Source organism: Tubulanus polymorphus, chromosome 2 (assembly GCF_964204645.1).
Source record: "Tubulanus polymorphus chromosome 2, tnTubPoly1.2, whole genome shotgun sequence".
In the NCBI taxonomy this organism is placed as follows: Eukaryota; Metazoa; Nemertea; class Palaeonemertea; order Tubulaniformes; family Tubulanidae; genus Tubulanus; species Tubulanus polymorphus.
Window position 1 is genome coordinate 11,861,830 of NC_134026.1, and position 72,089 is coordinate 11,933,918.

At 35.0% G+C, this 72,089-nt stretch overlaps 2 protein-coding genes across 2 annotated transcripts in view; one reads left to right on the forward strand and one right to left on the reverse strand.

The window, feature by feature from the left end:
- Positions 1 to 3,895, reverse strand: part of LOC141900551 (uncharacterized) — a 15,276-nt gene extending 11,381 nt beyond the window's left edge. The window contains exon 1 of the mRNA XM_074787504.1: positions 3,520 to 3,895. Coding sequence (XP_074643605.1) covers positions 3,520 to 3,822 — 303 coding nt within the window. The 5' untranslated portion in view covers positions 3,823 to 3,895. The remainder of the gene's footprint in view (positions 1 to 3,519) is intronic.
- Positions 3,896 to 24,878: 20,983 nt separating this feature from the next.
- On the forward strand, positions 24,879 to 43,121 carry LOC141900400 (uncharacterized). The gene is made up of 4 exons (XM_074787281.1): positions 24,879 to 25,132; positions 25,814 to 25,906; positions 26,085 to 26,207; positions 42,244 to 43,121. The coding sequence occupies exons 1-4, from the start codon at positions 24,934 to 24,936 to the stop codon at positions 42,465 to 42,467; spliced, it is 639 nt and encodes a 212-aa protein (XP_074643382.1). The 5' UTR covers positions 24,879 to 24,933; the 3' UTR covers positions 42,468 to 43,121.
- Positions 43,122 to 72,089: the final 28,968 nt, after the last annotated feature.

Consider the following 72,089-nt stretch of genomic DNA (forward strand, 5'->3'; position numbering starts at 1 on the left):
AAAGCAACCTCGTCTGTATCGAATTTATAGTATTTTAGCTAATATATGTTATAATTGATGGAACATTATTAAACTAGAAGGAGGCAAAGCCTCGAATGCCCCCGGCCTGAAATTCACCGCCAAGTGAAGTTACAGGGTTTGTGGTAAATGCGTTAGAAACATCGTGACCACATTATTTCTATAAGAATGATATTAGAGACCATGTGTACAAAGTGTAAACAATTGATCAACAGTTGCAGCCTCTAGGCTGTTTTCCCCCGATAGCCATAATTTGAGTTGGTCGACAATTGCAGCATCTAGGCTGTTAACGTTATTTTCAGGTCAGCCCCCCTGGTGGCCATAATTTGAATCGAATCGACCCAATCTTAAATCGGGTTTTGGCTCAACTGATACCCTACTTGTGCACCATGTCTGACATAAATCGGTCAACAATTGCGGCTTCCAGGCTGTTAACGTCGTTTTCATGTCGACCGCCTGGTGGCCATAATTTGAATCGAATGGACTCAATGTTAAATAGGGTTCTGGCCCAAGTGATATCCTACTTGTGTACCAAGTTTGAAAACAATCAGTCAGCAGTTGCGGCCTCTAGGCTGTTAACGTCACTTGCGGCGGCGGCGGCGTATTCAGACGTGGGTAAATCTATATGCCCCTCTCAACTAAAGTTGAGCCGGGTGCATAAAAAGCATAGGTATGGACCCCTCCGGTCAACCTTTTTATTATTTGGGGAATATGGAACCCTTTTTGTATTATCTCCCTTGGGGAATATAGAACCCGGGGAATAAAGGGATAACCCCAAAGGGAGCTTGAATATGAGCGAGTTTGGATTATGGCCTGAGTATTGTATAGCTGACCGGTCAAAGTGGAGTTAAACGTAGACACATTTTTTCATTTTTACCCATCCAAGGTACATGCATATGATATGTTTAGGGTTACGAAAATGTTCTAAAATGACATAATTCAATTTAACCTCCGTAAATATATTTAAAGCTTGCCTGAAACGCTTAGGACAATGTTTTCTTTTGTAATTTTGAGTTTACCAATCTGACTACGCACGTTTTTAAGATTATGAATAATGTTTTACGTATTCTTACGTAGATCCTTGTTCTACGTAGAAACGTTACTTTGATTTGTCCGAAATGATAATTTTAGTCCTGGAATAGAATAAGCCGATATTCTGTAAACATTTTATGCGAAGAATTATCAACACTGAAAATTAGCCATAATGCGCTCATCCATATCAACGCGTAATACACGTCAATACGTGCTATGTTTCCAGATAAAAGGATGTAAAGATGAAAATTATCAGGTGTTACAAATACCCTTTTTTAGCGGCTGAACTATCCTTCAGAATCTATTACGAATATTACATTTGACAGGAAAATCCCCTATTCGTCTACATATTAATGTCCTTCAAGTCAAAGCGCTCTTCGATTCTCGATGGGTTATTCATAATAACCAAATAATGAGGATTAATTAAAATTTCAAGCGGTTTCACTCAATCAGAAAAATTAGAAACAAGAAAACATACTTGACATTTTATTGACGCCTTGAAGAAAAAATGACACCATCATTGCCTAATGTCATCCACAATGAATAGTATGATATGGATAAAGTCATTTTGAATTTGATAATATCGACAATTGAATTCCATGGAAAAATCAGTCTAGCTACTATATTGAATATGGCACATCTTCTCAAAACTAATTATTAAAAAGACATATAAATCGATTACATAGAAAATAAGAGTCAAGAAATATAAAGAATTACAAAATTACGACAAACATTCAAAATTGTTATTGACATTTTGAAACCCCAAAAATTGATGAAAGTATTTTGTATCGACTCACTCAGTTTCCCTCAATTGACTCATAGTTATCAACGTATAAAAACATTATCGTAACGGTTTTTACGGCGTCAATATAACTGATACCAATTTCAATTTCCAGGTTACTGTGAGCAAAAGATAGACTCAAATAAATAACTCTACTGAGAAAAGTAAACGCAAATCAATTCACAATAGTCTCAGTCTATATTATATATACATGTACATAAAATCTACAATGTTGACGTTAACGTTAACAAATCATTACGAGCTTTACCTGCACAAAAGACGTATCATCATTCATTGAGAGGGATGAATAAAGCCATCATTTAAAAAGTTAAGGTACGTATTGGGATTATGATGATCATTTTCCTCAAACTGCCAAAATGTCTGATGGGAATATAAAAGGAATATCATTTCAAGTAGAAGAAACCACTAACTATAGGGAATTAAATTACAAGCTTAATTAAACGCAAGGGAGCTGAGATTGATTGAGATTATTTCTAACGTAAATCATTGAAATCCTGCAAGGATTTTACAATATACCATGTTCACCTCTTTTCCTATCTTTGACACCGTAATTCTAGTTTACATTCCTGAATTCGGCTCAGAGCGATAACTTACATGACTGAATTTAGCTCAGAGCGATCTACCAGAATTCTTATTTTTCAACGAAGGTAAGATAGGCACGCCACTGTGGAGCATATCGTGAAAAAGGCTCCAAAATATCATGAAAGAAGGCTGCAATCATCTTCTTTCACCTCGACCAAATAGACCAAACCTGCAAAATCCGAAATAAGTTTCAAGTCTTTGAAAGTAAGGTCTGGGATTATTTGTATCGACTTTTCGACAAATCACAAATCCCAGACCTTACTTTCAAAGACTCGAAACTTATTTCGGATTTTGCAGGTTAAACGTATATTGTATCCTTTTGTATTCAGCATTATTTATTATTCATCGACTGATTATCATTTATTATAAGGCGGTTGATCATACGGAGAAATTATGTATTTCATTTATGTATATTTCATTTTTAAAAAGAAATCGAACTTGCGCATGTAAACACCACTTATAGATTTGGCCGCGGACAGTATGAGTCACACACTAGTTTTGAAATAAACGATCGTTTTTACAACCGAAACTTGATCAGTTTCACTAATTCCAAACTACATTTTTGGGGATTGGTGATGTTTCACTTTTTTAAGTGAGCAATATCTGAAAGTTAATGAATATATCTGGCAAACCTGGACCTAGATTTACTCATCTGCTTACAATTTAAAAAGAACTATATTTCTATCGTTGATTAAGGAAGCCAATGGCCCTAACCATCATATCACTAGGAGTTGTGATCATGTCGTATCAATATAGGACTCCTTGTTTTCATTAAGTCGCCGAGTCAAATAATTGATGATAACTCTCAATTTCTTTTATCTTTTAGGTAAAATGCAATTCAGTAATGCTATTCGAAAATACAATTTTTGTAATTTTCATTTCAAAGTAATTCAGAAATAACCCGGCCCCATGATTCAGTAAAGAAAGAATTAAAAGTACGGAGTTCAACTCAAATGCTATTTCTAACAGTAAGAAAATTACACAGAAATATATGGAAAGTGCTAAGACGATTTCAAGCATCCTCAGGCAATTCTTATGTCATCTGATTATTGTGTCTTAATTGAAAAAAAATTAAGGTTGCCTACCTGAATTGCTTTGTAAATGTGGTAGATGGCTTCATCATTATCACCGTCGCATTCGTCCCGCTTTCCCCATCCTCGCTTGCCCCAGCCACGTTTTCCCCATCCTCTCTTGCCCCAACCTCTTTTCAAAGCTTCTTCGAGTTGGTCGTAGTTTTCATCTTCGCCATTTCGTTTGCCCCATCCTCTCTTGCCCCAACCTCTTTTGTCCATATCATCAGACTGCGCTTGGCCATCGGCAATAGCTGGCAATACGAGTTCTAAAACAACCAGTCCAAGGAACACTAGAGCCACGACAAGTTTCTGCATTTTCGCTTTATCTCGAAGTTCGTTTTGCTAACTTAAGCTATTACGTGCTTGCTAATTCAATGTGGTCGTAATCACGAGGAGCGACAATCTAAGGGCGCAGTGGCGGAAGCCAACTATTTATACTGTCGCTGCCAAGTAACGCGAAAGTTTGATTACACGAGTGGCGCTTCGTCACTGAACGGTATTAGAGAATCGGCGCAATTCCCCAACTTGACACTTGGAAATGTATTCTCTATTGCTGAGACTACTCTTGTGCGCAATTTCCACAGGTTGTCACCAAGTTGATGCCGGCTTAATTACATGCAAGGATCATCATTCTGCGAAAACCTTCATGAGACCCACATCTGAAGCCATGTAATTGCCTGGTTAGATCGCAAAGAGGATAATGGACATTATTTTTGTCGATACAAATTTATGTGCACAAAACCTTATGCCCACACAGTTGAAAAGATATTTTTGATTTAGTATATAAGTACGTAAGCCTTCGTGGACTTCACGAATCCGTTGCATTAAAATACTTTTAAATATCCCAAAAAATTTATTTACAATAAAAGAAAAAAAACTCTGGACATCTGTATATTATTACATGGGGACAGGATGATCCTGATCAGGGACGTATCAGTAGCATATCCGTAGCACCTATTCAACAAGTAGCAGACGATGCATATAATTAATTTGATTGTTGAGTTGGAAGCAATTTACTTTATCTTCATTAAAGGTAATACTATCAGCTATGAACATAGTAAATCGGTTCACAAGAGCCCTGTTTATGACGTCTCTATGCAATTTTCCAAATTAATTACCGCTGTAAATAACCCCCAATGGAACTCGAGCTTAATGAAGTCCAGCCGAGATATTTAAGAAAGTGCATGAATCATTAATTCATCGAACTATTAATCATTACAACATTATTGTGATGTTATGATTGATTATATAATGTATATCACACTGTTATAATTGACTAGAAAAATAGAATAATTTTCACTTAAAAATCTAATATCAAATGATTTAATAATCATTTAACACGAAGACCTTCTCAATTTCCAATCAAAGTCATTTGATGTTGATGGCTAATGTGAGTGATGACTTGAAATTATGGCTGAATACAATGGCCGCTATGCAAACAGATAATAAATTAATGTTGCTGGGACTCTTGCGTCCCAAATTCCTTATCTAATATTTGAAACTAGGGAATAATGGAGGAAGTATTGAACAAATCAATTCAATCAACTCTGTCCTAGTTTATAAATTACTTGCAAAATAGTTGTCGAAAGTTCAATTATCTAAATATCAAACTGTATAACTTGAGGCTAAGGGTCAATTCTCGGTTCACTTTTAATTTTTTTATCAATGATTGTATTAATGTCAGTGACATCATCAAATCGTTACTTTTCGCTGATTACCCAAATAGCTTCGCCAGTGGTTTTATCTTTATACGTTTGGCGCAATCCCTGAACCATGCGATAGATTGACCGAGTGGTTCGAAACCAACAAACTATCTTTGAATTTAACAAAGAGACATTTCTTGGTAGACCGATAACCACACTCAAACGTGGTGAACGGATAATAAGATAAAAACCCACTATCTACAGATTAAAAGAATTTAAAAACAAGAATTTATTTATTCAATCTAAAATATGTAGAATACAAGACGTTTCGATCTCACCCTAGAGATCATCGTCACGCCTGACGATAATCTCTCTAGGCGTTTGGTTCCAATTTGCCTCATGATACTCCAAGTCATTGATTGATAAGGGCCAAAATACGAACTTACTAGACGTTAACAAACGGAAATGGAATACTCATATAATGTAGATTATGTTCGACTCAAGGTTGCCCGTAGTCTTAGCATATTGAATTGATTGAAACGCTCATTACGCCAACCTAAACTAGCTTGGCTTCATTTCAGTTCTAGTGGAACCATTCAGTAACATTGTTTCGGCAACATTGTTTACAGTCCCTACTTTTGCTACAAAACGTGCTGTGAGCATGATACAAAATTCGCATTATTCAGGTCGCAGCGATCCTCTTTTTATTCGATTGAATATTTTTATTCGCGTAATTAGCAAATTCCAGTTGGGTTGTTTTATGTTTAATCATGCAAATTTAAATACGGATAGTTTTAAGAACTATTTCAAGTACAATTTTCAGATGGTTATCAAACGCGAGGTATTAATAATCTACATCCGATTATCGTTTCCGTAAAAAAACAATTCTCGGTTAATGATTTATGGCCTAAACTTATGGAATTTTCCATCGTTGGACTTGAATAATCATAAATATTAATATATTAACGAATAATTATAAATGAGTCGCAAGACGGGTGGGGGCTCCCCCAAAAAAATTTGAATTACTGAATGTATTTTTCGAGCATTTGGAACGATTTTAAGACCTATGAACTTTTATTTCACTAATTTCTCCATAAGAAAAAATAACTTAATGAAAAATGAGTGGATGCCAATTTCAAAATTGCCAATCCCCTCCCCGGCGACGCTCCTAGGTTCTTTCATAGAATCTAGTCCTCGTATTCATAGGATTTACCAATGATTAGACATCAACACATCTTAAAGAAACTCTCACCTGAACAGCAGTTGGAACCAATATAAAAAACAGACATTCAATCGGGACCTCAGTTGAGTCAATTATTGCAAATCCCATGGAGTTTCTCCTGCAGAATCTATGGCGGATCTAGATTGAGTTGAGGTACGTACAATCGAACTCTACCCGAAACGTCTCGTGTTCTGACACATAAAAGTATCAAAGATATAAATTGTTACATCTGGACTCGGTTTTACATGTATCAGCTAAATATGTCTGCTGAAATTAGTTCTTTTTCAAATTTTAATTCGATGATCAAATTTTAACCGATCACTTTGTAATTGAGTCTTTAGTCAACACAGGTTTTGAAATTAGGGGGCAAAGTCAAACCCTAATTGAACTTTATGGTGGCTGGTAGAGTTCCTCGTATGCAAATGATGCCCTAGAACGTGACTCAGCGAGGTGGAATTAATTGGCCTACTAAGACCACCTGCTTGATACGTTAGCTACTCATATGAGGTCATGGTCTGTCCCAGGGGACATGGCATGCTCAGGTACGATCACTCGGGTCGACCTGTAGGCATTCGGGTAAATTTTGAAGCAAGATGTATCTGGGCACACACGCTCCCGCGATTAATTGCTTGATACGTGTACTTGAATGGCATAAAAGTGAAGAGTTTACTTCGAAAATAATGTTGCTGCAACGTTTTGCGAGTTTGCAATTCAGTTAAATGAAACGTGATTATGAGGTCCAATCTGGTTATCAAGAAGCTATCTAATGACTGATAAAATTACAATTATCTTGTCTCATCGTTCGTCAACGTATGTCAGTAGCTGACTTGATTTCCGTTTTAAGTAATTAATCTGTGGTGAAGCTTTCATAAATCAATTTCCGATGACGACACCACCGCGGTAAAGGTTACATATCTCATTTACTGCAACTCTTGGTTTGAAAGAAAGCCATGGATACTGAAACCTTTTTTCTCATTCTCGAGCAAATGATTCGACAGGAAATGATTTTTGATTAAGAGCATCAGCGCAAATTAATCATCAGGACATTTGAATTTGATGCATGGTTTCGTTTCTCATTCCTCTTCTATTTAGATTTAGTATTATTTCAACCAAATTAAACAGATTCAGATGAATTTAGTGAAATACGATTCTATGCCTCATTTTAGATCTAGTTTTTGTTCCATATGTTGGTCTGATATTGGCCAGGGCATACTTAAAATGCGTCTTATTGAGGCAGTGTTTGCTGACGAACCTGTTTGTGTCGATGATTAGCGATCAGAATGATGGAATGACCGATGCGTGATAAATCGGTTACTTTAGGGGGATTTACAAGAACCGGAAATAGCACGAGAATCTCGAGAGCACACGAGTTTCGGCTCGCCTTGCCGGTTACACGAGAACCAATCCGATTTGTATTTGATCGCTTGGAGCAGAAACTTTTGGCGAATCCCAAGTGATTAATTTGTTCACGAAAGAATGATATCCGGAGTATTATGGAAAACCAGGTTGCGCGCTTATCCACGCGGAAAGTGTCAAATGTCAAATACCGTGTCGGTCTTGATTTGTCAACATTTCCTAAACGAAACGTCCCCAGAGAGATAAATCTTTGGTGGTCAATGTTTTTGCACTAGCTGTCAAATCAGTGGATGTAATTGCACGTACAAAATGATATGTTGAGTGCGTGAAGATGTCCATTGCACAACAATCTTCAAAAAATAAACTACAGTCTCTGATTGCGTATTATTTTTGAGTCCAAACACTGGTGATAATAACGGTAACTGGTACGATAATGATATTCGTTTTGTAAATTGATGTTACAAAAACACATGAGTGATTTAGGAAATTAATGATAGAAGTGGAGCCATCAAGCCTGTACAGTGACTATACGAACGTTCAGGTGGTCCCTTGGTGTTTTGTGATGGTGATGAATAAATGATCGAGAACTATAGATTTTGATAATAATAAATGCTCATAAGTAATCCTACATTATGGTTATAAGAAATAGTAATACGTAAATGAACAATAGTAAATGAAGGTGACTGCCACATATATGCAACCAGATTTATTCCTCCAAATCTGTCTAAGAATGTAGCTGCGTTTATGATTACCACATCACTTCGTTTTCATTAGTTTTCCATACACGAACGTACAATATGTTGAAATGGTGGCTGTAATATGGCTTTAAGCTCTCAGACGACACTGCACCAATTTTGATTTGCAGCTACGCAGTTGTCACTAGAAGGGTATCAATCATCGGTCAGACCACGTGAATACCGTATAATTTCATCACCAAATATAATCACACATAAGTTTAGAGCGGAATACATGGTCCCATCTATCCTGATTTGTCAGGCTATGCGCGTGTCATGAACGCGGCCGCATATGCGACGATCGTATTAACTTCATTATCTCCAGTTCTAGAAAACAGTGTCACGTTAATGTTCTAATAATTCAAGTCCAGCTGAAATTCGACCAAACTTGACACAATCGTGGACAGTTCGTTGATGAAACTCTTTCAACAACAGCATATAAACACTCTTTTCGCAATAAGTGCCTGTCCGTGTGGTCAAAAACCTAATTTGATTATTTGAAATTACTAGAAACTACTATAGTATGTCGATTATCACTCTAGTTTTAAAGGTCTTCTTGTTTCAAAATATATATGGAAAGTGGTGTACTACCTTTGGATTCCCACGGAAACAGCTTCATAAATCAGATGCAAATCGGAAATTAGCCCTGTAGAGTTTTATGGTTATAGTCATTCCAACCATCTGCGGTGTGGCGAGAACCTTTTTTGGCGGAAATAAACAATCATAGTTGGCATTTGAAGTTCCATTGCGTGCATCGCTTTGATAGAAAGATATGCATAATGCTACATATTGTTATATAGACCCATTAATATCATTACTATCTTTGGCATCAAACATATATCCTCTTTTTTCACTTTATTGGCATAAACTATTACATTTTAAAAGATACGTACGTACGTACGTTAACATGTAGAAAGGGTCTTACGAGGGAAGCCGAGGGATCGTGGAATAACTACAAATGGCGGCCCATTACTCAAATGGGAACAATAGCACCGATATAATTATGCGTCATTATAAATATGATGTCAAAGACACTATTAACAATATAGAATATAATGCCTAATCAAATTTTCATTCATAAAAATGCATAGAATTCGAATACCATCAGAATAAGTATAGTAACATAACCACGTCTACCTCGTTGAGCCGGGGTATCGATGGACGATGGTTGGACTAAAACCCGCGTTCGCGGTGAGTAGCGTCTATACCTAACTCGTATCAGAAATCAGGAAAATGCAGTTTTACGCCAACGCGGGGTCGATGCGAAGCGTATCCTTCTTTTTCAACAAGTGTTTCTAAAATACGGGATTGGCGAAAAACTCTGTATTCTCCCGTTTTTCGTGCGTTTATAAGAAGTAAGCGTAGACGAAACTTATTATCTGGATAGAATGCAGGTGGAATTCACTATTTCCACGTCAGTCTTTTAGGCCAGGACAGGGAAGTCATCTTTTTACTAATCAATTTACAAATGTGTGGATCGTTCATTTTAAGATTGATATCAAGTATTGCATAATCCAATGTTTGAGATGACAAAGGGCGCAGAGATCTTAATGCCGATCGATATTTTACAATTTCCTTATTCCTCAGTAATTTGTCGGGACCACACCCAGGCCATCTAAGAATGAATTTTCCAGCCCAAGGGTTATTCAAAGATATCAGGATAGACGCAGCGCATTCCGTCTCATAAATCAATGTTGATTTTTGTTCTTTTCTACCATATACAGATTTAGCATACGATATTTGGGTTATGATACACAGAGAGAGCTTTGTTTCTGGTAAAATATTATGCATTTTTTACACAATTTTGATGAATCAGTGTCGATCCACGAAGCGTTCTACCGTACTTTTTTGTTTCATTTTAATTTGAAACGGACTCTATGAAAGTACTAGGCCAAGATTTGAGTTAACCCGATTTTGATGTTCACTGTAATCAACGTAATTACGGACGTAATCCCTTGAAGATAAATAAGATTGGCAACCGAGAAAATAAACCAGGAAACTAGGCGACACGGCAGAATATAATTATGCGGATAATATGTCATAACTGTCGAATGCGAGTTGACAGAAACTAGACGATATCGTCAAACTGGTTCATCAATCTTTTGAAATATCAGTGATGCGAATGACATCGGGTTGCGTGAATCTACATTATAAGCCTTTCTGCGATGACTACAACATAAAGCAGGGTTTAGTACGATTTGAAATCCGTATAAACTGTCCCAATACGATATCGAACAACGGAATAATAATGACACGGTCAGTTTTAATTACACTAAAAGGATGTCTGATGTCAACTAAGATAAATCATTAACTCTCCTCCCATTTACTTTTGGACGTTCAAGAAAATTAAAAAATTTGTTTTAATGGTTAAGTGCTTCATGTGGTGCGAGAATTTCAAGAACAGAACTTAAACTACAAAATTTGATTTTGTACTCTGAACAATAGGATATGTAGATGGTACATAAGACTATAATCATTGATAATCTTATGTACCATCTTACATAGGCCTGTTTTTTAGAGTTTCATTGTGCAAAGTCTTTTAGAGCTTAAGCGTCAAGAAGAGGACCGTAATGTTTGCGAATGTAAACAGGCTTTGGGGTTATTGTAATAAACCATTTTACAGTTGCTAGCCGCCATTTTGTTAGGGTACTTTTGTCCCGTATTGTTGGGTCATTTTTTTCTCTTTTTTAAAAACTATCCGTGATGTGTATTGTATCATATTTCATCTGTCGATGGATGGATTTTGACAACTTCAGCAACATTCAAACCGCGTGAATCTCTAGTTTTCAGTTATGTTAAAATCATTCCTCAAATTTACAACATTGCGACATGAGAGCGATATAAAAATCGGTGGTCAGTTTTTGCCGTGCGCATAGAAATCCAGGGTACTGAACTTTGAAGTTCGTTTTTTTCAGAAATAATTTTCTAAAAAATCCAAACATTTCAAGCACTGTGCGCATAAACGCCCCCTTTCAGGTGAACTTTGAAATTTTAAGATATCTTGCCTAGTTTTTTTCCTATGGCTCTTTAACTGCAGCGCGTGTATTGTCATTCCGAGATTTGGCGCTGTTTTCTTTGCGTGTATTTCAGTATATGGGTGTTATTTCTTCATTTTCACTACACTTGTCTCTACGGAAAATGGTTTTAATTGTTGGTACGAGTATCAGGTTTAAATATTACGGCATTAATACTGTATTCCGTTCTCCGGCGCTAGTTCGTAATGGCTGTAATGGTAACCGCTTTTACGGCAGGCAGAGGCTTACGTACATGCACCTAAGAAAACCCAAAATATCACTCTTTTGTTGTAAATGCAATCCACACACTTCTTGCGTTTTTGGTGATGGTAGATGTCACTTTTTACTTTTTATCACCTGCGTCTGACATTCGAAAAAAAGAAAACGTTTTCCTATATTTTCTTCCCAATCTAATCAATCTTGAGTGTACTTAATAGAAAGTATTCATAGAAAGTAGCTGAATATTTGCCCCACCCCATTTGTCCAGCTTTTTGACCACTTCTCCATCCATCTAATTTCAGTAGATTTTTATGTAAATTTATTGATAGACTACTGATTTAAATGGTCATCATACTCGATTTACCCTAACAAAATGGCGGCTAGCAACTGTAAAATGGTTTATTGTCTTTAGACTATTCGTTGTGGGAGTGAAACTGAATTTGGTTCTCATTTAGTTGAATTATCAAAGGTGCTTGTCGCTAATTTTTTGTAACTAATTTCTTCTAATGATATATTTACATAAAATTTTTATTAATTTTCTTTTGCTCGACCCATTTGCGAAAAAGTTCAACAGCTAAAATTCTTGGTTCAGTTGCTACCGGTAATCACCAGTTTAAAAAAAAACCTCGGATGCAACGTTGAGCATCCTGTTGATCATTCGTAGTACGGATTGTTGCTAATTATTTGATTATTTTATGATTTTTACATAAAATGTTTCTGAGAACGATTATCCTTCGAAGGACTGAGAAACTTCCGGAGAAACTCAAACGACTCGACAATACAAGACATATCATCCAACAAAATGGGGGCTAGCAACTGTTGCAATATGGTTTATAGATACATTCTAGTGGCGAAACAGCGTTCCAATAATAGATTTTCATAACAGCGTTTATCTCCCGGACACGTTTACAAACAAGTTAAACAATTAAAACTTCCTGGTTCAGTCATTATCGATTATGATCAGTTTAAGCATACTCCCAGGCGCTTCAGGGGAGATTGCTGAGCATAATTTCTAATGCCGGTACTCGTGGTAATGTATATTATAATTCGCTTCATTTTCACGCATTCGCTCATTCCATTAAACATTATGATTATATCATCGTAACACAACCATATATACTCTGGCACGTAGCCAGCAGCATATCAATCCAATAAAATAAATGACATCTGAATCGCGATACATTCTACGTTTACACACTGTATCATACGAAATATTGCAACTTTATTTAATTTCAATTAATTATTGACACATATTTTTGTTTACAATACTCGACGACTTGTGTAGATAAGGATTTACCGGGAGCCAGAATTATTAGATTTGCCTAGTATTTACACTATTTAGCTTAACTGATCTATAATACATAAGAGCCATCGACCAGTGATACCTCGATAGTCAAGAAGCAAAGCAGAGGTCTCAACAACCACAAAGAATGTGGCGAATGAAATAAAAACTATTAATCATTATTATTAAACAACAAATGGTGACAAATTAAGGCTAATAGAATAACTTATTTAAGGTGTGATAGAATAGGAATTTTCTATTGAAGGTAATTACGTATCTTTCTTGAGCTGAATAGATAATGGTCAAGTGTAGTAAGCTTATGGAATCATGACCTGAAATATGAAATGATATATTCTATGGTACAACATACCAAAAAATGATTCAAGAATAAGCATTATACACATTTGACAGATTCAAGATGGAAAAATACCGAGTCTTTGAAAGCAATGGCAAAAATGTGATCAATAGATTTTGTAAGTTTGAAAAACCATCTAAACCCATCCTGAATATCTCACAATGTATTTTGGTCACACATAAGCCGAAAATATCTCACTCATCTTTTCGCCTAAGGCAACTTTATGAAGAAAAATATACTCCTTTTATCCAACACTCTTTGATCGCTCAATAAGACAGGAACATCACAATTTTCCTTAACAAATGAATAATATTTCATATCATTTAGACTTGTATTCTAGATGCATCGAGTTCAACACCTATAAGTTAGGAACTAATTTATCTGAAATGGTTAGCATGACGTCGTTTAATATCTGGAATAATCTAGGTTTTGTACGGACGTACCGTTTTATCATTCAACCGTAAAGTAACCTATTCTACTACGAAACACTATATTTCTTACTCTAAAGACATGATATCAATAATCTAAATCTTGGTTTGAGAAATCTGAATTGATCTGCGTGTAGAAAAAAATTGTCAGTACTTGGTCATTACATCTCATGTCGTATTGTTGCACAGTTAGTACAGTCTATTTATTTTTGATTGTCCACGATCTTTTTGGGATATTTCGCTTAATTTTGAGTGTGCATACCTCAAATAGGTCTTAATCGAATCAGTAGAGTTGTGCAGTCCAGATAAATCACATAAATCATCGTTTTTGTATCCATTTTACACTGTTTAGAAGGATTGATGAATATTCTCGAAGATTGAGGTTTAAATCAGCGAGAAAGACCGCCATTTTGTTCGTTTTTGCTTATTTCTTTATGCAAATGAGGCATTGCACACATGCGCAATGAGGCGAGGATGCGTCAATTATATCATGGGGGATGTAGCAGCTTCTTGTCGCCAAGAGACCAATCAACGACTCACAATATTACTCTAGAAAGCCGTTTTAGTGAATAAAGATGGCTTTGTCAAAGGTATCAAAACAATGTGGTTTGGCAATGATTTAGGCCTATGATAGCGCAACCATTACGGCCGTACCCACGTAGTGAAACACGTGCGAGCAACGTACTCTCCCCATAAAAATAAACTTACCGAGATCACATGGTACACACTGCTCATTTGCATAAAGAAGTAAACAAACTGGAACCAAATGGCGGTCTTTCTCGCCGATTTAAAGCTCAACTTTCGAGAATATTCATCAATCCTTCCACTCGGTACAAAATGGATATAAAAACGATGATTTTTCTGGACTGTACAACTCTACTGATTCGATTAAGACCTATTTGAGGTATGCACACCCAAAATTAAGCATAATATCCCAAAAAGATCGTGGACAATCAAAAATAAATAAACATTTGTTATCTATCAAAGTAATTGAAGTGTTAATGCTAGTATTGATGTTTTTTTACCTTAACAAAACGCTAACAGCGCGTTCGTGCGCCCGTCCCAGAATGTAGTCAGGGTTTTACAAATCCAACGGTGAAATATTACAATACAATATGCCTCTAAAATATTTTTCAAAACGAGAAACAAAAAATACCCAACAATACAGGACAGGTCATCCAAAAATGGCGGTTAGCAACTGTAGAATATGGTTTATTGATACACATCCCCTTATAGTGGCAATTAACATCGCCCATACACCATTTGGAGATTCGCCATCTAGCAGCATAAATTCTGATGAATGTATGGCGTTGTCTAGTAGAATTCTCAACTCATTCCATTTCCATCAGATTTGTCAATATGAGGATACTGAGGGAAGTATTATATTTATCATATTGTCATTGGCATAATATGTAGTTGCTGAAATGATAAACTAATAGATCCGATGACATTTGTTTCTGTTCTGGGGCCATTTGATATGATGCCTACCCAGGAGATGACAAAATTTAATTGGTTTTCTTCGATAAAACATAATTTTCATACCATTTTGAACAGAAAGACTTCTAGCATGAAATCTGATAAATTTGTATGGCATTGTCGAGTAAATTTTGAACATGTGATGCCTTGTCAATACAATATAACATGAGGAGCAAGAGAATTGCCATATCATGTCACTGGTATGATATACGTATGTTACTGGAATTAGAAAGTAGAGATTGGACTGACCATTACCAACAGCCAGCTTTAGGAAACCGTACTGACGTAATAAGTCCGATGATATTTCTTTCACATCCGGAGCCAATTGAATTACCTATGGAGGAGAAAATAAAACTTAATACTTTGATAGAAAACATCACGTTTCATGCCGTTTGAAATAAAAGTATGACTTCTACCTAAATTGAATAGAGCACACTGCTGGACATTTTTCATACAACATTATTTGGATTGTCCTCAGGAATATTCATTGAGGTGTGGCGATGGCTTCAGGACTACCAATTATTTTCAGAATGTCGAAATACTCGAAATGTTTGAATCTTCTGATTTGTTTTTACCTAATAGTGCTAAGACCAGAATTCTGAAACAAAAGATAGCAATATTTGTATACAACTGGCCCATTACTACTCGGGGAATGAATGCTTAAAGTCAAGCATATCATAATAAATATAAATAGGATTTAGTTAGTATTGTACACATTATCTCTTGATTGCTCTAACACGAGTCACTTCAACCGTGTTCACTGATCTCTTGTTTACATGCCACTGAACCACATTCTTAGATATAATAACAAATTTTACCGAATATACAATGTGTGGAATTTTTCGCCCTGTGATATACTGATATATATGTGTACTGGTATATATATAATTAGACCTAGCAAAAATCGCAATGGCACAGTTCAATGGTTATAACAAAATGAAGGCCATGTTTCGTCTGGATGACTTATTCAAAGGTAACATCTTATTTGATTTGATTAACACAGTTGGAAAATTCGAATTCGATGCATAAGATATCGTCGATAATCGTATCAGCTTTGTTTTGAAATTCATCTCTTCGAGTTTCCACTCGTAATTATTAGCTCAAAATGTGAGGGCTCTTTAATTGTTGGATTTCGTTAGCGTTAGTGTGCATTTTCCATTCGTAAAGTACGTAATTGTATTCACTGAATATATTTTAACCAATAAACATTTTGTGTGTCCCTAATTTTTGCAAAATTTTTCTTCGAAGATCTATCCTTCGTTAACACGACTCGCATCGAAAAACTAGCGAACGGTGAATTTTACCCTCCGATCGCGAAACGTCAGGGTCTACTACCAGTCATCAATACGGACGCCGCGGCGAAAAAAGTCACCGCAAAAACTCCCACACGACAGGATACCGAAAAATTTGTGTTAATTTTCCCAAAATCCTCGGATGACATTCGTTTATCATATCTGGTTGTCGATGGGCGACGCGAAAGAATTCTACCGAGGATCCATCATCTCGGGTGGGTGAAATTACGTGGTATCATCGACTATAGAGCGATCGTCTGCCAAAATGTACTCTATATAATTGGCGGAAAACGGACAGATACGAAGGAAGTTTTGTCACGAACGATTCGTTACGACCCGATGACAAATACATGGTTTAAATGTGCTGATATGAAGACAGCTCGATACAGATTTTCAGTTACTGTCGTCGGTTCTGACAAGATAATTGTGTCTGGTAAGTGTAGTGTAATCAACACGGTTGAACGGTCCTTTCGGCAGTTTCAGGTGGATAGCTCTAGCTGAATATACATTTCTATTGCTTAGTTGACAAACAGAAATAATATATGCAAGAGATCCATTCACCAATCAAGGGATGAACAATTTTGTTCCGAAGTAATTCAAACTCAAGAATTATTTTAACTTCTAGAAGCATCACAACTATGAAGCCGCGCCAGTTCGTTGCTTTTGTATAAAAGCTGACTGTAAGAGATCCTCCGCCATCTGGCATATTTCACTATGCTATGAGATTCCATTACAAATCGCTCCAAAGATATTTTTCATTCTTTCAGGTGGTCAGGACGATATAAATGGCTCATTGTGGTCTAGTGAAATGCTTGACACGAGAAGGAATAGATGGATTGAGCAACCAAATTTACCAAAACCATGTAAATACAGCACTAGTGCGGCGAGTCCAGATGGTACTGTGTATCTTATTGGCGGCCAGCTTCCACCTCTCGACAGCGCCGGAATGAATGTATGGTAAGTAATCCCCTCATAGAAAAATATAAAATCAGCGTCTTTATCGGTAACTGATAAGTTGTTCTACTTTTTGCACGGAATGATAGAAATTAGTGTATCATAAGTGGCTAATTTCAAAATTAGAAAAATCTTTTCATTTGTAATTTGATGTTCGCGCACCAGTTTTTGTTTACGCCAACGCTGAACACGTGGTAATTATCATTAGTCAATTGACAGTAACTACGTCACTACGGGATGCATCAGAAGAATTGAATCACGAATCAGGCTTGCGAGTTATTCAACTTAATCGAACACCTGTTTGGCAATTCAATTCAGAAATTTCCAGAAATGATTTGACGTTTTAAACATCAAGTTAGTAATTAATTTGTCAAAATGCAATTTATGATCTGATTCAATAGATAACTAACCCATATCATATCGCCCATAGCGGATCCAGGGGTCGAATGTAAGTACCGCACAAGATTGCATCTCACGCAAGTGACGAGGGCCGAAGTCCCGACGCCCCAGTGGAGGGTTTGGGGTTCCCCCCCCCCCGAAAAAATTGAGTTGTTTTGCGATCCGTCGAAGACAATATCAAGCAACCAATGCCCGTGTGTTACTTATCAAGGAGTCGTAAACTTTTAAACTTTCAAGTCAGCTTTCTTTTGAAATTAGTATCACTACATAAATTAGTTATTTCGTTAGTTACTGATTAATCTAATAGATGGCGACAGCGTGATATCATAGTAGCATAGTAATTTCATCATAGTAATCATAGTAATTTACTTGAATATATGATTTTGCGCTACTTGACGACCGCGCAAAAACAAATCTTTAGCGCCCAAAAACAAATCTCAACGTCCTAAAAACAAACTTTAAGCGTGCAGAAACGAAATGTTTTGGTTTTGCGCGTTAAGAGTTTGTTTTTGCGCGGTAAGATTTGTTTTTCGTGGAGGATGAAAAAAAAATATTGACACGCCCGAATCAGCCTCCATAATCATGCTCTATATAAATGTCAATTTATATAGAAACAACCATTTTACTTCTTTCGAATGGAAAGTAAAGGATACGGATGCCGAGGAACAACATTGATCTATGAAAGGGCAGAACAGTTCACATAAAACGCTCAGATTTATTTACTGAATTTGTGCTCAATGCGGTCCACTGAATCCATGCCTAACCATTGTATCATTACTTTCATGATATTAGTGATCATTTGAACATAATCAAGATGACACAATTTTCACCATTATTCAGTGCAGTTACAAGATATATGACAATAATACAACAACATGAGCTTTTAACAGTGTCAATAGCGTTTCCCACTGAGATGCCACATATACTGTATGCTGATGTAACGTAAGAATTCCTGGGCGGACAGTTGCGCTAGTGGCCGCTGCATGATTTATATTGCGAAAAAGACGTGGACCCGCGGTATCGTGTACTGTTTTACTTCCGGGTTCTATTTCAAGATTCAAAATTGATTTCAAGATCGATTTCGGTGAAATCTTTAATTGATTTGGTTTTTGGGAGTTTTTATTTGCACTACAAACAAATCATCATTCGGGAAAGTAGCCTTTTCTCATATCGGATGGATGACCTTCATACGCTAATTTCGTAGCCATGTGCTCGAATTGCAAGAACTATCAAATCCAATCCAATTTCATTTCATTGGACTAAAAATTACACGAAATTCAATTCAATTTCATTCCGCATTCCGCAATAAGACGAAGGGAAAAGATTGACCTGATGTATTCGTTCCTGTCGTCCGTGCAACTAGGTACGATATTACTGTGTTAATCATATTGAATGAGGAGTCAGTCGCGGATCCAAAAAGGGTGCTCTCGGTGCTGCAGTACACCCCCTCAAGCCCACCGCACACCGTTTGCGATTCTTGGTGGTCGCAAAGGTGTGCGCTCAGCTTTAGAGCCATCAATCTTTTTCCGATTCCGACATTTTCCACCGCATGCCTTGGCGATTCACCGTATGATCCTCGTTGATCACATACAAAATATAGGTTTATCGTATTATCGTAAAGGTATGTTGTGACATCTGAGCCGATCGTATCAAATCAAACGTGTTTGGTATTTTTGCATGCGATTTATTGGTATTTTTGCATGCGATTTATCCGTGCGAAAATAATCGTAAATGCGCGCGGCGGCTACGTTGTGGATATGTTGAACGAAATGCAGGATGAAGTAATCATTTGGTCTGATAGAAGACCCATACATTGTTCCTGTCTTGTTATTTGAGGTGCAATGATCTCCAGTACAGCAGAGCATAAGGGTAAGATGATATCTGATGCAACGATCGTCGCTCAGCAAATTTGTGTGCCAATTTTATTTCAGGCTGTTGTCCGGACATATCAATTTTAAAATTTAATGAAACGACGTGAGGATACATAACCGCCCACCGTCTGCGCTTCTCCTTGTTTCCCTGTATATGGCATCCCAGGATGTCTGAAAACGTATCTCGGGAGGCAAAATCTAAAAATGATCCTACCCTCGGCGAGAGTCCCCCTAACATCGCGCTTTCACATTGACAGCACTCCCTCTTTGAAATCCTGGACGTATTGGCCCCACTCCGCGCGGGATTTACGCGAAGCAGCAGAAACAAACATGGCCACCTTTTGAATTTCCAATGTACGAAATTTAACATGAATTTCAATTATTTCAGCTGTTAGGGTTTCAAGGCACAATATAACTAGATGATGTGATATGGCGAGGATGTGAATAAATGATAATACCGTGGTGAAGCTAGTTACGAACTATCCCGATTGAGTGTACAGCGGTCAAAAACCTATAAATTTGCGTAGTCACATAACTATTTGCCGTGAATTGCAGACGAAACATGAAGCCTAAATGGCCGTTTACAAAACCATTATAGCAATCACAATTGAAAGATCTGATATAATAATGATACAACTTAAGTTAAAATTATGGCCATTTCTAAAATTATATTATAATTTGTAGTCAGTGCGGAACGTTTGGGTTTTGGAACAATAATGAGGTAGGTAGTAGTTCAATTCAAGTCATGATTTATCACATGTTACTTCCGTGTTGTTGAAAATCTCGCGAGAATGGCGCAACATTGAAACTGGCAATAAATGCCGAATATCATACATATTTTTTGTACATATTCATAACTTATCCGCTATGGGTGCCGATAAACAATTGCAATTTTACGATCAGTATGTTTGGCCGCGATAGTTGCCTGGGACGACTTTTTTCACAAGACAGTTTCCGCCATCCTGTTTGCAGTGTGCAATGCTTCTCATTCTGTTTGTAAACACAATCCACACATGCGCACTGCACTCGCTGTATCAGCGTTCGCGGCTCTCAACCTACAGACAAAAACAGCGTCAAATAGCCTACCGGAACTCGTTAACATGGGCACCTTTTCTACGATTTTACATCTACAAGATTGAATCAATTTCTGACAGCGTTTCCGCATTTTTTATTCGTGTATCTAGTGTTTCAACGTGTTTATCGGCACGGGGGAACCAGTGGTTAAGATGGATAATTGACCATACGAAAAATTTTGAAATATTGATTTTTTGCCACGTATGTCATTCATATATTTCAACTCATAAACTTTTGGAGGATTTGATTAAAGAAATAGTCAAGCCCTCAAATGATCGCACGTACGATCGGCTTACGCGCTCCTACATGAAATGGAAAATTAGTATCTCGTACGATAGTAATAATAATGATAACTGACATTTATATAGCGCAGGTATCCGAACTAGTCTGTTCAAATGCGCTCCAAACTTGGTATTATTACCCCCAGCCTATAACTCTATTCCATGTATCAGTCATTTCTCCCTGGGGAGAGGTAACATCCGAGCAGCTGCTAGGCGCTCAGGAGTCATCTATCAGACCAGGTACCCATTTACTCCTGGGTGGAGAGAGGCAACGAGGATAAGTGTCTTGCCCGAGGACACTTAACGGCAATGTACGGGGTTCGAACCCACGACCTGGCTTCCCAGAGCCGAACGCTCTAAATATATATATTCAATATTATGTTATTCAACTGTTAATGATAAGTTAGCTGATATTTCAGGAGCAAACATAAATGAGTATTATAAATCAGATAAAAATGAATTAATTGAAACTTCAGATATATTCTGTGATAATATAATGCTATATAGAATCATGTTAGAACAAGAAATTATTAAAGAAAATAGAACAACTTTTCTTAACGTTAATCGGAGAAAAATTACACATTATGAAATTAAGGAATGTTTTAATCAAGAAAATATCATATTAGATAATTAAGCTTTAAAAATTACACGTGTTTTAACAGTTCATGATGATAATTCAAAATCATCTTAAGTAGAATTAATCAGGAATTAAGATTAACAGATTATATAGCAGTATTTAAAATTTCATTACGCAACCAAAATTTAAATGAATTAATTCAGAAAATGGATGACATTGAAAGATTATTAAATGAAAAAAATTATAATATATTACATGTAGATGTTACACAAGATTTTAAAGGATCATTATTTTCAAATGTTCGAAAATAGAAAATATAAAGTTCTAAAAGAATTTTTTAATAGTTGTGTTTCAGCATTAAATAAGGATGATAAAATGAAAATCTATAATAAAACAGCATGTCAATTCAAATCTGGTGTAAATATAAATTTTGGTTCAAATTTAATGAGTTACATTAATTCCTATCAAAAAAGGTTGAAATAATCATTTGAAAAATTTAATTGAAACCGGATTAATTAGAATCGAAATTGAATTTAAAAGAATTTCATTTAAAAGAGGATTAAAAATGGAGGAAAAAATCAAACAATACTTAATTATATTATTACTATTCACCTGCATATTTACAACTTAAATCGTTATTTGAGGGGGTAAAACAGACTGTATGTATTTATGATTTGATTGAAAAATGCTTTTATTTCTGTTATTATGGGGATTTATTAGCAAATAATTTATTGGATATAAATCTAGGATAAGTAAAAATATTGAAGAATCCTCTTTACATCCTGTTTACAATCAAAGATATCCCATGTTTATACATAACAATTACTCAAAATGATGATAAATCAGAATTCATTATTGAGGCAAAAAATATATCAAAACTGAAGGATCAACTGTTATATCTTCCACTAATTCGATGTTTACAGTATTAAATAAATTCATATTTAGATTTAAATTACGTGAAACTGGAATAAATTTCACAACTTTAAAAAAGAGATATTATATCAAATCTAAACCTTCTTATAAATTAGATGCACTTGATATTGAAGAAGATTTTGATATGAGGCAGTATTTAAAAAAGTTGAAATAATTCCTGAAGTAAAATAAATGATTTTACTCCTAAAATATCTGGAATTGAAAATAATGCAGTTTTTGAAATTAGAGGTTTTTTAACGAAGTGTAAATGTTTAAATGCTCTTTATTTCAGTTATATTTTTACAGATCAAGGTTTATTTGAAACTAGTGATTAAAACATAACAATTAGATGTATTAAATGATATTTATTTTGAATTTTCTTCGATAGGAAAAATTAGTAAAGTTAAAAAAGGTGTTCATAGTCCTGATGGACACCTTATTTTATCAAAATTAGAAAAACCTATTTTCCAAGTTCAGAAAATATCGCATAATCATTTTGAAATAATTGATAAAATGGGTTTTGAATTGATAAAAAAGTATACTGAATATTTAAAGATAAATTCTAATGATTTTATTAATGTATGTGATATACGTAAAGAAACTGATTATTTTAGAAAACATCAACTTAACAATATGAAAATTAAAGAATGCAAACGTTTAGAACTATTGAAAGATAATTCTGAATATAATATTGATTTCATTGAACCTAAATATTTTAGAAATAAATTACGCCATCTAATTTTAATTCATAATGATGAAACTATTTACATATCGAATCAATTTTTCGCTATAGAAATGATTTAGAATAAATTAACATATAAAAGTTTAATATTTTGAAAATGATTAATGAAATATTGAAATTAAAACTAGCAAATATTAACAAATCTTTAAATTTTTTCATAAATAAATGGATGGTTTCATTCCAACTGGAAAAGTGATTTGAAGCATTATTTAGTTGCTGGAGGATTAATATTAGCTGCGCTATACTTTTATTATGAGAATATTAGTAAAGATCTGATTAATGAAAATATGAAATCGAATAAGAAATTTAAAAATTTAAATGGAAATGGGCATAAAAATGATGATGAAGAAGTTATTGAATCAGATTAGCTAATGAATAAGTCAAATAAATATTTTTCTAATTAAATGAGTGAAAATATATTAAATTTATTACATCTTATTTACAGAAATCAAGAGAAAATGAAATTTATTATAATGATTTCAGGATGAGTTTCATTTTCATTTTATAGTATGAAACAATTGTTTCATTTTTATGATACTTGTAAAATTGTACAATATAATTCTTTAGAATGATACTAGAATGATACTAGCTATTTAACTAGTATCATTCTAGTATCATTTTAAAGAATTATATTGTCATTATAATATAAGTCTTTAGAATGATACTAGAATGATACCAGTTATTTAACTAGTATCATTCTAAAGAATTATATTGTCATTCTAGTACTGCGTAAAGAATATGATATTTATCTTATAGATTCATTATATTACTGTTTCAATAACGATAAAAAATAAAAATATATTTGAATATAATTGATGACCATTAGTATCCCAAACATGGGTAGCCACAGCACTTAGGGGTTTTTTGATTTATTGTATCTTATGCTCTTTAATACGAATACTGAGGGAGCGACTGGTTTCACCAAAATTTATCACAATCTAGGCAAGGGATTTTATAAACACCGGCATGAGTATTGGACAAAGTATTATTTTTGGATAAATGACTAGAGATTTTATTATCATACTTGAATATAATATCAGTGTTAAGCGCTTTGAGAGTGGGTTTCAATTTGTCTAAACACAGGGCATAAGGGACAACAATGCGAGACTTACGTTGAACAGAGTTAGAGTCAACACGGATAAAATTAGGTTCAAGGGACCTTTTAGCTTAACGAAGCGCGAGGTCTAAGACGTAATCTTGATAAGCGAAATTTGTTAAGACAATTGCGTGCATATAAAATTTCAGAGTCAGTAAATACAGGGTCTCAAATTCTTAGAGCCCGAAGAAACAACCCTTGGGCTACAGACAACCTGATATTAAAACAAAGGAAAAGAAATGCAAAATATGAATTAGAGTGGGTAGCTTTCCGATAAACTGAAAAACGGAGACGATCAAAACAATTGTGTATATTAAGAACATCCAGGAAAGGAATCACATTATTGGATTTCCATTCAAATGTGAACATTTTACATGTTATATCTATGTATGTTTAGAGCCATAAATAGTCACTCTATTGTATCTTTTTGTTGATGTTAACAAGTTTATTAATGATTTCCCCCCTCTAATACCGGTACCTGTAATGGTTTTGAGTGTAAATGAAATATCAACCATATATTACATTATATACGTACAGGACATATGCTCCATTGAGCAAACAAGCTAGACATGAGTCAGACGATGCAGAGGAATTCGGATGGAATGAACTACATAAAATTGACCAGTCCTGCAAGCTACCCGTTAATCTAAGCTGCCATTCGATTTTGGCGGTGAAGAATAGAATATTTGTTTTTGGAGGTACGTACTTGAGATAAGATTTCTGTTAGCTTGTATTCTTACAAAATCGTACATAAATACTCAAAATTTTCATATCATATCATTTTTGTTGAGGCATTCTGGGGACATGATAACAAATATCCGAATGTGAATATATGTCTGAAAAATGAATTAATGCATAGAAGATGCATTGTATTTTTACAAGACAACTCCGTAAAAGATATTATTCAGGTATTTCTTCACAAGGCTCGTGTCGAGTGGGGGTCAGGGGTAGCGAATGAACCCCCAACGATTTTCAAAGTGCCCTTCAGAGTTAGTGTAACAAAATTCGAAATTTCAATTTCATTTTGATTTTTCTTTTCGGAAAATGAAAAGCAATCCAACTACAACGAGGCTCTATCCTTGGAATATCTTGTACCGCAAAATGTAGAATGTAGCAGTAAGAGAAACTATGTTAAAACATCGCCGATAGTTTAAGCCTAAATGGGCAGCTAGTTGCGAATCGATATGATTGTTACTGTGACATTTTTGACTGGAAATTTCATTTGTTTCGAGCGTTCGATTGTTTTTTCTTTGTCATCCATTTATCTTTATACCAAAGGATGATTATTAATCAATTTAAATTCGTCAATATATAAAGATGGTAACGACGAACTTATTCTTTGAATGGATGCATTTACCTTTTTGTGATCGATCTTATAGGTTTAACAGATAGTAATTTGTACGCGATTGAAGAACATAGACGCAAGAGTAGGAGAAAAGAACCAAAAATGAATGGACCCCAAGCCAGTAATCGTAAGTACCATCATCTTAGCTGCTTTAATCGTACTCCAATTTTGGGTTCTTCGAAATCATCCGAAAGACAGAACGGCCATATTTTAGAATCAACTCGAGTTGTAAATAAATACAATGTAGTTTCATGATTAAACATTCCGTGAGTTTAAGTACTGATGTAATTTTGCTGAACTTTCAGGTTTTTATGAATTTTCATTACGTCGAAATGATGGAAAGAAGCACGTGTCGTTTGGGGAATATCCCTGGCAACGAATGTTGGACATGCCTCAACCTCGATGCATGGCGGGTACAGTGAAGTTAGGTCTGTTTTTGCCGATACTTGTATTTAGGATTTCCTGGCTGTCCCACAGAAAACCCATTGTTATTCCCATGATTATAGAGTTTTCTGCTGCTTTCGAAACAAATGCTTTTGTTATTCTGCGGATTATTATCATTTTCATTGTAACTATGTATTACTATTAATGTTACTATAAAGATAACTATTACTATCATAGTATTACTATAACTATTAATAAAAAGTTAAAGTTAATCCCTAAAAGTCACTAAAGGCCTAACGGTCCTAAAGCATTTAGCGGACTTCTACCAAATTTTTCTAGGATTATATTCAATACCCACATGTACAATGATTTTGATTTCCTCCTCGAAAAACGACAAAACTAAAATAACGCGACGAAACAATAATTTTGGTTTTGTTTGTCGCCCGCGACATTTCATTATTTTCGTTTTGTCGCCCGCGACAATTCATTTTTAGCTCTGGAGCAACGAGAGAGGTATTATGACGATGCCTGGAAATCGCTTGTGTATGTTACCTGTCGTGCGAAGCACATACATGTATGCATGCGCGCTGAACAAATAGTTCCATAATTTTAGGGCTAATTTACATTTTGGCACTTATGATTCCGCAGTGATTATGCTGAATTATGAATAAATGAATTGTCGTGATTAAAGTATTTTTCGATTAGTGAGTTGTTTATGCATTCGTGTCTGTGCGGATGAATATGACGAGACCTAGTCATTATGAATTGAGAACCCTTTTCGCCTCCTCGAAAAATACTCTGGTCAAATTATGTTAGTTCCTGAAAGTAGCCTTTGAACCTTTAGATGTATCCCCCTTAAATTACTACACCGGTACTATTCACTGTTATTTATGTATGTATTGTCACTATATTATATTATTGTACTGAATTATATTTGTACACTACACTTAGTACAAAAGTTACAATAAATGAAATGAAATGAAATGACAATGTAGTCAGCCGTCAGCATTGCGTTTTATTGCTGTGTGGACGAAACCGCACGTGTCACCGGTAAGGGATCGTTTTTAGCTCTACATCACTTTTAGAGGCACGAAAACAGCAAAATCGTTTCCAGAGAAATAACTTTGTGAATACTTGATTGAGTCCTTATACTGATTAATATAGCTAAATACTATAATCGCGAGGCCAATTTGACAGAAATTAAGTCCTCGCGAAAAAAATAAGTCTAAAGAACCAATCAGAGTCAAGCAACAGCTGTTCACATGAAACCGGCGGTCGCGGTATCGTCGTCTTAATATAGGCTTAAAACAGGTTCGTTTTACGACTAAAATAGGATTTCAAGTTTGATTTTTGTAAAATCTTGAATTGACTCAGTTTATGGAAGGACTTTTCAAATGCACAACAGAAAATTTATCTTTGACAATTATGTAAGGGTTGGCAAATAGCGTTCTCTCAGGTCGCTGCCGTAGGCGTGGATGTTGTGATATACTAATCAGCCATGTGCTTACGAACAAATCCAATTTGATTTTATTCAGCAAAATATATATCAAACTAAATTAAGCTTTGCTCAGTATAAATCAATCTTTGAGAGGAAAAATACTTCCTCTGTTACTTAAAAATTCAAAATTGTACTGTGTTAATAAAACAGGAGCGCGAGAGCACTGGACCTTTGGTCCTCTAGTTTGTTTTGTCGCCCGCGACAATTCATTGTTTTGCGCGACAAAAAAATGAATTGTTTTGGGCGACAAAACCAAAATATTGAATTGTCGCGGGCGAAAAAACCAAACTAATGATTTGTCGCTGGCGAAAAAACCAAAATATTGGATTTTCGCGGGTGACAAAACCAAAAGAATGAAATTTCGCGGGTGACAAAACCAAATTTGTTGTTTTGTCGCGTTATTTTAGTTTTGTCGTTTTTCCGTAATGTCGCCCTCATTTGCTTATTCGTATTTTTTCACGTATTTCCCTTATCAGCCACCCTACAAACCGTTAGTTGTCAGCGTGACATGGCTCCTTGGAAAATTCTTCGAATATCAGACTCTAGAACGAGATATCGAATACGACCCCTTATCTAAGATCGAAAGATCGAAAATCTTGCCACCCTATAATCAATTTGAAAAGTAGCGCGTTTCTATCTTTCGCACGTAAAAGAAAAACATTTATTCTCGTGCAATAAAAAACAAACTTTTTGAATTCTCGCGCGAAAAAAACCAAAATGTTTTGTTATCTCGCGCGAGAAAATCAGAAGTCTTGAATTCTCGTGCGAGAAAACCAAACTTTTTGAATTCTCGCGCGAGAAAACCAGAATGCGAGAGAACCAAAAGTTTTGGATTCTCGTCCGAGAAAACCAAAAGTTTTGAATTCTCGCCCGAGAAAACCAAACTTTTTGAATTCTCGGGCGAGAAAACCAAAATGTTTTGTTTTCTCACGCGAGAAAACCAAAATTTTTGAATTCTCGCGTGAGAAAACCAAACTTTTTAAATTCTTGTGCAAGAAAACCAAAAAACGGGCAAATGTGAATTTTTTTGCAATCGTTGCTCTAGGCGTACAGAATTTTTTTTTTTGTATGGGCCGAATCAGCCACCATACGCGTCAGATTCCTTACGGTCTGTTGTGAATCTGTTCATTTTACTACGTACGTACTGCATTAAGCAATTCGAAATACCTGTATGATAGCCGTTCTGCTTGCTGACGGATTTGGATTGAATATCGTAAGCTAGTTCACGGCTCAAGGAAAGCATCCAGCATGCATTCGCCTTAAATACGTATGTTTGTTGATAACCAGTAGACCAGTGTTACGGGGACAATACTTTTCTGCCTGTTTGTCAGTTATTTTTGTGTAAATACCCATGTCCAGATTTCAACTTCGTCAAAAAAATTCGAACCTTCAGGTAGACTCCTGACTCGTCGTTTTAGTCTCCAGGGGTCATTTCTATGACACGGTCGTCTCTTTCTTTTTGAAATAAAAACACTTCACGCGTTGCACAGTCATCTTTTTATCGATAATCAATATTGTGCATTAGTACTGCACTTAATGATCAAGTAATAGAGCAAGTAAAATATTCGTGTAAAAGAGACCTTCAGTAAGTTTTGTTCTTGTATTCTAATGAACCAGTTAATCAAGAGAAAATGAGCACAGTGTTCTTTGTTTATTCATAGTTTAGGTACCGTTATGAACTTCACAGTGGATATAAAAAAGAAGAAACCTCCCGCCCCGTCTCCTTGGAAAATCTGAAAAATACGAGTTTATTTCCACTTTAAAAAAGCTCATAAACAAAAAATCGCCCGCCCTCGTCATGTCTAGAAAAGAGGTTTGGATGAGAAAAAAGGTATCAACTTTGAATGGCCTCAATTAGACATTTGTCCAGAGGGTGACATTTCGTATTTTCAAAGAATGATCTCAAAGTAAAAATAGAATCGTAGCACGGGCCCATTTTGTGTTCTTCGGTTCAAGCTTGCTACAGTGATAAGGATACGGCTGGAGTCCGTACCATTTTGATGTATGTACGTCAATCGGGTAAGTGCATTTAGTTTTCTGTGCTGAATATTAATATGTAATTAAGCATACGAAATTAGGAAGTGTGGTAATTTTAGGTCTAATGTTGATAGAATTTTGACTTAGATGTATATTATCGATGTATCAAATGACTGTAAATTGCATTCTTTATAAAGTAAAAACACTACACCGGTTCGTACCGTCCAACGTTCGTTTATTGGATGGACGCAAATGGCTTTGCCCGGGCGTTAGCTTAAAATGAATGGATGTTTCTTATGTACGGACGTTACTTATACATAATGCTAAAAGGTCATGATCGTGGGGTTTCCGTATCCGTATGCCCACCTTAGATTTCCTGACATGTGAGAAGCTCCAACAGTGTATTGGACTGATTATAGCCTATTCGTTTTATGATTATGACTGAAATTGTTTTGTCCGTTTTTTATGATTTCAGTTTGTGTGACAAAAATTTTGAATGGTTCAACTGTCTACAATAGTATAATATTCTCACTACCTGTTGTGCGGACATACTACAGAAATATATAGATATGGGGAAAACCGGTACTGCCCGAGCGACGCACCAAACACTCCGAAAAGACAAGCCATAAAACCCAAAAACTAACATCTCAAAACCCAAACCCAAACCATAAAGGGGAGTTAAGAATTAGATCAAAACGGCGAGCGCAAAGAAGCAATATTGAGATCATATAAAAGCCTTACGGGACTGAACCTCCCTAATCGCTCAAAGATAAAATATTTTTACGTGAAATGGTTTGTAAGCTTCATCAGCCGCGGTAACACGACCAGAGGGAAGGAAAAGCAACCCCTCGATAGTTACCCATTGGTAACCACAATCATCGAAAATAGAATCCACACCCTCAAAACAGATCGCACCGTATCCAAAAGGCAACTAAAAGGAGTATACTATACCAACCCCCAGCCAACACGAAGCCATGACAACGAGCACTAAGTGGCCCGGCAGCTAGAGAATTGAAAACATGATGCAATAAAACAACAAATTGAAACTGTTCAACGATCTTACTTTATTACCAGCTGCGTAAACAATCGACAGGTTTCAGACGCCCAAATCCTTTGCAATTTTATTTACACCTCGGAAAACGTTAAAAGACAAGTTGACCAACAAGTAAAACCCTTGGAATACAAGGGCAAACGCAACACGAAGCTGACCAGCCATAAACAAGAAATATGAAAATGCTAAGATCTGAGTGCTCGCGTAAAACTGCAAAATGTAATGTATTTGTCACGCATCCTGCACGAACGGAGCAAACTAAATTAAGCATTGAGCGCGACTAAACTGTCCACGGAATCGAAATGCGCTAAATAAAATCACCGAAACAGATCAGAAAACCGAAATGATAGACGAACTCCCTGACCGATAAATCTTACAAAAGTGGGACCAACGTAGTATACCGAAACACACTTAGAATATGGAGAACCAACAACCCTGACTTCTCGAGTTATCCCTCATCCCGCACCGAGCAAGCAACAAGACGCACAGTCCTGTGACGCACACACCCTCCGCACCCATGGCTACAGCAATTTTGTCCAAACATATTGGACGCCCGCACACAGTGGGCTTCAAAATCTATCCAAACACATTGGATCGCTAAAGATTTTGTCCAAACACATTGGACGCCCGCACACAGTGGGCTTCAAAAATATATCCAAACACATTGGATCTGACCACACGCAGTGGACTACCCCCTATTCCACAGACAGTGGAATACCCCGGACGACAGACTCCAAACTGCACAAAAGAGGACACACAGTTCAACAAAAGTACATAATCACAGCACAAAGCCAAGCCGTGAACCACCACAGCGAGGCGTCCGACAGCGAGGAAAACCAAAGCCAAACTGATTACTTCCATCTGTCCGCTGCGCCACGTAGTGAGAATAGACACATTAACTGGTCTCTGCTTGTCAGTATGTACTACTGCAAAACTGTTTTTCTCTGAACTACTTTGAAATCGCTATTCACATCCAGCGATCAACATATTTCCGATCGTATTCCCTGGTAGTACCTGATGCCAGTGCAGTCGTCATGGATCGTATGCGAATATTGCTGCGGAAACGGACTATATTTTTAATGACGGGATTTTTAGTGTACTACCAAGCCGTCGTTCTACAAACAACGTCTAGGACGAAAGTGCTCATAGAAGGTTAATTTTCGTCCCTCATTTTGAGGGACGAGGCTTTGAGCGTCTATTTCACTCCTCAAAACACCATCAACTTACCTCTAACTGAATGTTCTGTAATCAGATAGAGTTAACTATTGTTTGCAATATTTGTAATCCTAAGTAGCTTTTGACGATCGTAGTAACTCAAAACTTTTGACTAGTCGCCTCAAAAAATAGTTGTAGTGAAGCGACATAACAAATATGGCGGCTTTTCGTGTTGCATGATCGGAGTGTAAATTACGGATTCGGACTTGAACTTGAACTGACATTGATGCCACTGCTGATAATATGTCAAAGTCGAAACTTGGTGAAGCGCACAGCCAGTCTTAAGTTTTAATGAATAAATAGAGGCGAGTGCCCTTTCGGCAACTTATATAGAATTCTACATTGTAAAAAAACATAGGTTTCGCAGGGGCACCTGTGTTCGGTGTAGTCCGTGACCAAAGAAAATCACCCAAAATGTCGAAGATCCATTTGAGCGAAGATTCGCCGTGATCAAATACATGTATAGAAAAGGAATTCATTTTTTGCGAAAAAAACATGCTTTGGGAGTGTTGATTACAAATTGAAAGCCTTGTTTGTTTTATCTTTCATACGACAATAAATCCTTCTGTTTCGTCAGATATGTTCTTCGAACGGCTTTAACAGTATATGTTTTACACAATAAATTTATTCCCGCAAGTTCTACATTGCAAAAAATGTAGGTTTTGCTGAAGAAAGACACCCGGTGGCGTGACCAAAGAAAGTCACCCAAAATACGATAGACCTTCGAGTGAATAAAGGGACCCGTGATTAATTTTTTTTTTAAATCACCCAACATATGATAGACCTTCGAGCGAATGAAGGGACCCGTGATTAAATTTAAAAAAAAATCATTTTCTGCGAAAAACAACGTGGGTTGGGAATGTTGATTTCATATTGAGAGCCATTGTTTTATCGATTACACGAAAATAAATAGTTTTATATGTTTTACACTAAAGATTTGTTCCTAAGTATTACAACGGGTTGCATGGGTTCGGAATTAATGGAACAACGGTATTCTAAGTACGGATTATAGCGTATACGTATTTTACTCGAAACGGAAAAGGGAATAACGTTTGAAAAACGGGAGTAAAAAACACATAAAGATACGATATGTTAAAAAACGCACGGCATTTTACTCCTAGGGATTGGCAAAATTTTGAGTTGATTATTCAGTACTTGTGTGGAGCGGGATGGTCATTTTGTAACACGCGGACCGCGCGCGCGCGTTATTCTCCGGGACTCGACCCTTAGTGATGCTGTGAAACCGGCGCACTTGTTATTCTAAAAAATTCGACCCGTTGCTAAGGGACTGTGCTTTTTGTGGGATTCGAATGCAGTCTTCCAATCGGTTTCTACGGAGAAATACGAACTAAAAATTACATTTTTTGACAATATTTTGTGAATATTCTTTGTAAATATTCTGAAAATTACACAAAATAATTTTGTTATCCTTCATTCAGCTATTTAAACTACCCGCGGGACGCGGCGAAAGTCCGACCGTGACCGTCATTTTCGTTGCCGCGATTTAGCCAATGCCCATGTGTCCCGGATGTAAACTACACTTTTTGAGAAGGACGGTATGGAGAAATATAGAAAATTTGAATTTGCCTCATACGCGCGATTAACTTAAGGAGCTTCCAGCTCGCGCCTTCGGTGCTCGCTATGCGCTTATTAATACGCGCAGATCGATAGAAAGAGGCACGTGAAGTAATTTTCAGAAGTCGACAATCGGCAATCGGCAATCAGAAACCTGATAGTCGACCATTTCTCGGGTCGGCAATCAGAAACCTGATAGTCGACCATTTTTCGGGTCGACAATCGGCAATCGGCAATCAGAAACCTGATAGTCGACCATTTTTCGGGTCGACAATCGGCAATCGGCAACCAGAAACCTGATAGTCGACCATTTCTAGATTCGACAATCGGCAATAAGATGATATAGATGCTGTGATTTTGAGGGTGAAATAGATGCTGTGATTGTGAGGGTGATATAGATGCTGTGATTGTGAGGGTGATATAGAAGCGGTGATTGTGAGGGATAATAGATGCTGTGATTGTGAGGGTTCAATATAGATGCACAAAAACTTTACCCATTTCTGAAGTAAAGATAAACTGGTCTTTGGCTACCCGGGGTAGGTCGGTTTACCACATCTGCTCAAAAGATTACTATTTCGATTTAGATTGTATCAGGAATGTTTGATGGTTTAAACCACTTTGTAAAACCATAATGTAAAAACCGACATTGGTAAAACTGAGACGGTTTTTTGCAAGATTGAAGAATTTGACCTGGTGTTAATTTAGAAATTAGCTCGATTTGAAAAGTAAAGGCAGACGAGAAAATTCCTACGAATTTTTTAATTACAGTACCAGAGAAAAAATGGAAGACGCGTTGAAACGCATGATCGCATAACTATTTTCTGCCAGAAAAAAATCGAAAAAATTATCAGCAGGAAAATTCAAATGTCAATATAAAAATTGATTTCTCTCGCGAAAAATATTTATTTGTTTTTTATTCGCCGGGAATGTATAGTACCGGGAATCTACGGCTCAAAAGTAATAGTCCACGAACCGAATTCCTTATTTGGTGAAAGAAGGGGCGGAGACTAACGTGTCAGCCGACCGCGATGTCGCCGCGGGCCGCCGTGCTGCCGTGAAATTTTAAGCAAATCGTACGACAACGCGACTCATCGCAGTTTTAGGGTCAATAAATTTGATAAATGATTACATATTTCAGCGCTGCGGCTGGGGTTGACTGTCGCACGCGCGCGCGAGAGCGTAATTCTCCGGGATTCGAACCTGCGATGGCTGCCGAACCGGGCCCCGGCGCGTGGTTTGTTTATTATGAATTCGCTCCCGTTGCTAAGGGAATTTCAGCTATTTTCGAACTCGTTCGATCAACGCGGTTCATTGTTAAACTATTCATCGACCCAATCTTGTTCGAAATTTCATGAAATAAATAAATTCTGAACTAACCCGATCCATAAATTGCCTTATTTTAGTTAATGGGCTGTAGCGTGACGTAATTCTACTTCCGATTTCCCCATGAACTTCAAACCGGACGTACTCTGACGTCATTTTTTTCTGACTTTGTCAGTAAGTCAGATTCGGTTAATAAGACACTTCATAGTATCCACATATACGCGTTTACCAAAGGGACGTCCTCCGGGCGCCTGAGGCGCCCGTCAAATATGTAATAGATGAAATCTAAGTGGCGGACGCCGCCTCGTCACAGCTTGATTAAATTTTTCATAGTAAGAAATCATAGCGATTCGAGAAAACAACCTCAAGTACCTCAAGTACGGGCTAACGAAAACACTCAAAATATTATCAGTGACACTTAAATGTTAATGAATCTTGAAAGAGAATCAACTCCAATATTTCATATTGAAATTGTACTGTAGTTGGACCCAAAGCATTGAATTAATGAAGAAATTAAATCAATTCTTAGTCAAAACTAAGAAAATTCTAGAAACTCTAGAAAATTAATGCCAGAGTTGGGAGGAAAGAAGATGAAACTGTAACTCTTGATTCATTTCTGAAATTTTGGCTTATATTATAAGCCCAAATTTCAGAAATGAATCAAACCTCATAATTTTCTAATCTTATATTATGAGATCAAATATAATTTGATTGTTTAATTTTTGCGAGAAAAAAACTTGAAAAATTTCTCATAAATTAGGTCTCGGTACCACTGTCTGCTAAAAAGATTATTCTTTCGATTTAGATAAAGTGTCATTTTTTTAATGGTTTAAAACTCTTTGTGAAACCGTAACCAATGACATTTCTATGGTGGAAACTGAGAGGGGTTTTTGCAATATTGAAGAATTTTGACCTGGTAGTTAATTTAGAAATTAGCTCCAAATTTGGAAATAAAAGGAAGACGAGAAGATTACAACGCATTTCTTAATTACCTTCAAAGAGAAAAATATCGAATACGCGTTGAAACGCACAAATCGGAAAATTATTTTCTGCTAGAAAAAAAATCGAATTAGCAGGATATGCGAATGTCAGTACAAAAATTGATTTCTCAAAATTATACATTTCTTTCTCATCCTCCGGGAATACGGTTCAAAATAAGCAGTGCACGCGGCCAGCGGTACCGAATTCCTTATTTGGTGAATAAGGGGCGGAGACTTATGTTTTGCCGACCGCGATGTTGCTGCTGCTGCTGCTGCTGCTGCTGCTGCTGCTGCTGCTGCTGCTGCTGCTGCTGCTGCTGCTGCTCGAGAGCGAGACTACGCCGTGCCGATCCGCCGCCGCGCTGGCCGAGAAATTTTACGACTCTAACGCGACTCTTTCCGCAGTTTTTAGGGTCATTACTTTTGATTGAAAAAGCGTATTTCAGTGCTGCGGCTGGGAATGACTGCTGCGCGCGCGAGAGCGTAATTCTCCGGGATTCGAACCTGCGCGCCGAACCGTGTGGAACCGACTGGGCCGCGGCCGCGGTTTTATTATGAATTCGCTCCTGTTGCTAAGGGAATTTCAGCTATTCAACTCGATCGATCAATGCGGTTCATTTTTAAACTATTCATCGACCCAATCTTGTTCGAAATTTCATGAAATAAATACATTCTGAAATAACCCGATCCATAAGTTACCGTATTTTAGTTAGTGGAATGCCGGATTTTAGCGTGACGTAATTCTACTTCCGATTTCCCCATGAACTTCAAACCGGACGTCAAGTGACGTAATTTTTTTCTGACTTCGTCAGCTAGTCAGATTCGGTTAAGTAGACACTTCGTAGTATTCACATATACGCGTTTACCAAAGGGACGTCCTCCGCTTCAGATTTGCAGTGATGTAAACATACTCAGAAACTATAGTGAAAACTCTACTCACTGACACGCTATAGTTTTGGGTATAGTTCTATAGTGACTCAGTTAAGATCTGAAGATATTGAAGATACTCTTTGAGGATGTGAAATGTAATGAGCGATTCCCAACTCTAACCAATTAAAGTCGAGATTGGAGTTAAATTTGTTTACAAATTGTCAATAGTTATGTAGTTTTAAGATAAATCGAAATTTCCTTCTTTTCATGGTGATATAATTCAATTAAGAATTCAATTCTAACAAATGCAGCTATTTCAAAGCATAGGTCTGCATTTATTTTTGATTTAAATTCTTGAATTAAAAGCGCAATCATACATTCAGGCTAACCTTTCTTTAACAAATCCATGTGGATTTTAAACATTCTAAAGAAATCATCTAAAATGAGCCCATATTTGATCGAATTTAAAAGCAATAGAAACTTTAATTGGTATTCAAGATTTCATTTGGATTACAGTAACGTAAAGTAAGTAAATTCACTCAATCTATCAACTCAGCAGGTGCTTAAGATGAGTTCTTAATAGGACAGATCCATTTTTTAAGCATGGTGATAATATCCATGTCTATGACGGATCATGTATCATCTGTCATAAAATCCTGTTATTTCCATATGAGAAACATTGGTCGTATTCGTAAGTATCTAACTAGGGATTCTACCAAGTCAATTATTCATGCTTTGGTTACATCTAGGCTAGACTATTGTAATTCTTTGTTATCTAATATCCCGGCGACACAGATTTACAGATTACAAAAGGTACAAAATGTAGCAGCTAGAATAGTTACCCTCACTAAACGAAGTGAACACATTTCTCCTGTTTTAGCAGACCTTTATTGGCTGCCAGTCCGCTTTAGAATAGATTTTAAAATCTGTGTTTTGATATTTTCTATCCTTAAAAATGAGGCTCCTCATTATCTCTGTTACATGATTAGTTTTTATAGACCATCGCGAAATCTTAGATCTGTTAATTTTAATTCACTTTTTATTCCACGTACGTTTAGCCAATTTGGTGACAAGTCTTTTAGAGTCTATGGCCCAAAAACTTGGAATGCCTTGCCTAGTCATCTTAAATGCAGTAAGTCTATTGAGTGTTTTAAAAAGAATTTAAAAGCACATTATTTTAGAATTGCCTTCAATTGAAATTGTCTTACTGAATGTTCACTGTTTTTAAATTCAATATTGTTATGTTTTTATCACCATATTTTATTGTACATCGTATTTCTTTATTTGTAAGTGCTCTGGAGCAGTTTCATTAATCTGGACAGGGCACTAAAACATGTATAATAATAATAATATTAATAGTAATAATAATAATAATACAGTATCATGATGTTTGAATGCCAAAATAAATGCCTGGTCAAATAAATTCATATTTGTTGATCGTACGTCCGCGGTTCGGTTTCAAAGCTGAATCATATTTGACGTTTACACAGTGGTTGCATATTAGGTTCGAATGTGTCAATGCATTTTTAGGGTTTTCTGTTGCTTCACAGAAAACCCTATTGAAATTCGAGTGATTATTATTATTTTTTTTCCCCTTTTCCACATAGTTTTTGTTAACAGTGTAAAGGCTTCCTTACCTTACCGCTGTCGCCGATACAATCCGTATGATATCCTTCAGCTCACTTCAATCTCCAGATACTGCATGGGAATTTTGATAAATCCGCGTTATAAAGGCACTGTCGAGCCGTAAACATCGAAAATTTGGCCCCGTTCAATTAGTAGCCATGTTGTGTTTTCTTTCCGAAATTTCTCTCTTCTTTATGAGGAAGAGCTATCGAATTATTCCCTCTCTTCTCCACAATCAATTTCAAAGTCAATTTTATGAATTTATTGCTCAGCGGGTCCGAGTCCAAGAGTTTACGAGTCCGGCGTTCGCGTGTCTGACAGGTTTACGGGCATTTGTTTGTTACCACTTTAGTATTTTTGATTTCTTGTTATTCCGGTTATTTCATTTAAGTATATTGCTGATCAGTTCATGTAACCAAAAGCGTCAATAAACAGATTTTGAATTGATCAAGTTTAAATCAAGGTCGTTGAATCGTGGAGGGCTGCTAGAATTACGTTCGTCTCAGCAGAGAGAGAGAAAACAAATGACAGAAAAGTATCAGGTGATTATCGATAGCCTACTACGGTACACACAGTTGACAAACAGTTGTTAGGCCTGTGCCGGTTGGTGTGTACTGGGAATAAATATACTGGTTGGTCAGTTGGTTCGGTTGTGAAGTGTGGAAGCTAAGAAAGCCTACCGCAGTACGGGTATTTATTTGTCTATAGTATAGGCCTATTATATAGTTGCCAATACCAGTAAGTACGTAGTTGTTACTCGTACGTGACTGTATGGTGATCTCCACAGGTTAACCGTACGTGAGTTCCCTACTAACGCCGTACGTGAGTTCCTCTAGTAGCCAATACGGTAAAAGTGCAGCTCCGCACCTCTCCGCGTAAACGGTTCAATCAATTACGTTAAATATCATTGTTTCGTTTCAAAATGTCATCAGCAATTCAGTACGTTGCCATTGGTTAATTTTAAGATATCTTCACTAGAGAGTAGAAAGATTTTAGCCAGGATTCTGTCATTCAGCAGATTGCGTCAATCACGAGAGGTGCGGATCTGCACTTTTACCGCCAATTACCATTTTTTAAGTACGAAGTTGTTACCCGTACGTGCCAGTGACTGTACGGTGATATCCACAGGTTAACCGTACGTGAGTTCCCTAAAAAGGCCGTAAGTGAGTTCCTATAATCTGCAAACGTGCATGCGTGAAAGAATAGAGTTTGGGTTAGGTGAGGCTAGGCTATTTGTAAATCAAATTTCATCCGCCCTGCAGTTACGTTCTGTGGCACAGTGGGTAAATCACTGGGCAGCAACTGGATTTTTTTTTCGTTTGGTTTCGAATCCCAATATTGCAAGTCTGAGCGTCAACATACTCACATACGGCTAACCTGTAGAAATCAGCGTACAGTCACGTACAGGTAACAACAGCGTTTTAAGTACCGGGTATTAAGTGAGTACGACAAGCCTACCATGCCTATGTACTACAAACACAACTTTTTCCTCTCGTCGGCGGTCATCCTCCTACAATGATGTTACTATAACTGATGCAATTTTAACATGGATAGGATTTGGCCAGGACTAATCTAAAGTCTATTCAGTCTATGTACTAATTCACTCGATAGGCCTATTTTTAAAACAGGAATATTCATTTATTACGTACGCATAAAATTTGATTATTTCAACCCCCTCCCCCTCTGTACGCAAAATCTGCCATTTTTTCATGTACATTAAGCATTACAGTACGTAATTGCCCTGACCCCTCCCCCTCCCCAAATGCGTACGTAATAAATGAATGATCCCACAATACAGTGAAGTATTCACACGCAGAAAGGCTAATTGATTTGAGCCATGTGATTAAATTTGGCCAGGCCTTCTCTGACCTGCTGACATTACTAGTCAATGTGGTCACGGCTTGTATACCAGAAATCATTATAGGCCTGTACATTTTGCTGTTCGTAGGTTTGGTATACCGATTTCTCCATTCTTGACTGATAAGTGTACGGTACAGCTGTAGGCATTATACAATTGTTCCAATGGGAATAGGGCCTATTGATTGGGCTTATTATTTCCTGCTTTAGAATACTGAAATAAACCTAATGTTCATTCAAATATCCAACATCGGTGAAAGTTTGATTACTGTATACATGTACTGTAGGTTTTCATGTTGTTTGAATATTTTGCAGTTCAAATGGGTATGATGCTGATTCCAATGTCAAACGCATGAAGTTAGATGGTCAAGGACCGTCAACACCAAGATATCTCTCTTCGACCGATGTTGTACCATAGAAGATCTGATTCTTTTAACTCAAGGAAAGTGATTCAACACGATCGACATAACACTGGAATAGGTTTGCAGTAACTAACGGTTCATTTCATTTAGTCCTATGCACTTTTTAGCCAATTTGGATTTGATTGTAATTGAAACTCTGGAACTGTTAACAAAAGACAAGTAAGACAAGTTGAAAAAAACACAAGTTATGCTTGATTCTCATGTTCAAATTTAATTCAAATTTATTTTATTACATCATATTTACAAAGCATATCATTGGTTCATACAATAATAAAAATTAGGGCAGAGCAAATATTATTACAGAAACTCCAAAAAGGCAATGAATTTCTATAACTAAATGAACATTATTTTTAGCCCACTTGGGACTTTAGTCCCAGCGGGCTATTGCGTTCACTTTTCGTCCGTCGTCAATCCGTCATCAGAAATCAGTTATTTCAGGAAGTTTTGAAGACGCTTCAATGTAATGTCTTGATATTTGGGTTACACATGTATCTACCCTAGACACATCTCCAGCCCAAAAACTGGCTGTCAGAATCAAGATGGCCGACTGGCAGCCATTGTTATTCACCAAAATCAACACTTTTTACACATTTTTGAACTTTTTGAGGGAAATTTTGAAGCTGCTTTGATCAATTACCTTGATCTTTCGGATATATGTGAATGCCCCCTGGGCCCATCAGCATAACAAAAATTGGGATACGGACTCAAGATGGCCGTCCTATGACCTTTTTTAGTGTCCAAAAATGTCAATTTCAGATTGTTGAGCATTTGGAACCACTTCCCAAGTGGGCATGGTGTCCCTGGACCCCTAGTTCTAATAACTCAGATCTAGAGTGACTCTCCCGTTTATTACGAAACACACGCAACTTGTGGAATAGGTTTGATTTACACACATGTTGCAGGTATCAATTGTTTAACACTATAGAATTTGTAATCCATAAAAGCCAAAATCAACATCAGCCGGAAACCCAGACCAAATCAATTCATAATTTATTGATTGAATCTACACTACAATATATGTATTTATTCAAATATTCAATAAAAACATTAACTTCTTAAATCTATTCTAAATCATAATACGTTCTTATCTGTGAATTAACTCAATCTATCGGCTCAGCAGGTGCTTAAGATGAGTTCTTAATAGGACAGATCCATTTTTAAGGATGGTGATAATACAGTATCATGATGTTTGAATGCCAAAATAAATGCCTGGTCAAATATATTAATATTTGTGATTGTACGTCCGCGTATGTTCAGTTTCAAAGCTGAATCATATTTGACGTTTACACAGTGGTTGCATATTAGGTTCGAATCTGTCAATGCATTTTATTCTATGTATCGATATTTCAATTTACTACAATTCCCATCATTCCGAATGGCTTTACAGAAAACCCGTCATCGCTGCTTTGCAGCTATATTATTCTATCGGTATTTCAATTTACTACAATTCCCATCATTCTGAATTGCTTTGCAGAAAACCCGTCATCGCTGCTTGGCAGCTATATTTTACATATTCAATCTTACCAAAATTACGCCATACCGATAAACCGAAGTATCGACTTACCGACAAACTATTATATGGTACTACGAATGCTTAGCCATGGTTGTAGACATAATATCATCGTCTAGTTCACGACAAAATAGCTTTCTCATTAGAAAGATGACGTTTTGATTATTTTCTTACAGGAAAACGCATATATATCATCGGTGGTTATTCTACCGATGCGAGTTGTTCAGTTGAAAACAGCGTTGACAGTTACAACATCAATAAAAGACAATGGAAACACGAATTTACAATTAATGGTCAGGATTACAGGGAAGTTGACTGTTGTCTGATTGAGGTTCCGATTACGAACGGAGAGTCTGTAAATGACAAAAGTACTGGTACTGGAAGATGGGTTATGTGGTGAATATGTAAGATAAAGAAAACTCATTGTTGAATGTTGAAGAATGTACTACGTATGAAAAGCTTTTGTATGAGATATTTGAATTTCAAATTATTTGGTGATCGTAGGGCCGAATTCAGAAGTGCGCTATCGTGTACACACCGCACACACCTACTTTCATAGTTATTCGATACAGGTAAGATTAGATCATTAAACTTAATTGAATCAATCCCGTATTAATTAGGTGATTAAACTTGATTAATTTTGATTTAATTTTGAATGATTAGGTGACTACCAAAACTATAGCTCATGAAATACAGGCCTATTAATCCTTCGTAGCTCAGGAAAAGGCGTAGGTTTTGATACCGGTGTCCAGTGGTCTTGTCTACAGAGAAGGGGTCGGTCACGTGATCAGTTTCTACGTGAAATAGAAACGGCAAATACGGCCAACTGAATACTGGTGACAATGATCGACTTAACCAGGCTCTAAAGCTAGAGTGATTAGCATCGAAGCATGTGTCTTATGGTCAAAGTTAAATTCTAAGGAGCCTGGTTAAATCACACGAAATACATTTAATTGTAACTAGTCTTAACACCAGCCGTTGTTACGGTCGCCCTACAACATCTGACACCAAACTGTCGCATAGCGATTAAATCCTGAATCTTTCAGTAATGTATCCACTGATTTTTCTCTTCAATTGAAGCTGTTTTATCAAATAAAATAAATAATTACTTTGATGACTTCGTCTTGAATGGTTTTGATGATTTTGGCATTGGTTTGAATTTAATCTTTTGGGTGGACAAGCCAACAGGATGGATGGACACGGACTCAAATTCAATGCAATTATTATTGACTTATTTATTTGTATTGCTAGAAAATACCGATACAAGTATTTTTTCAACAAATTGATTTACAAATAAATATTTAGTCATTACCTTCACAAAAATGAACATGTATGGAGTAGAATAACGGGTCGAAGTCGATGATGAATAATGAATTATTAGATAAGCTAATCTGACTAATAACTAAATTGGTATAAGTTTTTAAGTAATCCTATTTCTATTTCACATATTCGATATAAATAAACATTTTATGGCGTGAGATTTAAGAGCATAGCCCGCGCACATTTATCACAACTTGTAGTCGCAAGAACACAATAAAACAACATGCCATTTCTAGCCCGCTTAAGACGCTTTAATGGATTGTCTTGACCTTTGGTTTAAACATGTATCTACGTACGGTGTTGTCATATCGCGGAATTTTCCAAAACACGGAAATTCTTCATTTTTACTATAGATAGTAACCGTGTTTTTCCACGGGATATCCCTTGTTGGACAATGCACCGGAAGCATGTTTTCACTACCGGTACCTGGTAGGCCTAAGCGATAATCTATTACATCGTCACTCAATAAATCAACGATACTACCGAACGGGAAAATGGAGAATCTACGTAGGCAATTGATACACGTCATGCATATTCTTACTTTGGATTTTTAATGCGTCTCGTGCATCTAAATTGTGATTTATGCGAGTGTGGTGAGAAGAGTTAATAAAAATTGAATGATATTAAAGATTATATATAAAATGGTATCTTTTTTTAACTCCGTTATTTGGGAAGAGAAAGCTATTACTTAGTTGCTTCTCCGTGTTGATTCCTTTGGACTAGAAAACGTATTATCGGCACTAGACGGCGGTTTCTGTCAAAATAATTATTAAGGAACCGCGGTCCATGTTTGGTCGTAGCACATTTCACGTTTGCAGCCATCTTAAACTACATACGGCCCAACCTAGAGCGACCGTGCTCAAAAAAGTCGATTACTTCGATAACCGGTGTTGCCCTGGTGCCGATCTCATTGTCCGACTACGTTCTGACTGCAGCAGGATACTGGCAGCCAGTGAACGGTCTCATAAAAGAATGTCAGATAAAATTGCGATTCGACACCGGGTTTCCCCGCGGGAAAACCCGGTTACTATTTATAATGATAGTGAAAAAATTCCGTATTTTAAAAAAATTCCTCGATTCCGTCATTCCGCGATATGACAACACCGATCTACGTACCCTAGTTACATCATCTGCCCCAAAAACTAGCCCGATCAGAATCGAGATGGCCGACTGGTAGCAATTATTGTTCACCAAAATCAGCACTTTTTATACATTTTTGAAGTTTTCAAGGGAAATTTTCAAAACGCAATCAATTATCCTGATCTTTTGCATATGTTTGTATCTCCCCATGGTGCACCAGCGAAACATAAATCTGTTCGATCGGACGCAAGATGGCCGTCATGTGACCTGTTTGTGCCCAAAAGGTCATTTTTGCCCAAAATTCCGAGACCTTTAGCTCCCGAATACTTGGCCATTTATTTATTTTTGGATAATACGAATGACTTAAAATATCCTCGGAACTTGCGAGCATCAGGGTAAAGGGAGCCTGTCGAATTTCTGCAATGAACAGTTAAATTAATTCTTAATTACTTCTGTGAATTAGAATCAGTAGTCAGAGACAAACTAGGGGGTACTTTAATCAAAACAATAGTGAATACTAGTTGAGTCACTATCATTATATAGGGTGCCATAGAATAAGGGAAGGGAATAGATAACCGAAGGGTAAATCACGTGTTATATTTAACCAGTTTGCAAAGGAATTTGGATACAAGTTTACTATGGGGAGAAAAACCATGGTTAAGATTTACTCAAAAATTTTCAATTATTGATACAGATTCTAAAATCGTTGGAAGTACAAAACCTATGGCACTATGCGATTCATAAAACAATCTCATAAACCGTGCAATTAGGGTTTTCTGACTCTCGTCGAAAACTTACTTGTAATTCTGCTGATTATTATTTCTTTTTCCCTTTCCAGCCTATAATTTTTTAAATGCATTCGTCGAATTAATCTCGAAATACAGAGACCTTAACCCTAAAACTGCCGCTCCCGAGATAGTCGGGAGCGTAATTTCACCCCAAACTGCCGCTCCCGAAATAGTCGGGAGCTGAATGAATATCACTAGGAAGTGTCTGCACCTGGCGGATATTGATAGAACTATATCGGTAGTACAGACACAAACTTAACTTCAAGGTCGTAGTTTTTATAGAAAAATTTTACGCTTTTACTTAAAATTTACGCTTAGAAAATGACTTGATGTGTAATAACAAGTGTGCTTATTGCACTAACAACCGAGTTAACATCAGAAATAAACTGCCCACCCGGTGTTGGTGTTAACAACGAATGTAAGTGTGATCAACGGTGTTAGTGTTCAAGGTAGTGTTAGTGTTACACATTAACACTGACCTTAATATCAAGGCAGTGTTATCTTGGTGAAAATTTTAATGGGTTTTCAATTGCAACTAACACTTACCTCTAGGCGTTAACACCGACGTCAGTTTATGGCTCTAACAAAGTGTTAGCAGCCATTTTCTTCTGAAATTTTGCGGGTGAAACAAAATGATCTTTGTTCCATTTCAAGAAGTTGTTGCTGGTATTTTAAATGTTAGGCCACACAAAGAAATACCCTAGTTTCTCATCAGATTTTTTTCTGGAAAGTGACGAGGGCGGGCGAATTTTATTTTTATTACTTTTTTTAAATAAAAAAGTTGAAATAAAAAGCTCAACCTGACACTTATAGAACAGACGCAGGAGGGAACTTTTTTTATATAAAATAAGGCTCTATCGACTCATTTGATCGAAACTGAGACAATCATTTTTGCTATTTTCACGCTTCCTCGAAATGAAGTAAAAGGAAACGAACCTGGCGATGTTTTTGTCATCGTAAATGTGGATTACCAGTACTTGGAGGATGAGCATATAAACGCCAGCAGAAAAAAACCAATGCCGTATGCTATATAGCTATGTGGGCGAGTGGGTTTTGATTTTTATAAAAAAAAGACGATTTGATGCTTTGCCGACGCGGGCGAGCGCATTCGTGTTTTTAATTTTTATTAGGGACTTTTTTCATGACGCGGGCGGCATTTGACTTTCTTGAGAAACTAGGGTATTTCTTTGTATGGCCTTAGAGGGCCAAATCTTGTTCGTCGAGCTGCCTTCAGCACAGAGCGACCAGAGAAACACTTAAGATTGTTAGAATTTCAATTGCAGCAGATATCTGTTGAATTTCATAACCACAGGGTTGCAAATGGATTACAAGGTGCCTCCTTTCTATCCTCACAAAGACGAATGGACATTTTTTTGTCATACCTTGCTTCAGGAGGCTATTATAGGCAGCATGCCTACAGTTACGGTCTGGCCACTTGTTCACAAACCTCAGCTAACCGGCCATGCTTTTTTAAAGCTAAGAACTATTTGTGTCTTTCAATCATACCATTCAGTACCTTCTCCATTTTGGCGGTTGTCCAATTAAATCTCTTTGATGCATTCATACTAAAATCTAAATAAAAGCACTTTTTCTGAAGTTAACATTTAGTTGTTCTTGATTATTTAACCTGGCCTAATAGGTTGAAGTCACATTCCTTAGAAGGAGGCTGGGCATACCTTTTCTCAAAACGAAATCCCCCGAAATATGTATAAGGTGTAGCATGCAGTAACTACAAAGAATGTTCCTGCTCAGCTGTAGGCTAGGTGATAGGTGTATGAGATGTGACTGCAGTGCATGCATGCAGTGAAGAGATTCAAGGAATCATGTTTCCAGGAAACTCACGAGCTGCTGGTCACAGTACTGATTGATCACTGGCGTTGTTTTTTTGTTATGGAAAAACATGCCTAGATTGGTGAAATAAGATTTTTATTTACCTTCTGCCACTGATGATATTAATCCCTCCTTGATGATAAAATCAGGCTGATCTTGACACTAACAACGGTGTTAACATCAGTGTTAACACCAACACCAGTATTAACATCAGTGTTAACACCAAGACCAGTGTTAGTGTTAACACCACACCGGTTGTTAAGGGGTAGATATTAACACTTACACTAACAACCAACACTAACACCAACACCGACTTTAAAATCACCCATCTGAGAACATCTGATTTTCAAAGTTTTCTTGGGGGCCCCTTGGAGACATAGCGCCTACGGTGCTCGTCTCGGATTGTGCGCCTCGGGCGCAATTATAGTTTAGGGGTTCTTCTCAGTTCAAGTACCCCCTATCCCAGATTTCTAGATCCGCGTATTCACTCAACCACTTAACGGACCACTTCAACGGAGGCCATTGCGCATTAACCGGCAAATGTTTGTCACCGAATGGCGTCACAATTCAAATATCGGTCGCCCCGCCAGAAGGGTGTATGATATTCCCACTCCCTGTCGTGCGGACATACCTACAACAGAAATGTATATAGAAACGGGTGGAAACCAGGACTACCGAAGCGATGGCACCAAACGGAATAACTATTCTGAATTCTTACCTCTCCGATTTAGGATTGCCCTCGCTGAACTAAAAAATATTGGACTCTGTTCGTATTTATAAAGCCGATAAAGGTGGTAAAATTGTTCTGTTAGATATCTGCGACTACAATCACAAAATGTTCTCCCTGCTCGGTGATTCCAATGTAATACAAACCATTAAAATCCAATCCTCTTTCTCGGATGCAAGCTTCATTCAACAAGAATCTTTCTGATATTATGAAACGTTTCCCGGATTCTAAAGACATTCTTTTGAAATTCCAATCTCGCCTTCCGTCTCTCCCATATATTTAACGGGCTGCCTAAAATTCACAAACAAGATGTTCCCCTGCGCCCTATCGTATCGAACTGTAACTCTCCCTCTTATCGCTTATCCAAATTTTTGGCTAAACAATTATCCCCGGTTCTTGGATCTTTTTCCCCCTCGCACGTACGGCACAACCAAGATTTACTTGAACGTTTAAGAAACATTATTCCTGGTAATGATAAATTCATCTCGTTCTATACGGGGGTAGGGTTGTAAATTTCTATAGCGCCTTGTAAATAGCAGGGCTATTATCAAAGGCGCTCTTCAGACGAAGATGGTGACATGAACAGAAATGTCTTGAGCTGTGCTTTGAATGCTGGTAGAGAGTCAATATCACGGAGAGGTTGCGGAAGGGAGTTCCACACTGTAGGTGCATATGTCTCAAATGCGCGTCCGCCGAATGACTTAAGACCTCATGATCTGACTAACAAAAGGTTCTGCGACCCGGAACGAAGTGTTCGGACTGGTCTGTAAACTGTTAACAGGCTGGAGAGGTAAGAGGGTGCCAAGTTATGGAGGCACTTTATAACCAGCAAAGCGACTTTAAATAAGATCCTTCGGCGTACTGGTAGCCAATGAAGTGAACGGAGAATCGGAGAGATGTGATCACGTGACTTAGTGAGTGTAATAATCCTAGCAGCTCTATTTTGCACAAGTTGGAGTCTATGAAGAAGATAATCACTGATATCATACAAGCAGCTATTGCAATAGTCTAATCGCGACAGAACTAAAGACTGCGTTAACATTTTTGCTGAGTTCTGCGTGAGGAAGCGACGAGCAGAACCAATAATCCTAAGATGAAACGAGGCGGAACGAGCCACGCTTTTGACTAGGCTGTCCATGGAGAGGGACGAATCAAACATCACACCTAAGTTTCTCACCGGTACTTTCTGCACTGGGATAAAGGCGCCGCCGACATTTAGAGGTGGTATGTGAATTAACAAACTCTGCTTAGTTCCAACGAGAAGGGCCTCGAACTTATCCGGATTACACATGAGTTTATTTCCAAAGAGCCATGAATGAACCCTGTTCAAGGTGTCCTGGAGTTCTTTAAACTGCTGGGATAGATCCGCATCAAATTTGCAAGACAAGGCAACATACGTTTGTTTGTCATCTGCAAGGCCATGTCGCTTTACAATATCACTAGTAAACAGATGCATAAGCGGCAATACATAGACAAGGAACAGAAGGGGGCCAAGGACCGAGCCCTGGGGTACACCACAGTCCAGCACCTTTGGGTTTGATCGACAACCATCAATAACCACCGCTTGTGTGCGCTCACTCAAATAGGATCGAAACCAACTAAGTGCACTACCAGATATTCCAAGAAGACTCTCCATGGGAGTGAGGAGAATGTCATGATCCACATTCTCGAAAGCAGCACTTAAGTCGAGGAGCACAAGTAGAGCACAGCCATGACTGTCCACCATACACCTGAGATCATTCTGAACCCTGAGTATTGCTGTTTCGGTGCTATGATTACGCTTATAGGCTGACTGTTCGACGCTAGCACTCAGTTTACCAATGTCCCACTCGTGCCTACCTTGGATTTTCTCAAACGTAAACTACACATGTTAGACTTCAAATTTGCACTCAGAACTCCCTTTTCAGTTTTAATAATTCATATTTTGAACAGGTCTTTGGCATGTCCATGGGGAACCCCTTAGCCCCATTTTAGCAAATTTATTTCTCGAACATGTTGAAACTGAATTATTACCTCTCTAAATTAGCACCCCCCCCCCTCCTAAACTTTGGTTACGATATGTTGATGACGTTCTTGCGCTAATTCCTTGCGATTTTGATGTTGATTTATTGCTCTCATTCATTATCTCTTTTTACCCCTCGTTGAACTTCACATTTGAATTGGAAGTTGATGGAAAAATCCCATTTTTAGATGTGTGCATTCATAATTATATGTCGTGTTTGAAAATCTCAGTTTATAGGAAACCCACTCATTCTGGATCCTACTTGCATTATTTTTCCTTTACCACCTATAGCATAAAACTCGGTGTTGCTCAGGGATTATTTCTTCGTGCTTTTAGGATTTGCGACCCCTTTTTTCTCGATGATGAACTCACCCAGATCAGGAATTCCCTTAATAAGTTAGCTTATCCTAACGACCTTTTGAATAAAGCTCTTTTTCGAGCCCGTCGCACCCATTTTTGTAATTTTCGAGTTTCGCGCCCTCAGAAACAGCCCATCGTCGTACCTTTAGTTCCTCTTTTGGAAAAATCAAAAAACCCCATTCATCTCCTTAACAAACAGCTCGTTTTCACTTACAATAATAAACTTAGTCATAACTTAACTCACAATTCCTGCAAAACGGAACCTTTGAACTATGGTGTATACACGTGAATTGAACAGCGCCTTAGAGAACATAAAAATGACGTAACAAATTTCAAACCCGAGAGTGGAGTAGCTAATCACGTTTATGAAATTAGTCACATTTTTGATTTTGATAATGCCGCTATAATCTTTCCCTGTCCCGATAAAACCAAACGTCACATTATGGAATCTGCCCTTATTATTGAAAATATGGATAAATGTGTTAATTTGAATAACGGTTTTTCTCCTCACAATATTTTGAATCCAATATTTTGATCTCTAAATTCCTCGCTTCACTTGTACCCCGATTATTCTAATTCCGTTAGCTTGTTTTTCTCCGTTTGACACTTCCACTCACTCACTCCCTCACTCATTTCTTGATTATCCCTTTGATGATCTTGCCTTTTGTTTTTGTCTGGTTACCCCTTAGTTTGTCTGCGTTTGAACCCTCTGGACTTTGTTTTTAGATTACTGTAATCTCGCACTACATCCCCTTAGTTTGTCGTTTGCCTTCTTTGTTTTCTTCCTTAGTGTTCCGGTTTTTGTTATTTAATTACTTTAATCTTAATCCTTTAATTTTTATCATTTGTACGGAAGCGATAAAGGGCCTCGAGTTGTCGCGTTCCAACTCGACAAGTCGCCATATTTATGTCGATATATCGCGTCAAGTCGACATGAATATGTCGACATATCGTGACGTTTTCACGACAAATTTCGCTTTTTCGCCAATTTTCCACGGGACAAGCCGTCATTTGAAGACACGTCGAAATGTAAGATGAGGACGCCAGTGATATGACGACTGAGTTTCAAGTCGTCATGAATACGTCGACTTGTCGCAAGGAAAATGGTCGTGAAAACGAAATATGTCGTCAAAACGTCACGACATGTCGACATATTCATGTCGACTTGACGCGATATATCGACATATGGCGACTGTCGAGTTGGAACGCGATAACTCGAGGCCCTTTATCGCTTCCGTACATTTGTCATATTTTTGTATAAATATCCTGTTATTTGATTTTGTTCTCAGTACGCCTGATGACGGCGGCTAACAGTTGTTAGCCGAAACGTCGCTCCTCAAATACAATCATTCTGATATAGAATTTTTCAATCTTGGCTTTGTTATTGTGGGATTTCTCTCGTCATCATCATACACGGATATTGTGTATCTTCTCGGCTAATGATGGCACCAAACACTCCGCCATAAAACCCTAAAACTAACATCCCAAGACACGAATACCCCCATTACCACACACAGTAGAAAACCAAAGGCGACAGCCCCAAACTGTACAAAGGAAGACACAGTTCGACACGAAGTACACGGTCACAGAACAAAGCTAAGCACTGTGAACCACTACAAAACCAAAGCCAAACTGATTTCTTCCGTATGTCCGCAGCGCCACGTGGCGAGAATACCGCATAATGCGCTGAGTAAAAAAGCATTCGAAATATCGATTCCAAATATGTTTGGTCTTTTCGACGATAGTGTTACTTTGACTCAAATCGCTATCTGATGTCTATATACCGTACGTAAACGATAATGAGTTTGGTTGTCTCTCAGATGCATTAAACTCGTTAGCATTGATTCCTGCCGCCCATCCAGTAGCGATGAATGTGCGACACCGCCAATCCACCGTACTGTTGAAACGTCGATCTTGGAACGAAGGTTCTGATGATCGCTTGCGATAATGGGGATTGCCCTAAACGATCTGTTGGCCGCGCAGATTAAGGCTACGCGCGTGGAGTAGGGAGGCGACTGTTTGGAGGAGAGCATGTTTCAATATTGATACGACATAGGTTTCCTTACACGCGAGGAACATATTCTATATATTTTTATTACTACCGGTACCGTACTTATTTTCCTGAGAGTCTCCTTGCCGCGAATTTATTTTTCACAAGTGACCCGCGCATGCGCAGTAATGAAACTTGCGGCTATTGGATGATCCCAGAAGGGCCAGAGTTAGGTTAGGATTGGAGTAGGCTTAGGTTTAGGATGAGGGTTTTAAAGGGAAAAGACAATAGGTAAAACATGTAAATATAGTAAAAAATTGCTTAGCCGGTACTCGAGCAGTGCGTGCATGTTCAAATCCCATTTTTGAAATCAACATCGAATTTTCTAAGACGACTAAACATACTGAAAAACTGAAAAAGACAATACCGGGTAATCTAAGAACTATTTTGAGATTTCCTGTAAACATATTATTTGATGATATCTTTAACTGCTGAAAAGTGAACCATTGTTTCGTTGACTTTTCGATGAATATAGCAGTGATAGCTATTACTGCTGTAAGTCTTTGATGGATCCATGCAGCCATATTCTGAATTCTTATCAAAATTGCATTACGTATTGCTGTGACAGAACTAGACGTTTTTAGAAATAATGATTTAGATTGACCTGACCTATACATTAGTAGGCCTTCGTAACTTGGGTTTTATTTTCTTAAGGTAATGATGGGCAATTTATCAGTCGATTTTCTGTTCAACTCATGCAGTGAATCCAACGGTGATTCTAAACAATAGTTGACAATTGTTATACAATTTGACTAATAAAAAGTTTTATTTTTGATGCAGTAATTGTTTATTTCTTTAAGTAAGGTTACGTGTTTTTCTTTCGAGTATAGGTTCAGTCTTTTCATTCCATGCTAGACCTCGTGGGTTTATTATTGTAATTGTTTACGTCTAGCGAAAGATATGGTCTGCGCACGCGCCGTTCTCTTGAGAAAAATAGATTCGCCTCCTTGTCGTATTTACTAACCGAATACGGCCGTGTGGCAAACGCCTTTTACGTGACTATGACTGCGCTACCCTGTTTATGTCGCGGACCCTTAACCGCCTACTAATCCATTTGTTTGGTATATTTGGGTTGCGAAAAAAACTATAAATCTAAACGTGTTTTTAATTATTAGGCCTACTCTCAGTTGTCTGTACGACACGGATTGACAAATATTTTTGGGACATCACTGAATTTTCACCAAAAATAATGTTATAAAAAACACAGGCTTACCGATAAGCATTTCATTAAACCCACAAAACGTGTTTTCTTAAAGGGAAAAATTCTCGATTTTGTTTTTCAATGAATTTTTGCGGGACATTAAAGTTTGTCTGGTGCGATGTTAGAAAACACAGGCCTCTGTATAGGCCTACTGATTCTTATTGAAAAATTGAACATTTTCTATCATCAAGGGTCTTTGGCATATGTAAATTTCTTACCGTTACTGAACAAGTTTTTCTGCCGGTGCCGAAATTCAATATCCATTTTGGGACGTAAAACAGCTTTTTGGAGAATAACCCTTACTTTGTAAAACGATAACCACACTCAAACGTGGTGAACGGATAATAAGATAAAATCCCACTATTTACAGTTTAAAAGAATTTAAAAACCGCGGCGAAACCAATTCTCCCATCATATCGGCTCTCCAAATATCTGGCTAAAGTACTCTCTTCGGCTTTGGATACTTTTTCTGATTCTCACATTCGGCACAATATGGATCTTTTAGACAAACTCAAAAATCTCAAACCTAATGGACAAAAATTTATTTCTTTCGACGCTGTTTCCTTGTTCACAAATATACCATTGGAACCAACTCTCAATTTCTTAAGAAGAAAACTCCCGGACTCCAATCTTGATCTCCCAATTCCCGTAGAATGTTTACTTGAACTTTTGGAACTCTGTACAACCAATCTATATTTCCAATTCAAAGACAAATTCTATGGACAAATTTTCGGTTCCGCTATGGGTAACCCATTATCCCCCATTTTGGCTAATCTTTTCCTTGAACACTTTGAATCCGAAATTCTCCCTAAGTACGCTGGTTCTAAACCCAACTTTTGGATTAGATATGTTGATGACATTCTGTGCTTAGTTTCTGATAATTTTGATCTTACCTCTTTTATCGACTTCATCAACTCCCAATATCCATCTTTGAAATTCACTTTTGAATGGGAACAAAATGACCAAATTCCGATTTTAGATGTTCTAATTCAAAATAAATTTTCTCATTTGATATTCTCAGTCTACCGTAAACCTATCAACGGCCGAGGCATACCTTCACTTCTTTTCGTTTACTGCTAAATCTATCAAAATTTGTCTCTCAAGGCCTCTTTCTCCGTGCACTACGGATCTGCGATGAAACCTTCCTTTCGGCTGAATTTGAACATATATCCAACTCTCTTAGAAAATTGGCTTACCCTGATCACATTTTGAAAATCGCTATTTCTAAGGCTAAACGTACTTTCTTCAATTCTAAACCTCCAGAAAATAAAAAACACATTTCAGAGTTCATTGTAGTTCCGTATGTACCTGTTTTGGAAAAGTTTCGTCACTCTCTCCCTTTATTGGAAAAAATTAATTGTAAAAGTGGGGTTTCAGATCAGAGGGCGAGAGGGCGAAACACCACTCATCACCACAAGTAATTTTTTTTCCTAATAAATGGGAGATAGAAAAGCATTCTTAGCAACAATAAATAACAGAATTAAACCAGCAAAAAAACAATTTGAAATAAAAAAGTTAGTCGATGTTACAAAAGAAATTGAACATAAAATATTGAAATTAGAAAAGATAAAAACTAAATATGGAGAGAAAGTATCAGCGAATTTAAGCTACTGTAATGTTAGTACATCGCGAGAATTTAAAGTGTTTTTACCTGATAAATGGGTTTCATTGAGTACAGAGGAATTAAAAGATTTAGAAGGATTTAAAATAATCTATCATGGAAAAAATGAAGACGGTCATCATGATTTAGAAATTGTTGATTAAATAAGAAATAAAAATAATGAATATCTAGAATCCAAAATGACCTTAGTCGTTTTATAAACAACTACAATCATACAGTCAAACATCTGTTACATGTTATTATAAGAGAGTGCTTCATTTGAATATTGATCAATCAAACAGGTGTTGCACAACGTTGTTGTTATATTGGATAGCTAGCAGTTATATAATAAGCACGCAGTACATACAACACACACCAGTACATACAACACACACAGGACAGGAGGATAGTCATTCTCTCTCGTGATTAAAAGGAATATTTCAATGTTTTTACGGTAAGTTTTAGCAAAACCACCCGACTTAACTCGAACTCGCAGAGTTTTAAGGGGATAAGCATCCCGTTATTGAGAGGCGCCACGAGATACCTATCCCCAAGCATTTCTACTTACACCCCTGTGACCCACACCTCGCCAATTCTCCTTCAATGGTTGACAGGAAACACATTATATTAAAGGCGCTTAATGCATTTCCTATCAACCCCTTACCCCCGAAAGGAGGATCGAAAGTCGAAACTGAAGGAGAACCACGGAGGGTGGACAAAGGTGCATTTTCGAAATGCCCCTGCAAGCCAAGCCCGGCGGCACTCCAGTGGTCGAATGAATTGCCTTATATACTTAGCTAAAACACCTAAGTAAATGTTGTTGGTGCTAAAAAAATATATGAAATTTGAAATTATAAATTATTCCGAATGAAAAGAATATAAGAATGAAAACTGATAAATGAATTATGGATTTTTAACTTAATTAAGATATAATTTTTAATGAAATTAGTAATCGATTACCATGTTAATTGATTAACAAATTCAAATTCAAATAATTCGATTTAGCATCACACCCCACCCAGTGCTGCCATCTTTCAATTTAAGAAAAAACTAATAATAAGAAACGACTGTAATACAATATTCAAGTAAAAACAAAATAAAATATAGCTGCAAAGCAGCGATAAAGGGTTTTCTGCACAGTCTTAGAATCCTGTTCAACGGTGGATTTCAACAAAGCATTTGATAAGGCTCAACATCAGCCATTACTGAACAGGCTATTAGGAAACAGTATCAATGATAGGTCGCCCAAATGGCACAGCAGTTATCTCTGAACAGAAACTTGTAACCGAAATCAACGGAACGCCTCATCTTGGATTGAGACGGTCTAACTAGTGGAGTCACGCAAGGTAGTATCCTAAGTCGTCTTCTGTTTAATGTCCTGACAAATGACATACACAGTAATCCAAAATATACCAGACCGAGTAAATTTCCAAAACAACCTTAACACACTGTTCGACCAAAAACTTAATGTTCCGACAAAACCACGGGCGACAAAACCAAAATTATGAATTGTCGCGGGTGACAAAACCAAAATATTGAATTGTCACGGGCGACAAAACAAAAATAATGAATTATAGCGGGCGATAAAACCAAAATAATGAATTGTCGCGGGCGATAAAACCACAAGAATGAATTGTCGCGGGCGTTAAAACCGAAATATTGAATTGTTGCGGGCGATAAAACCAAAATAATGAATTGTCGCGGACGACAAAAACAAACTATTGAATTGTTGCGTGCGACAAAACCAAAATAATGAATTGTCGCGGGCGACAAAACCAAACTAGGGGTCCAGGGACACCATGCTCACTTGGGCAGTGGTTTCAAATGCTCAACAATCTAACAATTTCAATACATAACGCCCTCTAGTGACCATATACAAAAACCAATCACTTTGAAACCCACTACAATCATAGAACATGTGAGCAGCTATGATTTTGTAATTGATTGTGATAACAAAATATGCCTCGTTACCAATTTAATATGGAAATACTAAGTTATTCTACTATTCAATGCCCCCTGGTGACCATATGCAAAACCCAATGACCTTAAAACCCACCACAATCGTAGTACATGTCATGAAATACAACTTTGCAATTGATCATAGTAACAAAATATGCCTAGGTACCAATCTAATAAGGAAATACTAAGCCATTCTACTATTCAACGCCCCCTGGTGACTATATGGAATAACTAATGTCCTTAAAAACTCACCACAATCATAGACGATGTCATGAACTACAACTTTGCAATGGATCATGGTAACAAACTATGCCTAGGTACCAATCTAATAAGGAAAAACTAAGCTTTTCTACTATTCAACGCCCCCTGGTGACTATATGGAATAACTAATGTCCTTAAAAACTCACCACAATCATAGACGATGTCATGAACTACAACTTTGCCATTGATCATGGTAACAAAATATGCCTTGGTACAAAAATAATATAGTGATACTAAGTTATTGTATTATTCAACGCCCCCTGATGGCCACATACAAAAACCAATGACCTTGAAAGTCACCAAAATCATAGAACACGTTATGGGCTACAACTTTCCAATTGAATATAGTAACACAATATGCTTAGGTATCAATTAATTGTGGAAAAACTTGTTCCCACCTACGAATGAGTACTGATGTCACCAAGATGGCCGCCAATTGCGTCATAATTGGCTGATCAAAAATACCTGTCCGAGGTATAAAACATCCCTCTCTAAAGAATATCCATCAGCAATTGCAATGAGAAATGGCAAACCGGTAGGAAGCTACAGGACCTAGAATTCTGGCCAAAATTGACATTTTTGGGCACTAAAAAGGTCATAGGACGGCCATCTTGAGCCAGATCGACCCAATTTTCTTATGCTGATGGGCCTTTGGTAGATTCAAATATAAACGTAAGATCAAGGTAATTGATCAAAGCGTCTTCAAAATTTTCTTCGGGCGATAAAACCAAAATAATGAATTGTCTCGTGCGACAAAACCAAAATAATGAATTGTCGCGGGCAATAAAACCAAAATAATGAATTATCGCGGGCGATAAAACCAAAATATTGAATTGTCGCGGGCGATAAAACCAAAGAAATGAATTGTCGCGGGCGACAAAACCAAAAAAAAAATTGTCGCGGGTGACAAAAACAAAATATGAAACCCAAATAATGAATTGTCGCGGGCGACAAAACCAAAAAAAAATTGTCCGGGCGACAAAACCAAAATAATGAATTGTCGCTGGAGATAAAACCAAAGTAATGAATTGTCGCGGGCGATAAAACCAAACTAATGAATTGTCGCGGGCGACAAAACCAAACTAATGAATTGTCGCGGGCGACAAAACCAAAAAAAGAATTGTCGGGGCGATAAAACCAAAATAATGAATTGTCGCGGGCGATAAAACCAAAATAGTGAATTGTCGTAGACGATAAAACCAAAATAATGAATTGTCGCGGGTGACAAAACCATAATGGTGAATTGTCGCGGGCGACAAAACCAAAATGGTGAATTGTCGCGGGCGACAAAACCAAAATAATGAATTGTCGCGGGCGACAAAACCAAAAAGAAGAATTGTCGCGGGCGACAAAACCAAAATAATGAATTGTCGCTGGAGATAAAACCAAAGTAGTGAATTGTCGTGGGCGATAAAACCAAAATATTGAATTGTCGCGGGCGACAAAACCAAACTAATGGATTGTCACGGGCGACAAAACCAAAAAAAGAATTGTCGGGCGACAAAACCAAAATAATGAATTGTCGCAGGCGGTAAAACCAAAATAATGAATTGTCGCGGGCGATAAAACCAAAATGGTGAATCGTCGCGGGCGACAAAACCAAAATAATGAATTGTCGCGGGCGATAAAACCGTAATAATGAATTGTCGCCGGCGATAAAACCAAAATAATGAATTGTCTCGGGCGACAAAACCAAAATAATGAATTATCGCGGGCGATAAAACCAAAATACTGAATTGTCGCGGGCGATAAAACCAAAATAATGAATCGTCGCGGGCGACAAAACACAAAAGAAGAATTGTCGCGGGCGACAAAACCAAAATAATGAATTGTCGCTGGCGATAAAACCAAAGTAGTGAATTGTCGTGGGCGATAAAACCAAAATATTGAATTTTCGCGGGCGACAAAACCAAAATAATGAATTGTCGCAAGCGATAAAACCAAAATAATGAATTGTCGCGGGCGATAAAAACAAAATATTGAATTGTCGCGTGTGACAAAACCAAAATAATGAATTGTCGCGGGCGACAAAATCAAAATCATTGTTTTCTCGCGTTATTTTAGTTTTGTCGTTTTGTCGTAATGTCGCCCTCATTTGCATATTCGTGTTTTTTTTATCTTATCAGCCACCATACTAAAGCCTTAAGGTCGCGTAAAACTCGATAAACACTTCAAGCGACACAGCGAACGATCTCCTTTCCTCCACAGCGAACGCTTACTCCGAATGTCAAGTGTGAGTCCAGCATACGGATAGGAGTGTGTTATATACTTGTATTTAGTAAATACCTTGTGCATTTGACAATGATCGGTATGTACTGTAGGAAATATAGAGTATTGATAAATGGTTGAAGCCCGCGGCCGAATAAAGTAATATATTCTTTTATTTTGATACCTCGTCGACATAACAGCTTTTCTCCGCCATATCTCTTCGGCCTGTTTAGTTTAGGCCTACGATTCCCCGGTACACTAAAGATTTATCTTAGTAAATACACGGTTAATTCGGTAAAGAAAAATAGGTATTGTTAAACTAACTGCTTAAAACCCGCAGCCAAATCACTGGTAGTAATAAAGTAATTTGTACTCGATTTGATTCTCATGATGAGGAGAAACTCGCAGCTCATCCCCGGAACGTCGATGTAGTAACACACGTCGATTCGTCGATGTTTACGGCTCGACAGTGCTTTTAAAATCTAAAGTAGTAAATTTCCAGTGTATCGGTAATATGATTTGATGAGGAAAATGGGCTATTGTTAAAATCACTGTTTGAAGACCGCGACTGAATGTGAAGTCTGCGGCAATAAATTAGTTCATTTATACTTGAATTGATAATCGAAGTGACAGTCGGCCTGCGGGTTGATTTCGGGATGACGACTCGAAAAACATGTCGCCCCATTGAATGGGGCTAAATTTTCGATGTTTACAGCTCGACAGCGCTTTTGTAACGATGATTCGTGAAAAAACACGCGGGCTATTTGTAGATCTCAGTGAGCTGAACGATATTATATGGATTGTATATGAAACAGCGGTAAGGTAACAAAGCCTATGTTCTTTTGGTAAAAATAGTGTGGAAGAAAAAAATAATAATAATAATCACGCGGATATCAATAGGGTTTTCTGTGAAATAACAGAAAACCCTAATTAATAAAAATAATGAATATCTAGAATCCGAAATGACTTATCTGGACAATTTAATTGCTCCGCATAGATAGACAAAAGTAGTGAGATATTCAATTATTTTTTTTGCTTTTTTTCTAAAATATTAATCCATTTTTTTTATTATCAATTTTGGAATTTCAGAAGTATTTTCATTTTTGATAGCAGTTGTTTCAGAATTATTAATATCATGAATTTTATTTGATTTCTTATACCAATTACATCCAATCAAAATGAATACAATTACAAATCCAACTGTAAAATATAGATATTTATCAAATATTCTTTTATTAGAAGGAGTAGAAATAAGAATATTTTCACCATTTTTATTAACATTTTTATTACTTATTTTTTCTTTTACAGCTTTTTTATATTCTTGTGATTTAATTCCTAATTGCCGAGACCATTCAATTTGTTTCTATGATCTCGGTTTTTTCTTCACAGTTAATTCCTTCACCTCTCGCACTTCGCTCATTTATTATAGAAATGTTTTTACTTTCAATATTTGAAAATGTTATAACTCCACTTGATAATAATGTCATAAATCCACCTAATTGAAATGATAAATATCCAATCCATTTATTTAATTCAGTCATAACTAAATAATCATTTTTTAAATCGGAATATAATCTATTTTCATCTTCAATTGGTAGTATATAATTACATAATTTACTATAACCTTTTACTACATTTTCTAATATCGCGTCATTAATTCTAGCTGTTCTCGCGGCTTCATAAATCTTAAATAATCTAATAATTTCATCTGATTTCATTGTGTCTAATTCATTATAAGTTAAATTTTTACCGACAAAATGTTTACATTTTCCAGATGCTATTAATATTTCTAATTGATGTTTACAGTAAAGATAATATTCATAATTATTATTTGTTGTAACATTATCTAAAGCACCATCATCTGGAGTTAATGTTGTTTCTGTTATTCCTAAATCATCTAAAGTTTTTTCAATTGGAACATCACCATTTTTAGATTTTATTTTCTTTTCACCTACCATTTATATAAAAAATAAATTAGTTGTGTTGTTGCAACTAGAATTCAACTAGAATGTAACTACAATTCAACTAGATTAACAAGCTAGTTGAAATATTGTTATTTTTGTTTATTTCTTGTTAAATCTAGTTGATTTTTGTTTCAACTACTAACAACTAGAATTCAACTAGAATGTAACTAGAATTAAACTAGATTAACAAGCTAGTTAAAATATTGTTAAATCTAGTTGATTTTTGTTACAACTACCAATAACTAGAATTCAACTAGAAGTCAACTAGATTAACAAACTAGTTGAATTTAAATAAATTCATATTTAAATGGGTGTTGTAATCTAAATAGTAATTTTGATCTTTTAATATTTTTCAACTTATCCATATATTCATTATGTAAATCATGTGGAATAATATCATTTTCCTCAAGTGCATTTTTCATCGATTTTCTATCTTTATTGTAGAATAAAACTAGAAATCTAATGTTTTCTCTAAAGTCTTTAATAATTGAATTATATTTTTGATTTAAAACCCATGTTGTTATCCCAAAATGTCTCCCAGAGAAAGCTAGATAACATAACTCACTTTCTCTAACTTTTGAATCATGTAAATTTGCGCAATCATCTATGATAAATAATGTATTTGATCCTTTATAAATATCAATTGCTATTTTTATACAATTATCTAAATTTTCTTTTACTGTTTTAGGATCTAATATAATAAATTTATTATTTCTAGTAATATTTCTATCATAAGTTTGATTAAATTCATATGTTGGGCAAAATAATACTATATTATCAAAATAGTTTTCATAAACAGTTTCTAGTAAATTTAATATAAAATAAGTTTTTCCACAATTTGTTACGCCAGATATTAACATATTATGAGGCTCAAATATAAATAATTCCTTATTCATTTATATATTTTTAATTTTACTTGATAATATCCATTCATTAAATTTATCTGGCCATCCAACCCATTTTACTAAAGAATATTTTTTTCTTTTAATAGTTTTTGTTTTTAATACTTTTTCAATTTTATATTCTTGTTCTAGATTTTCAGTAGTTAAACTTAATTCTTCTTCGTAAAAGTAGCCATCAACTTCTTCACCATCTAAATCTTCTAATCTATAGACATATGGTTTTGTTGTTATTACCTTTTTTATTTTATATATTTCTCTAGTAAAATTTCAATCGTATCCCTTGTCAAATATCTTTTTATACTTAGAAATTCTAACATTTTGACCAACTTTAAATTTAGGTTCACCAAAATCATTTACTAGAAATCCTCCATATAAATTATTCCAAACAATTTCAGCATTTTCAGGTTTTCTAGCATCAATAGGTTTCATTCCAATAGAAGAATGATAAGAATTATTATATCCTTCTATCAATTTTGGTAAAACATCAATCCATTTAAAAGTATTATTTGCTGTAAAATATGTCCACATTCTTGTTCTTAACCCTTTCAGTGCTGACTAATTAATACCCTATAGTGCTGGAGAAAATTTGAAAATTCTAAAAAATTCCACCCTAGTGTGTTGAACAATGGGAATACCACTATAGTGCGTCTACACCGCAGTGCGGTGTATCGTTAGTTACTAGTATTTCACTATGTTTGACACTTGCTGCCATTTTTCAATAGAGATAATTACAAATTACTAATTACATCAATACACCGCAGTGCGGTGTACTAGCAAAATCCATCACTGATTTATACACCGCACTGCGGTGTAGACGCACTGAAAGGGTTAATGTTCTATTAAATCGTTCAACAACTGCTGCTTCTATCCGATTTTGTTGAAAAATATTTAATATTATGATTATCTAAGAGTTCATGAACAAGTGAATTATCAAACTCTTTTCCATCATCAAATTGTATTTTTTCTGGTTTCAGTTTATCATCCGAAAGAAATTTTCTTAAAACATTTGATGTTTGTACAGCATCTTTTCTATAAAGTGGGAAACTCCATACACATAACGACTAAAAATATCAATTATATTCAATAACCACCAATAATCATCATTATCTTTCTTAACATTTTTCATATCAATTAAATCTCGCCACTGTTGATCTACATAAATTCATAATTTTACGAGTTTTATATTTTCTAACAATTTTTTTATGTGTTGTATATGTTGGTTTTTCTAACATAAATTCATTTATATCTTTATATTTAACTAAATTTTGTGGGATTATCTTATCTAATTTATCTTGTTTTACTTGACGCCATATATTTTTGTTAGAAGAATAAGCAACCGAACTCTCAGGGTTGTAATATAAATTTCTTAAATATTGTTCTTTTTAATATTTCTTAAAAATTGTGAATTTACAATATTTAATTGTGCGTCAGATATAATATAAATGTGCATTTTAAAATTTAAGCTTCCTTTTTTCTTTTTCATGAATAATTGTATTCCATCTTTAGCGTTCTGTAGTTTTTTCCCAGAACCATGTAATGAATTATCCTCTGTTGTTCTAAAATCTAACCATAATGCATATTTATTGCCGGTATAATAATCAATTTGATTAATATTACAATTTTCAAATGATTTTACTTTTTCATTCATAAAATGTTTTCTAATTTCTGGCCATTGATATATCATTCTCATTCTTTGACAAAATATTTTATTTGCCTATTCCTTCGATAGTTATTTCTACTTTTGTTATTTCAGGATTATAATGATTATCTACCTTTATTGCACCATTAGAATATGTTGCAATGGTAAAAAATATTAATATACCTTTAATAGATCTTCTTGGGAAGTTAATATTCTCATTAATTATTTCATCATTTGCATTAATAGTTACAGTTTTAAATTTATCAATATAATCATATAATAATGAAAATCCTTGATTGTATTGAGTTTGAATTGTGCTAGCAATATTTTCATTTGTTACTGTGTTATATTCTAAACATATATTTGATAATTTATAACCCATATCTTTAACAACGCTAGATAATACAATTTCATTTACAGGCGCAAATGTTATCTCAAATATAATATCTTCTTGAATTACATATTTATATAAAGATGCATTATTATTTATCAATTCAAAGTCTAATGGAATTTTATATTTGCTTCCATAAATCTTTTTTATCAAATTATCTACAGCATTAGTTGCTACTGCATTATTGGCTTCAGATCTTAATTTATTATGGTTTTCCGATTGAATACCCTGAAATATCATATTATTTCTATTTTCTTTAGTTAACGATAAATCTTTATAATGCATAAATAAATTATAATCATCTAATGAGAAAAACTGTTTCTGGACCAATCTTTATTGTTAATTTTTTAATCAAATATCTTCCAACATTATCAACAACATAATTGTTATCATGGCCAGTTACTTTTATATCAGTTGATAAATAAATACTATTTGGAACATAAAAAGTATTTTGTGTTAATCGAGGGATTCTTACATATAAAGTTTCATCGGGATTAATATTTGAAGGGTTATGAGTAATTATATGATGTGATCTTTCTGCTTTAATAGCATTAGATATTCTAGAAATCTTAGAAGGACTTATATAACTCCCACTCATTTAACAAAAAAATTAATTATTTATTTTTTATTATTTTTTTCTTGATATCTTTTTGATATCATATTCACTAACCCAAAAATAATAGCACTTACAACTGTAATTAAAAATAAAATAATATGTTCAGCAGCAAAGTTAAGAATATTCCCAGCAGATTTCAATATAAAACCAACAATTGATGCAATAATTCCTGGTAAAGCTGCAGCAGATTTTTTAGATAGTTCCCATAAATATTTTGCTAATTTCTTTAAACCATCTTTAACTTTATCTTGTATAGAATTATTACCTGGGGGTTTATCTGGTTTATTTGGAGTAGGAGTAGATTTCAAAGAATTTGATATTGCCAAACCAATTGTTGTAAATAACATAGTTACAGCTGTTAGAATTGAAAGAATTGTTATTCCTTCTAATCTAAATAATAACTTTATTCTATCTTTTAATGATATTTCAGAATTTGGTTTAATCAACAAATCTTTAAAAATAACTTTTAATCTATTAATATTATAATCATATGATTTTAATAATAATTTAATTTCTTCTTTCTGTACTTCTAAATTATCTTTTAAATTACTAATTTCTTTTTCTGAACGTAATTCTTTTTGCCTATATTCTATTTCATCAATTACTTGATGATCTAAATCAGACTTTATTTGTTCTATTTCTTTATTTGCATTAGTTGATTCTTTTTCCAAATACATAATTTTTTGATCTCTTATACTTTTATTATGTGCAATTTTATCAGCTTCATTTCTTATACTAATAATTTCTCTAATTGCTTCATCAGAAAATATATTTAAATCTTCTAATTGTTGATCTGTTGCATCAATTAATCCATTCGGTAAAAGTTTTTCAATTGACTTTATTCGATTTAAGTTTACTAGTTTTGGAAGTTATATTCTGTTCAGATGTTGTTTCTGTTTCTGATTTCTTTTTGATTATTTCAAATAATTCATTAATTCTTTGTTTAAATACGTCTATATCATTATCAGTTAATTCTTGTTTTATAACATCAGTTATTACATTACTATTACTTATTCTTTTAATTCTATCTGGATCTAATTTTCTCAAAGTTAATTTTTTTATAATTTTTTTTTATAAGTGATATCAATATAATAATCATCTTTCAAACGATAATAACATTTACCATTATCTAAAAATTTTAATTGATCTGCTAAAAGTCCAACGTCTTCATCATTTATGTTAAGTTTAGATTTTTCAATTAAATCTTCTAATTTAGGTATTTTGTTTAAATTATCTAAATCTTGTTTTACTAAACCTGGGTCTAAATTTTCAGGATTTAATTGTGATTCTGCATTTTTAATATAATCAGGCATATTTAAATTATTATTATATTCTGGCTCATTACCATCATTAAAACTTGTTTCACTAAAATCAGGTTGTTGTTCATCAGTTATACCAGGTTCATCAAAAGGATCCATTCCAATATCTTCTCCACCTTCTACATCCATTTATATAATAAAAAAATTAAAATTTAAAATATAATATTCCTCCTATAACAATTCCTATACAAGTAAAAGCTAATTTAGTATTTTCATGTAATTTATTATGATTATCAGTTTTAATTATATCATGTTGAATATTATCAGTTTTAATATTTTCTGTAGTATTGTAATCTTTTATTTTGGAATCATTATTTAATTTAATATTATTAGTTTTAGTTTCTGTTGATTGAATGTGTTTTTTATTTTTTTCACCTTCCATTAATTTTGGAGCAGTAATAATCTTTTTATTTATATCATTCAATCCAAATGAATTATTTATTGTTGCAGTTTTAATTAGATTATTATAACCAATTATATTTCCCATCTTTAATACTAAATCATTAGAAATAATAAATAGATTAGGGCCTATACAATAATTTAATCTAATATGTGATTTATCTAAATAATTTTGATATCTTACAATGTTTTCCGGAATCGATCTATTTTTATCATTATGAATTGAATCTTCAAATAATACTTTGAATTGTTTCTGCGCATCGAATGAAGTGTTATCATTTCCAATTATTGGGGATCTTGTTTCAACTTGCGCACCTAGAATACATATCAAATAAGTTCTAATAGATTGATTTATTCTTTGTATTCCAGCTTTAGTAAAACCTTCACTATTTTCTAAAATGAAATTAACCCAACCATTATTGTTTTGTTGTTGCATATTATTATAATATTTTGGTAATTCATTCCAATTTAGTGTTCTTATATCTGAATTTGTCATTATTTTTCCAAATTCTTTAGTATACAATATTCCTAATCCACCCATTGTTCCAATTTTTGCTCTAAAATCTTTATTTGAATTAATATTAAATTCATTACATATTTTATAAAACTTAGAAAAATTAATATCATTATTCAATTCTTTAAAATATTTTGAACCTGGTAAAGGACATTCTAATTCATCTAATATTAATTTTATTTGAAAATATGTATGAAATCTAAAAAGTGATAACATCAATGGTAAACTTGGTTTGTTTAAATGATCATTCCAACTAATTCCACATCCTGTTGTTGCACAATAAACAGCAAAATTTAATTGGTTCTGCCAATACTTCATATTAGATTTTAATAACCATTGTTTTGCCTCATTTTGAACTTATACCAGTTAAAACACTTGAACTTAATCCTAATACACCAATTGATATAGCTAAAGGTGTTAATGGACTGAATATTGCTAGAAATGTTATTACAGAACTAATTGTAACCGAACCACTTATAATCAAATAGTATATAATTTTACTTTTTAAATATTTTTTCTTTTTAACTTTTAAATCATTTTCAAATTCTAATATTTGTTTTTCTAAATATGATTTTAATTTAGTTTTATTTATATCATGAGGAATAATGTCAATATTATCAACTTTATCTTCCATTTATTTAGAAAAAAAATTACTAATTAGTAAACTTATAAGCAACAAATATAACAATAACTGTTCCACCTAAAATCCAAATTATTTCATATTTCTTCTGTTCATTACTTGGGGTATAATAATCTGATATTGTAGGTTTATGTAGATGTAATTTTTCTTTATTGGTTACCGCGTTATATAAACTCTTTGCATCATCAACTAATTGAAAATCTCTATGTGAAATCTTCTGATCATATAATTCCTTGTTAATATAATCCATATAGTTTTTTTTGTCGTTTCTCTCTATATTCTTCTGCTGCTTTATTATATTTCTCTAATGCTAAGTTATGTCTTTTTTGTTCTGTTAATGATCCATTTTTATCAATATGTTTAAATAAATAACCACCACCAGTAAATGCTAAAGCGTTAACAATTGCCGATCCTATAATAGTCATAACTGCAGAAGCCATTTATTTAGTAAAATAATTATGTATTTATATGGGAGGAATATATTTTTGCTTTTCTAAATAATCAATAGTTAAATTAGATAAAGTAACTGCTAATGTTAATTTTAAAATATCATTGATATCAAATCCATCAACATTAACACTTCCCATTTTGAATACCTTTTTTAATACCATTGAATAACCAACAGTTCCAACTGATAGTAATGCTCCATTATATAATCCAGTTATTATCCACTTATTATCACTCATTTATTTATCAAAAAAAATTACTATCATCAAAATATTTAGTTATCTTAGTGATGATTAATTCAACATTTATTTCATTACTGCTTTTATGATTATCATATATTTCGGTTAATATGTTTTTAATATCATCTATGATAAAATCTTCAATTAATTCATAAAATCTTAAAGATACTCTAATTAAATAAGTAATCTTTTCTACATTTAAAGTTTCTTTATCTATTGTTGTTTCATACTCAAATGTTGTTTCATTAGAAAATGTAATATTTTTGATATGTGTAATTACATCATTAATGTTAAATTTCATTTCTTTCTCACGTTTAAAATCAAATCCAAAACATATACTTGGTCCAACAGTTATATTCATTTATATAGTGAAAAGATTACTCTTTACATCTTATAACTAATTCATAAATTACAGGAAAGTTATTCAAATCAATTAAATAACCATTATGATTTCTTATTTCTAATTTAAAATTATTGAAATGTGGAATTCAAGGTTTAAAATCACATTCAGTTAAATTATAATTTATTTGCGTTCCAAATTGTTTAACATTTTTTAATGGTAAAATATTTAATATACTAGAATTACAAATTGTATCTTTAGTTGCTTCAAATGTTTTTGTTGGGTCAATTAAATTGCAATAAATATAAAAATGTGTAAAAGGTATTAAGTTTGATCTACCTTCTGCGTATGCTGTAACAATATCTGGGTTAATTCCTAACAGTTTACCTAAAGGTTTTCTTACTGTAAATTTAAATTGTTCGTCATTAGCTAACCTAATCTTTATTTTATTAGAACTATCACTTTTTAAAATTCTAATACTAAATCCGGAATCACTTCCTAATTTAGCTCGAGCTTTTCTATTAATTTCTTGTGCTAATGTATCTAAATTATATAATCCTGGTTTTAAATATAAAAAAACCATTTATTCCTTTTTTTGTAAAAGATTGAAAAAATTAAATGTTCTAGACTTTTATCCGATACATTATAAAAAGAATTACATAAACTTATATTTACTAATTTCAAATCAACACAATTCTTAAATTCTCTATCTAATTGAACTATTAAATTATGAGATTTATAATTTGTAAGTTTTCTAGAATCAACAAATATTCTGTATTCTTTTAATTCTACCATTATTTATAACATGAAAAAATTACCGCTCATCACTAAAAATTAATTTTAATAAAATTTGTCCTTAATAAATGGATGAGAAGATAGCATGCGAAATTTGTGGTGAACTTCTAAGAAAAAGTAATATGGCTCGACATGAAAAAACATGATGAAAATTATAAACCCCCTAAACTAAACTGCCCAAAATGTAATAAATTATTCTCAAGAAATTATGTTAAAAAACATTCAGAGAAGTGTAAAATTAATGGCGCAACGGCTAATGTTGATAGTAATGAAAGTAATAGTAATTCTGTTGAAGTTGAACCTGAAGGTATTTGGAAAAGACCTTTCTTATTCTATGATAAGGATAATATAAAAGATCATATCTGTGAGCCTTGTCAAGTAAAATATAGCCCTGAAAATATAGAAGATTGGGAGAATCATCAATTTCGTAAAGCACATATAGATAAAATTTCTAATAAATTTGAAAGTGAATTCAACGAAAGAAAAAATAATTTATTAGAAAAAATAAAATATGAGAAAACGTTACCAGATAAAGAAACAGTTGAAAAGTTAGAAAAACAATATAATGAATTAACAAGAAAAACATATTATTGTAAATATTGTAAATTGATTATTACAACAAGTAATTCAAATCTACATAATAGAACAATAAAACATAAAGAAAACGTAAGAAAATTCCAGGAGCTTAATGAAGATCTATTACCAATAAATTATAAACGAAAATGTCCACAATGTAGTTATGCGACCTTAAGACAAGAAGGTACTGTGTTATTTTGTAATGAATGTGGATGGCAAAAGAATTTATTGGGTGAAGAAAAAACTAGAAATTTTCTCATAGATCCAAAATTAAATTATCTAGATGAAATTTTTAAAATATTTTCTGTAGAAGATCATACACCAGAATATATGCAATGGCTTGAAAAAATGAAAATAATAGAAAATAAAAATGGTGAAATAACTAAAAAAGATATTATAAAAACAATTATTCCATCAACATTTAACACAAAACAAAAGAAAATGTATCTATATTTATTATTTAACGATTATTATGAAAAACCTAAATTAACAGAAGAAGATATGAAAAATATAAAAGAAATATTCAAACAAATATTAATGTATCATTTGGAAAATAGAATAACAGATTCAATAAATTATGAATTCTTTTTAAATAAGATTGTAAATTATTCAAACATAGATATTATAATTCCATTTGACGAATTAACAAACAAAAAGAAACAAAGAGAGCGAGATGAAATGTGGAACAAGATAGAACTTTATTTAAATGAGAAAAATGAAATGGAAGAAGAACCTAAACAATTAAATGAAAATGAAGAAGCCAATAGTGATTTCGAGTATGATGATATTGATTTTATGTTTTAATAACCATAAGGTAATGTTTTTATACCATCATCTGAAATATGCCTTTTATCATCAAATGGATTCAAACTAGTTTTTTCAACTTCATTAATGTACATCTCATGATCTTCTGATCTTAAACAATTCATTTTGTGTTTCATTACAATTGAGTTATATAAACACTTTATATAATCTTAAAATTCTATATGTTTATCAACCACATGTTTTGTTATTCCTTTTAACTTTTTAGCTTCATGATCTTTTGTTCTATAACTATACATTTTACTTCTTATCCCAACAAATTCAATCATTTCATCACCCCCTAATTCATCTTTAAACTTACCAGGAATCTTTTTATTATCATTGCTAAATAGTTCATGATCTTTGGGATAATTGCTAAAAATCAAAATGATGTTTTAATGTTTTTAGGTCTTTTGTTATGTCATTTGTCTTGATTTTAGTATGTAGGCGTCAGTATTTTTTTGGATTAATGGGAACCCAGAATTGAATGTTCCATCATCTGTTGATAAATCATAAACATAGTCAGTTGGGTTATATATTTCAAATAAATCTTTAACTTCTTCAGTTAAATCTTTTTCTACATGCCTTAAATTAAAACAATTTGGTTTAGATTTAATCAACCCAATATTCATATTGAAGCCTAATGAATTACATAATATATTCAATCCTGATATAGCAACTTTTCCTTTCTGTGCAAAGGTTATCTTTTTATCCTTTGTAAATTTTTTAGTGCCATCTGCGGCATAGAATCCAATGAAGAACCATTTTCTTAAAATATTTTTTGCATTTAATACATAATCTGGAACTATCTTTTCTTTTGTTGAAGTATTACTTTTCACTATTGCATGAATATAGAATTCATCATTATATTTTATAGCAAAATCTTTAGGATTATTTACAAGTATTCTATAAACTGCTGATGATTTCATAACATCCATGATTTTAAATGTTTTATTTGGATAAACTTCTTCACAGAATTTCTTAATTCTTTCTAATAATTTTAAGTCTTGATTGCATAAATACCAACAATATTTATTACCCCAAACATAATTAT

What these genes read in the sequence shown, in the direction of transcription:
- LOC141900400 (XM_074787281.1), top strand. Translation starts at nt 24,934, where the DNA reads ATGAAATATCAACCATATATTACATTATATACGTACAGGACATATGCT. An exon ending in TAGAATATTTGTTTTTGGAG is followed by an intron (nt 25,133 to 25,813) that starts GTACGTACTTGA and finishes TCGATCTTATAG; the next exon opens with GTTTAACAGATAGTAATTTG. An exon ending in GGCGGGTACAGTGAAGTTAG is followed by an intron (nt 26,208 to 42,243) that starts GTCTGTTTTTGC and finishes ATTTTCTTACAG; the next exon opens with GAAAACGCATATATATCATC.